The sequence below is a fragment of the Neolamprologus multifasciatus genome, chromosome 1, assembly GCF_963576455.1.
Source record: "Neolamprologus multifasciatus chromosome 1, fNeoMul1.2, whole genome shotgun sequence".
In the NCBI taxonomy this organism is placed as follows: Eukaryota; Metazoa; Chordata; class Actinopteri; order Cichliformes; family Cichlidae; genus Neolamprologus; species Neolamprologus multifasciatus.
Genome location: NC_140439.1, coordinates 4864430 through 4925377, shown reverse-complemented (window position 1 = coordinate 4925377; position 60948 = coordinate 4864430). Strand labels below are relative to the sequence as shown.

The following is a 60948-nucleotide window of genomic DNA, read 5'->3' as shown; positions in this document are numbered from 1 at the left end:
AAACCAATAGCAATAAAAAAACCTCAAAATCATTGAAGAACATTTTATAACTGAACACCCAATATAGATATATACATATATACTGAATATCACACAATATCAGATAACCAAATTAACACTGGGTTACAAAAGGATGGGAACAGTCCCCATCCAGCCTGGTACTTCAGTAGGATGCTGAAGGTACACAATACACAGTGTTGGGAAGGTTACTTTTAAAATGTATTCCATTACAGAATACAGAATACATGCCCCAAAATGTATTTTGTAACATATTCTGTTACGTTACTCAATGAGAGTAACGTATTCTGAATACTTTGGATTACTTAATATATTATCATGCTGTTTACAACTACATGAATGTACTATTGCTGTGATTTATTACTGTTACTGAAGGTCCGCGGCTCCGAACCGTAGTAAAGGGACCTCTGACTAATACGGTGGGTTCTGTGTCGGCTCGTAGCTGAAAACTAGCTTTACTTTGTTGTCTGGGTCAACTTTGCTAGCGAGAGACAGAGAGAGGCGTTGAAAGGCTGCTCCAACTATTGTTTTTGGAGGAAAACACGAACACGGTGTACAGTCGAGTCTTAATAGCTTACTTACAGCTGGGCTCGTCAGGCTCTCTTCTTGGCTGCAGTGGTTATTATTATATTTACATGCTTCCAGCTCCCGTTTCTGCTCGATGACAGCTCGTACTTTTCCTTTTTCTCCCTCCCTCGCTCACAGACACATAACGGGTACGGCAGTCCATTCTTCCTGCAGAGGACTACACTGCCCATGATGCTACATTCTTTAGAGCTATACCTGTAGCATTCTGCCTGTTAGCTTAGCACAATAACAACAAAAAGGCCTCTCTCACCCAGGAAACACGCAGAGAGAGAGCCTCGCCCTGTAACCATGGCAACCGTAACGCTGCCTGGAACAACAGAACGTAGCTGTCAAACAAAACCCAAACAGTCCTGACCCGCCACAATATGAAACAGGGAAGTACCGCCGTGTAATCCATTTATTTCAACAAAGTAACTGTATTCTAAATACCACCTTTTTAAACGGTAACTGTAACGGAATACAGTTACTCATATTTTGTATTTTAAATACGTAACGGTGGTACATGTATTCCGTTACTCCCCAACACTGACAATACAGGTGTATAAACAAAATGTATTTTTATTATTAGTTTTATTAATATTTTGCCCATCATTTGCCATTTTAGAAAGGGCAGGGTGGACTCGGCCAGTGGGCTGTTATTTGCACTGGTGACTCAATAAGATAGTCACCGTGCTGAGGTCTGTTCCACGGTTACGTTTCGAGCAGCAATGTGTTAAAATAGGATTATAAGTGTAACAGTATGAAGGGATTGGGTTTAACAAGCCGTCTCTACAGAAGAATGGAAGTATTTACTGTGACAGAGGAGTCCTGCGCTCCGACACTGACAAGCTACAGCGCGGCGTAGCTCCTCCTCCTGGGGGGTGATGGGGACAGTATCTGACAGTTGTTGCTGCCGAGGCACGCTGCGTCTTCAGTCCCAGCAGCAGGTGTTTCAGAGGGCACAGGATCCTAACAGAAGTCGCGCTCAACCTTTTCTTCTTCACAATTTACACCGAAAAACGTGAGTAACCGCTGCTCCGACTGTGTGCGTTTAGAGAGGCTTCTCTAAAGCCCTGTTCTCCTTACCTGTGCGCGTCTGTAGCAGCTGTGGCGATCGAGTTCAGCTGATCACGAGTGGAAGTTCGCAAAATCGGCCACATGTCAGCTGCTTTGTGGATGCTGCAGATGAAGGGGTTGGTGATATGGCGCCTCTGGAGAGGATTTGTGTGTCGGACCATTCTTTGCTCTACAGCTAAAGCTTAGTCTCCTTTTACACGGCTTAGAAACTCATCTCTTAGAGTCTCTTTAGTGAACCCCACAAAAATAAAATAAAATAAAATAAAATACAAAAAATCTGTTTAAAACCTGAGCAAATGTGGTTCAAAGAGAAACAGAAGGCAGACCTGATGAACTCATTGGACTCTGTTGAAGTGCAGTTTTATTGATCAGGTACAGTCAATATCTGCGATCTTTTCATGGCATTTATTCCCAATATTCGCTAATGCACGACTTACTATTTAATGGTTTAAACTGAGGAAGAAACTTGCCTTTATAGTATGCATACAGTGTACTTAACAGGATACTGCATTTATAATAAATCTACTTTAAATTAAAGAATAAATCCGTTTTTACACCAGCTTTTATGCTTGATCCATTAATATTGTAGGTAGATAGAAGTCGTTTTACAAGGTAATTACTGAGAAGTGTATTTAAGCAAATTGGTAAAAAATAATTAATTTTTAATTAATTTTAATTTCTTTATTTCAAAAGAAATGTGTGACATCATCATATCCATTTATGGATAATTAAGTTTACACTGAACAAGCCACCAATACTGCATCTTTTCATATGCTGTACTTCACTTTCATGTAAACCAGTTTGGCGAACAGGTTATCCGTTGTTCATCAGACCAAACTTTTGTCTGTTTATGGATCTGTACTTTTATTGATTTGTTTTGCATCCCCTCACATAACTAACGTGACATTTATTTGACCTCATTTATATCAGTTTGTGGAGTGAATGATTTGGGTTATTTAGACATTCTTGTGTCCAGTCCTGTCCAGTCTAATAGTGGATGATGGTGATGCGCAAGTATAATATAGCTGGATTAGTTGAAAATGGGCTCGGGCAGGAAAGGAAACAATAGCAAAAGAGAACAAGAAGAAATCAGAGATCAGAAAAGCAGCACAAGTATAGACAGTGGTTGCAGAGTTCAGTTCACTACAAAGAAGGTGCTTGTATGTTGTGACGTTGGCCTTCTCAGCAGGAGTTAAACTAAAGGACAAACAAAACAGACAAACACTGACCACTGAAACGTGTAGCCAGAAGCTTCAGTACACTTTCACTTTAATTCTCCAAGTTCTCCATCTTTACTATATTACGATGTTTAGGATGTTTTGCAATCATGCTACACACTTCAGCAAACACTGAGAAATTAATAACTAATAAATTAATGTTCGCAGTGTGCTCTAACTCTTACTGAAAGCAGAGCTGGGGTCTGTTTGAGGACATGTTTCTGTTATAGATGAAAATGTGGGTCAGTTTGTTTTTTCCACGGTGGCGTCAATGCTCAGCCAATATTTTAGCTGCCTGCTCATCAGAGGACCTTCATCTCTTTCTCACAATGTGAGACAATAAATCGGTTCAGCTCTACGGTTCACTTTGGTGACTTTCCATATACCAAGAACAGAAAAGCACGTCTTGTTGGATAAATTGGACTGCGCTGCACACAGCTGGAGGTTAAAAGTCTAAATGACTGTTAGATAAAAATGTTTTCATCTCTTCGAGCTCTGCAACAGTTTGGCTACATTCTAGAAAGATTTGATGAGAAGACTCGGGGGGCTCACAGTTTAACTCAGTACTGCACCTCTCCAGCATGATAACAGAAGGGGTATATTTCAAACATTAGCCCATAGTGAGTCCACAACTTGTTTTTCCTTTTTGGAATTGCCTTAGAGCTAATTATGGGATTACCCATTTTTAGCTCCCTCATTCAAATTCTACTCCACAACGAACAACATGTGAGCATGAGTTTAACCTCTAAACCTAAGAGCCTTTCTGAGGCTCCTGATTGAAAATGACACGACCAACATGCAGTTTAAAAACTCTGTATATCAAAATAAAGCTACAGAGATTTTTTCCTCGCCTAATTCTGTTTGTATCTTATAGAATATAACCCGTTTGAAAATATGCTGCAGTAGACATTAAACTCCAGAAAATCGTGAATCAATATCCTGACGTTATCTTTGCACAGACTGAAGAAACAGAGCAAAGTTACAGAGGTTTTGCTGAACACATTTGGCACAATCTGTGAGAGTTGTTTCTTAAATACTGAATAGCAGAAGTTATTTAACTTTATTGACATGCCTCCAAACAATGCTTGTTTTTGAATTTTTTTTTATTACCCACACACAAATCTCTGTAACCGGGCATAAAATAAATTTGTTTTGTTTTGTTTTGGCAAAGGAGCTGCTCTGAGGCATTGTGGGAGATCGAGTTATTCAGTTAATGCCTTTTAATTGCGGTGGATTTAAGTTTTGGAAGCAAGACAGCACGAGTATGAAAGAATTCATACTAATGTTTTTCAAGCTTGAAGCATCGTTTTGGTCATGTTTGCTGGTTCAGTGAATTTTAATCTGAGGGTGACAAAACTTGCACGTTTGGCATCTGTGAGATGTCTCCTTTGAGTAGAGATATTGCTTGTTGGTGTAGTAGTATGCATGTAATATGGCCTTTGTGCCTTTTTCATCAGTTAGTTTTGGAGTTACTACAAACAGGGAGCTCACTGGGTGGTGCTGTGAGGTCTAATCTGACAGTAGCTTCTGTAATCTCAAAGAGAACAGAATCATCACGAACTGAAATGTGATGATTGTCACTCAGATCTCAAATAAAGCTGATCCTTTCCTCGCACACTTCAGGATCTTAAGTTCTTTCAGTTCTCCTGACAGCTGACATGTGGGCTGTTTGTTAAAAAAGATAAAGCCTTATATACTAAATGGAGAGCTGCAAAGATGAGATGATGGAGGTTTCCAGTCTCGTTTCAGTGATGGTCCTGCACTGGGGTTTCCTGGACATGAGCTGTGTTAGTAACAAACTGAGATATCAGCTAGAAACTGGGACTGATTTTGCAGTCAGTTAGTGAAGAATGTTGTTTATATTTTAAGAAAGATAGAAGTTCCTGTTCTAAAACTGAAGCGGAGTTCAGGCCCAGTCAGACTTAAAGACCGGATAGGCCACCTCGGGGCACACCCACACCTCAACAGGTGCCTGCTAATTTGTCTATTGTCCAACCAGTCCATAGTGGATTAAAACAATATGATATATGATATAAAATATCATGCAAAAATACTAAAAACATGCAATACAAATATCAGAATCAAAGTGAAAATCATACAAATAAAATCAAAACTGCACATACAAATAAACACACTAAAATCAGGATAAAACGGACTTTAAAACAAATACAAATTTCCACTGGGTGACGTCTACAGCACTGACCTGATCAATGTTTGACCTCAGAGTGATTTCTTTAGTCAGTTTTTGTTTTGGGGGAAAGTAAACGCTGGACTTCCTCTTAGCATTCGCACAACAGAGATATGCAAGTTTCTCCGTCTCTGCCAGTCAAAGCTGTTTAGATGACGTTGCATCCCAATTTAACGGCATTATGGTAGTAATTCAAACCTATAACCTCTACCTGGTAAAAAGCCATCCAATGCACACCTGCAAAGAAATCAAACCATAGATGTCCATACATTACACTATGTATAATAATGAGTAAAGACACAGGGAGAACGTATATTTATTGAAATGTATTTAATACTTTGTACAAAAGCCTTTGTTGGCGATGACAGACTCCTGCATGGAGAAACCAGTTGCATGCATTGCCCAGGTGTAATTTTGGCCACTTATAGTTCACAGTCTTCAAATCCTGAAGGCCCCATTTATGATTTCTGAACTTTAGTTCTTTCAATAAATTTTCTGTTGCATTCAGGTCAGGTGATTGGCTGAGCCTTTTAACCCCCAAATATGGCATCCAAAGAGTTCAGTTTTGGTCTCATCTGACCAGACTGTATTCTCCTAGTATTTCACTGTCTTTTTTTCTTTAAATGTGCTTCAGCAGGCTTTTTCTTGTCAGAGAATCAGAGAGACTTTATCAATCCCAGAGGGAAATTGACTTGTCATAGCATAAAAGGACTGTGGTGTACAAAAGTGACAGGGTGCATTGAGGTGTGATTAATAGTGTCCCACATGTGTGGACCGAAGTGCATGAATTAAAGATTCTGACAGCAGCAGAAGGAACGACCTCCTGTAACGTTCCCTCAGGCAGCCAGGCTGAAGGAACCTGTTGCTGAAACTGCTTTTCACATTGTCGTGCATGTTGTGAAGGGGGTGGGAGTCATTGTCCATGATTGGCAGCAGTCCTGCTTTCTGTCACTGATCACCACCTCCAGGGAGGTGAGCTTCATGCCAACAACAGATTCTGCCTTCCTGATGAGTTTGTTCAGTCTGTTTGTGCCACAGCAAAGAAGACGGTGCTCACAACAACAGACTGATAAAACATATCGAGCAGCCTGCTGAATACATCGAAAGATCTGAGCCTTCGTAGAAAGTAAAGCCGGCTCGAACCCTTTTTGTAGGCGGCGTCCGTGTTGGCAGATCACTTGTGATCCAGTTGAACTCCCAGATACTTGTAGGATGTGACTATTGCACAAAGGGGAGGGTCGGGATCTGTTTCTGCCAAAGCCCGCCACCAGCTCCTTTGTTTTGGCCACATTCAGCTGCAGGTGATTCACCTCACACCATCTCACGATACGATCAATCAGTCCTCTGTACTCCTTTTCCCATCGCATCTCCACACTTCCAATTATGGCTGTGTCATCAGAGTGATGTGATGTGCTTGAAGTCGGCTGTATAGATGGTGAAGGAGAAGTAAACTCCCGGGGCAGATAATATAAGCAAAGTCTGATGGCAAGTAGCTTGACGTCGCAGTAGCAGAAACACTCTAACAGAGATATGTCTCGGGTTACACCACCTGCAGTTCACAAACACACCCACCCCACCTCCTTTTTTCTGCCGCTGGCGTCGGTGTCTCTGTCCATCCGAACCGCAAAGAAGCCAGGGAGTCCGGTATCTGATCGTTCAGCCACATTTCAGTGAAGCACATTATGCTGGACTCTCTGAACTTTCTCTGGGTCTGGTGAGCTAGGGACCTTACATTCCCCACAATGACTGCCGGCACACAGGCCTCTTCGATCTCTGTTTAACCCCCACTCTACAGCCCAGAGGTCTCCTTGTCAGTTCCTCAGTTTCTCAGTAATACTAAGTTTGACATTAAGCCACAACGTCCACCTGAAATATGCACATGCAAATATCAGGACCAACTTAAAGCTCTTCTGGTGCCAAGTGCTTATGTTGCTTGGTAGAAAAACTTTAGTCTGATTCAACTTTTTAGTTTTTTGGAACCCAGCCTATGCAGTGCAGTGGTAACAATCAAAAACATGAAGGTCAGGGAGGAAATCTATCATATCATATCATATCATATCATATCATATCATATCATATCATATCATATCATTCCTTAGTCTGTCAGACATGTAAGAGTCATAATAAAATTGTCTGACTGTAGTTTAACTGCTTTTATAGTAGGCTTTAAAAAGTTTTTTGCTGTTTTGAGTTTTTCCTGCATGCAAAAAATATCTGGTACCCATCCCAACAGGTTTTGGCCTCCAATCAAAGGAAGATTGTAATAATAAAAAAAAAAAACATTTTTATCCAGATTTTTTTAAATGGGGCTTTCATTTACTCAAGCATAAAAACATTTCTGTATTGTCAAATGGCCAGAAACAAAAGGAAAATGCATGACAAGGTAACAAAGACTCAGTGCTCTAACTATAGGCAGACCAATCATGCTTTTCAAAAAGAAAGAAAGAGAGAGAGAGAAAGAAGATGATGATGAGCCCTGATATGGAGCCTCATCCTCCTTTTTCCTTCTCCTCCATTGCCATCCACCTGCATGAGCACATAAGCTAATGTTCTATAAGCCAACTCCACTCGCAACAATCTTCTCACATTTCTGAATATAACCCATAACTGTAATTATCTCATTCCAGTATAATTTCACTAAAATGGTGTTTGATACATAGTTACAGTACTCAATCTTTTAGAAAAGTATCCTGTCCAATACTTTCTTTGTGAGAACAGCTGGTAAGAATGAAAACAAAAAGAAAAGAAAACATGTTATCTGGAGGGTCTGCTGTTTAACAATGCGTTCTCCAGATTGCCAGAAATTTATGCGGATCTGCTGACCTGACGGCACATTGGCCCTGGACTCTCTTCCTATCTGGGTTGGGTCTTGCCTGATTTGGTAGACCCAAGGGCGTAGATTTGGCATGGACGGAAGGGATGTGTCCCCACCAATATCCAGCCATTACTGAATTGTCCCCACCAATAATTTGATATCTTCAAGTAAAGACAAACAAACCCGATAGAAAGAAAAAAAAACGATCTGTCAACATCTCATTCAGCGAGCTGAGCAGAAAGAGTTAAATTACGTTCTCTACTGGAATCCTACCTCATGTGACAAATTTGGCCAATGTGATTGGCTGAGCCTTTCAGGGAGCTCTGTTTAGTTTTAGCAGCGGCAAACCTGCGCTGCGAGGAGGAGAGGAGGGCGGCAGCAAAGAGGAAGAACCTGGATATAAGAAAATATTTTTCAAAGAAACCTGTAAGTCACTTAAAGTCAAGTTCACTCATAAAATGTGTCCGTCATAATAACGTTACAGGCTATGCTAGGCCATACTTGTCAACCCTCCCAATTTTTCCGGGAGAATCCCAAATTTCAGCACCCCTCCCGAAAATCTCCCGGAGCCACCATTCTCCCGATTTTCCACCCGGACAACAAAATTGAAAAACCATATCCCAGATTGTCCCAGCTAATTCCAGTTTCCAACAATGGCTACTACTGCTGCAGCTACTTAGTTTTAATATTACTCTTATTACTCTTTCTGGGTCGCAAAATAAACTTTTAACATATTTTCAGGCGAGAATGTAGCTGAGTAAACGTCAAATAACTTAAACATGTTGTTGTTTGGCCTTTTTCAGTGTTTTAGTTGTTCGTGAGCAAATCGGTTTGGCTGAGATTAAAGTTATTATCTTAGATTAGATTAGATTAAATCGGAAGGGTTCCTCCTTGGTTTTCACACAGCTGAATAAACGTCAAACAGAAAACTGATTAAACAGAAGTGTGAGATGGTCGAGAATCTACACCAGCATCCGGTTATATTTTAGACAGTAAGGAGCAGACAGCAGAGGTGACGTAATTCTGAAGGCTAGACCGTCCAATTTCACAGTCGCTCATTTCCGGTCCACCCGGCTTTCGGACGACCCACTTAGACCGCGAAGGCCGGGTCCTCAGGTGGACGCAGCTTCTGAATTTGGACACCCCCGGCCTGTTTCCGGCCGGACAATAATAACGGTGACATTTAACTTATTTTATCCGATAAGTAAACACTGTCAAATCTTTTGGTATGTATATGTATACCCCCCCCCCCCCCCCCCAACAGCCCTTTTGAATGTCTCTCTAATTCTGAGGTCTCAAGGTTGGCAAGTAGGTGCTAGGCTTTGGCCCACATCAGTCTAAAATTGTATGTAACCATGAAAAAAGTGTTGCCGTGTCCACCAGGAGAGACTGGACAGTACAGATGTAAAACAAATATGCCAGCAGTTTATCTCAGTTAATGAGAGGAGCAGGCATGTGTTTGGCTCCTTCACATAGTGGACATTGAGTTGTTGTGTGGGACACCAGTAGTCCATGTCTGTTGCTGTAACAGTAGTTCATGTTTAGAATGAAAAATCCCAGCTCACTGAGTTGATCGGGGCAACAGTGCCTAAAATGTTGCTAATTCTGCTGAGAGATCTTTTACTTTGTGGTCATCTTAGACGAGTAGTTTTATGGACAAAACCCACCAGATCATTCAGTGTTCCCTTAGTGCTAATGTGTCAGAGATGTTGGTGTAACTGAAGTAATGTTGTTAAGTCCTTAAAGTCATATTCTTTTATTGTCATGACTTTATTTGTAGCTATTTTTATTTTTGAATGATACCTGATTTATATGGAATATGGCTGAAGTAAACTAAAGTCTAAAATACTTAGTCAGTCATTTGTTTAATAGTAATTTAACATTATATAATTCACATATAAAACTTTGAATTGTGATTTTAAATGGTTTAAAAGCATGTAGAATAGCATATGTAGGCAAGTGTATTTCTCCTTTTTTATCAAGAAGCAAAGACAAAAAGAGAAAAAAAAGGAAACAGGGCAGGGTTCGGTGGTTGAATCATCCGTCCCCACCAACGCCTAAACCAAATCTACGCCTTGGGTAGACCCCAGCCTCTATCAGTCTGGTGCTTAGAGCTCGTTCTTGTGCTGCCATGATTAGTGCCTCTGGGGTGTCTTTTAGTCCAACTTTGTCTATCCATTGGTAGAATTTCTGAACACTTGTTCTATCAGTTGGAAAAACATGCCAGGCAGTGTTTGGGCCTTCCATGATGGTTCGTCTTCTTGCTTTCTTCTTTCTCGTGTTTCTGCTGCTTGAGATATTCATTAATCACATAATCAGTTGTGGCCATCTGTCTGATGTGCTCATGTTGTTGGATAGTGGTTCTGACACTCACTAATCCTCGGCCTCCTTCCGCTTAGTGTTCTGGATTTGGAGATAAACCCTCCATGTATGGTAAGGAGTCTTGTTGTCTCGATGTTTGTGGCATTTGCCATAGAATACCAGAAGTGGCAGGTCCACCACTGGCATCCTATGCTTTTTACAGATTAGAGCCTACTATGAGCACATATGACAAACATGAAAGCGTCTGGGTAAGATGTGGAGTATTTATGCTGCTTTTAATGTCGTTCAACATGGTGGTGGGTCAGTGATGGTCTGGGGAGGCATATCCATGGAGGGAAGCACAGACCTCCACAGGGTAGGCAGCAGCACACTGACATTAGACACCGGGAGGAAGTCCTTACTGTTCTTACTGACTCTTTTCTGTACGCTTGACTTTACAGATTTATTATTGTTAGGATACGTTTTAAGTTGCCTGGAAGGAATAATCATGTCTCTACAAAGTGCAGTATAAGAACATATGACATGAGTAAGTGTGTCCAAATCATTCCAGCAAATCCCTTATCCCAGTGTGTGCAGTCATAATACTCTTGCAAGCAGAGCACAAATTGTTCTGTCCAGTTCTTTATCTCCTTTATCTGTGCTTTCTGTCTTTTTAAGACTGCTTTATAAGTGGGCACAGTTGTGGTCTGCAGTACCAAGTGGAGGTAGTGGGTAGTGGGACTGACTTGTACAGTGAGCCAACGTTTTGTCTAGTAGGACTGTCTGGTAGGACAGGAGACATACATACATATATTTGTCCAACAATGACCTTGTAGTACCATATCACCCTATTAGAGCACTTCGCTCTCGCTCTGCAGGCCTACTTGTTGTTCCTAGAGTATTTAAAAGTAGAATGGGAGGGAGAGCCTTCAGTTTTCAGGCCCCTCTTCTGTGGAACCAGCTTCCAGTTTGGATTCAGGAGACAGACACTATCTCTACTTTTAAGATTAGGCTTCAAACTTTCCTTTTTGCTAAAGCATATAGTTAGGGCTGGACCAGGTGACCCTGAATCCTCCCTTAGTTATGCTGCAATAGGTGTAGGCTGCCGGGGATTCCCATGATGCATTGAGCTTTTCCTTTCCAGTCACCTTTCTCACTCACTATGTATTAACAGACCTCTCTGTATTGAATCATATCTGTTATTAATCTCTGTCTCTCTTCCACAGCATGTCTTTATCCTGTCTTCCTTCTCTCACCCCAACCAATCACAGCAGATGGCCCCGCCCCTCCCTGAGCCTGGTTCTGCTGGAGGTTTCTTCCTGTTAAAAGGGAGTTTTTCCTTCCCACTGTCGCCAAAGTGCTGCTCATAGGGGGTCATATGATTGTTGGGTTTTTCTCTGTCTGTATTATTATAGGGTCTACCTTACAATGTAAAGTGGCTTGAAGAAACTGTTGTTGTGATTTGGCGCTGTATACATAAAATAAAATAAAATAAAACTGATAGAAGTTAAATAGTGTCTCTTTAAGCGAGACGTGATTAAAATCATCTAGAATGAAGTTAGGTGCCTCTGGTGAAAGGGATTGCCGTTTATTCACTACATCACTGCTGTTATAAAAAGCTGTGGGAACTCTCGGGGCAGGTAAAATGGACAAACTGATACTGATAAAAGTTCAACATCTGCTGTGCAGATTAGTTCCATGACAGTCACAGAGTTACAGTTTCATTCAGTAAAATAATGACAAACGTCGCCTCCTTGAGTTTTCTGGGTCACCTCGGCCTTTCGATCTAGACAAAAGGGTAATCTGAATCCCTCCAGAAAAAGGTCTGAAATCCTGTTTGGCCCCACTAAGCAATGTCTCTATAAAGGCTAAAATGCCACAATCTCTAAAACCCTTTTAGAATCAAATGTTTTCCTGGAGCACTCTTAGTTTGCTCCTCAGAACGTTGGCCATGATAACCAAGAGCAGGGGAAGCCGGTGTTTTCTCAGGAGCAACTTTACGCCAGCGTGTTTATCCTGCTTCCTCCTCCTGCGTGACTCACTAGGGATAATTTTGTGTGGAAGAAGAGGCATATGACGTGTGAAATGCTCATTTATATGTGAGTGTGCACAGAGCCTGGACCAAGAAGCCTAGTTTAACAGATATAGCTGATAACCACCACTGTGATACTTACTGTCTCGACTGGGCTTGTCAAGTCAATTAATGCAAAGAAAGCCTCGCTGTGTTGAGCTTCTTTCATAGTATACCCTTGTGCCCTAATCTCACAGTGTGTTGCGTCACTGAGAGCTGCTGAGCTATGTAGGGTTGTGCCTGGTACTAGCAGAGGCTGGGAAAAGGAGGAGGGGGTAGAAAAGGAGAGGCAGGAGGAGAGTTAAGTCTGCTTGTCGTGTCTTAGTTTTATTCATTTATTACGCTTCAGAATAAAACCAAAGGCTGATTGTTTCAGCCTTTTTTTCAGCTCTTTGTATAATTAAGACTCCATTGCTGAAGAAATAACATGTTCAAGTGCATTTAAAGTTTGCTGAACAACATTTAGGCTGTCTGTGAAATACTGGCGAGAGTCTGATCAGATCGGACCAAAATTGAGCTCTTTGGATGCCACAATACAGATCCTGTTTGGAGGTCAAAAGCCACTGCGTATCACCCCCAAAACACGATACCAACAGTGAAGTTTGAAGGTGGAACTATGCTGTGGGGCTGTTTATCAGCATATGGCACTGGCAGTCCTCTAAAAATCGAAGCAAGGATGAATGGAAAAATGTACCCAGACATTCTTGATAAAAATTGACTGCCATCTACCAGGATGATGAAGATGAAATAAGGGTGGATGTTTCAGCAATGCAATGATCCAAAGCACACAGCCAACTGTCAACTGGTTTCAGAGAAAGAAAATAAAGCTGCTGGAATGGCCCAGCCAATCACCTGACATGAATCCAAATGAAAATCTATGGAAAGAACCAAAACTCACAGTTCACAGAAGGTGCCTTCAGGATGTGAAGGTTGTTTGTGTGGAAGAATGGGCCACAATCACACCTGAGCAACGCATGCAGCTAGTTTCTCCGTACGGGAGTCTTGAAGCTGTCGTCACCAACAAAGGCTTCTGTACAAAGTAATAAATAAATTTCAGTAACAGTGTTCAATATTGTTCCTTGTGTCATTTCTCATAATGACACATAATTTATGGACATCTATTGTTTGATTTCTTTGCATGTGTGGATTGGATGGGTTGTTACCAGCAACCGGTGAGCGTTTCATCTCAGTAGCGCCTTTCCAAATATATTTATTTTGAAAATTGGAAACATGTTCAATACTTATTTAACCACTGTATTGTTGGTCTTATCATGGAAGTTAATGACATTATCAAAATGAATGCCAGAGTTACTTGAGTGGCTCATAAAAAATGTCTATGCATTTGACTTTCACTTTTAGATCGCCCAACCCCACTAACAATTTGTCCTTAAAAGATCCAAAGTTTGAAAGCAGACCATAGAAGATCGGCTTAATTGTGTGTGTGTGCCACTGCCATCCCTGCAGGTACCACCCTTTCCAAACTGGAACAAACACTGGTGTAACCGATTTACAGTAACAGGAAAGTGGGTCGCCCACATGGCTCCACTGCCAGGGGAAGCATTGAACAAGTTTTCCATATCTCACCCAGATTCCCATAGATTTATTGGACAGTAAATGCCACTACTCTGTGGAGTGAGGGCTGATTGATGGTCCATTCAGGTTGGTTTGTTTTTTCCCCCACAGATATGCGCCACCACACAGAAGTAATTTGCAGTTTGGTATGGCAATCCAGTAAGTTACACCTGCAAATAGAGAGAAAATTGGCCATGACGATTTGCACCCCTGACCTATTGACCACCTTGACCTTAAAAGGCTATAGGGCCAGATTTCAGCAGGTGATCCGGGCGTTGGCATCCTTCATGCAGTGGAGTCATTGCAGCGAGGCAAATGAGCGTCCCAAGAGGTAATCCGGTTGTTAAGTCTGACGTCACTAGCCGTGTCTGGGCCTAAACTCCACTGCAGGTCCATATATCAAACGATCACTATGGCATTACTGAGAGTTGAAAAACTGTCTGAAGTCTTTCATCTTTAATAAAATGATCAGCGTTCTGCTCTACCAGGTGTAACAATTGAGTTTAACATCCAGGCATCCATGAAAACGGAATTTATGACATTTAACGGAGTTAGAAGTTAGCAGGAAGTTAGCTCGCTAGCTTCCATCTAAATACAATATAGCATGTCCTGACTGCGGGGTTTTGGAAACAAATTCAAACGTACAGCTCTGTTATCACTTCCAACATCAATGAAGACAGAAAACTAAACAGCAGTGACATTTGTAGGGTTACTGAAGTTCGGCTAGCTGGTATATAATGATGTGCTACGTGACCGCTAGCGACACAGCTATGTTAGCATAATATAAACAAGCTAACTTTTTTTCCACTCGATAAAAGTTAACGTGAGTGTTCTCGGTGGTCAGGAACAAATGTAATCGCATGGCAGGATGCTGTAAAAGGACCAAACTTCAGCCAGGAGAACAACTGAGATAATCCATCCACAATACGAGGTTAGTCATTCATATACTGCTGCATGGGCTGGGCTGTAGCTACATCCTAAGGTTTTAAAAACTGGGCTTAAATAAATGATTAGCGGTAATAAAAGCCGAGGGAGGTCAACAGTGATCACTGACTGTTTTAGGAGCTTTTTGAGGTTAAATAGAAGAAAATACAAAACATTAAACATGTTAACAACACAAAAGCCATATTAAACGCAGACTACTTTAGGCCCGGAAGTAGGATTCGTCACGTCATCACTTAACGACCGGATAACGAAGAGAGTGGACTGGCCACCACGTGGTCAGACACTCCTCCACCGTGATATATGTGGCCTTACGCTTTCTGACAGCTTTCGGCTGATGCACACAATGGACCAGTTGGCCTCCTTACCTGCTGGGACAAAATGGCCCACAGCCTCTGGCACTGCTCCATCCACTGGTCCAGATCTGGCATTTTGGGTGAGCTCAGTCAAGGAACTGGATAACTCTGCAAACCCAGGCACAAACCAACAGTAGTACCCAGCCAGCCCCAAGAACCTTTTTTGGTCTTGGGACGCGGGCAGGATGCGATGGCTGTTGTTTTCTCCATCTGAGTGCATCCACTCTGTCACACCTGCAACTGGTGCAGAATGCTGCGGCACGACTTTTAACTGGTAAAAAGATAATTTGAGCATATTACTCCAGTTCTGGCCTCCTTACATTGGCTTCCAATTGAATTTGGAATCTATTTTAAAATCCTTTCACTGGTTATAAAATCCTTAAATGGTCTGGCACCTCATTGTCCCCCCTCATTCACCCCAGTCAGCTGAGCTGTTGCTCTCAGACAGTAGATCACAGCTGAAACTTAGAGGGGACTCTACTGTTGCCCCAAAGCTTTGGAATGATCTTCCTCTTCACATTAGGCAATCTGCATCAGTGCTGGTTTCTAAATCCAGATTAAAAACTCATTTTTATTCACTGGCCTTTGACTTAGTGGGTAACTGACACTGTTATTTTATTGCTGTTTAATTATTGTAGTTATTATTCTTTTTGTTTTTTTGTACATCCGCTGGGCCATGATAGCCTTACAAACATCCATGAAGGTGATTGGCTGGGCCATTCCAGCAGCTTTAACTTCTTTCTCTGAAGCCAGCTGAGAGTTTCCTTGGCTCTGTGTTTGGGATCATTGTCTTGCTGAAGCATACTCCCTCATTTGGTCTTCATAATCCTGGTGGATGGCAGCCGATTGTTATCAAGAATGTCCTGGTACATTTTTCCACTCATCCTTCCTTCAACTTTATGAAGAATGCCAGTGCAGTCTCCCCATGCTCACAGATTGAGGTCGTACTGGTTTTGCTGCTGTAATCTTTTAGATTTGAGCCCCTGGTCCTGATCTGATCATCATGATCCACAGCGGTCTCTAATTCTTACAGCATCTGTCGCCACTTCTTTACATCAAGATAATCCCTGATCTAAAGCTGTTACAATTAAACTGCATCCTGTAATAATCTCCGCTTCTGTTAATGTAAATTTCTATTATGACTCTTCATTTGTCTCATGTTCACAGATAAATGACCATGGGGAAAGGCTGCATGACAGCGAGCAAGTACTTCTTGTTCCTCTTCAACCTCATCTTCTTTGTAAGTATTTTAAATTTACTAGTGACTCATAAAAGTGTTCTGTTGGAGAAAAATGCACCTTTAGGATGGTGTTAGAGCAGCTGTATGTTTGCGATTGAGTTTATTACTCCATTCAGTTCGCTTCAGTTTGATTTAATATTGCGCCAAATCACAAGAGTCGCCTCAAGGCGCTTAATATAGTGAGATAAAAACCCGACAATAACAAAGTACATTTGATAACACATAAGTAAGCATGGGAAAGCTGCCCAGCTTGTATTGTAGAATATCATGCTTTGGCCTAAGATCTACTTTTTAGAGGAATTTTATAAATCTTAGATTGTGTCAAACGGTGCTAAATAGAACAGAACAGAATAGAATAGAGTTTATTTTGAACATGTAAATATAACTAAAATGACAAAAGATTAAACCACTGACAGGTGGTTAGGGACAGATCATCTTCTTACAATGATTTGTAAGCATACTCCCTCATTTGGTCTTCATAATCCTGGTGGGTGACAGCCGATTGTTATCAAGAATGTCTTGGTACATTTTGCCATTCATCCTTCCTTCAACTTTGTGAAGACTGCCAGTGCAGTCTCAATGTCAGTTACAATGATTTGTAAGAAGATAATGCAATGTTATGTTGGGATACCAAGGGCCCAGGCATTTAAGGCATTCCTGTCCAGGGTGTACTCTCCCTTTTGCTCTGTGACAGCTGAAATAGACTTTCCACCCCCTTAAATTGGATAAGCAGAAGCAAAAGGATGGATATATAAATATGGTTTAAAGTAGCGCTTATTTTGCTCTGACAGTGTAAGGCAGTTTAAGGCACTAACATTAACAGACCACCAAAGTGACCAATCTTCCTTTGGTCTGCCCTCCAAACAGTGAAACATGAAGTTAGTTTATGCAAGCAGGATTCAGCTTTGAGCACATTAAGCAACCTGTCTGCAGCGAGTGCAACGCAGACACTCTCATATGCATGATGGCTTTTTTGTGCAAGTGGCTGTGAGTTCTGTGCATGCATGTTATAAATATTAACATGTAAGGAATTTAATTGTGCTTGCAATACTTTTGGCATACACTACTGGTCAAAAGTTTTAGAACACCCCAATTTGTCCATTTACTTATTGCAATTCAAGTCGTTCATGTCCAATGAATAGCTCGAAATGATACAAAGGTAAGTGGGTGAACTGCCAGACCTTTTTTAAAAAAGGTAAGGTTACCCAGAACTGAAAAGTAATCTACATGTTAGAATTATACAAAAAGGCTTTTTTTTTTTTTCTTCAAAATGGGTTAACAATTTAAAGCTGTTCTGCAGCAACGGAGGTTCATCAAGCCTTGAGAGCTGGTGCTACTAATTCCTACATCTGTTTCAACTCTTTTAGATTACTTACAACCCCCTCTGTGCATATTAGCAGTGTTGGAACGCACTGTAAAAATCAGCTGAACAGTCTTGTACCGCACAAAGTAGTGCGTTGCTGCAAAAATGGTGAGAGGGCAATTATCAATGGAGACAGACCATCATAGCAAAGAAAGTTAAGGTGTCATTGAGTACAGTTTCCTTCACCACTCAGAAACAAACTCTGACAGAAAGAGGTCCGGCAGATCTAAAGCCCCAACTGAATCAGAGGACAAGTTTCTGAGAGTTAACAGCTTGTGTGATATGCATAAGCAAGTCACAGTTTCAACGATGAAGACAAGACTTTGAGCTGCAGGTTTGACAGGACGAGTTGCATTGGAAAGAGTGCCACAGGTGTGTTCAGCTGTTATATCTGCCAAAGGTGGCTACTTTGATAAGTCAAAGGTTTGCTTTCTTTTCAGAGTGCAATGTGATGTTAAACTGCATATTTTTCAATAAAAAATTGGAGACAGTGGGATGTAAATGTAAATATAATTCCAAACAAACAGACAAACATGTTGTTGGCTTGTTGGCTAATATTTAGGAATATTCAATACAGCAACTTTCAGTCAAAATAAAGGTAAAATGTCAAGAAATTAATCAACTCAGGACAATTTGCATTGTTGCATTAAAACTCTTAATAGAGTGGGTTTTCATCGTACCTGCATTTCACCCTCTGCATTTGCAGCTTTTGACATAATCCCTACGGTTTAGTTTCCACTGTGTTCCTATTTGTTCTGACAGATATTTCACCTACAGTTTACCTTTAGATACTTCTGAAAACACATAATTTCATGCTTCTCATTAGTGAGTTTTTAGCACCAATTTTGATCAAAGTGTTTTTTTTAAATACATGAAAATCATGGAAAGGAAGTGGTGTTTGTAACTATCAAATTTCTTGTGACATCCTTTCATTCTGATAGTTCTCATGCAGTTCTCATATGTATCCTGCAGCTGTTTGGGGCCGTCATCATTGGCTTTGGATTTTGGATTCTCCTGGACAATCAGACTTTCATCGTTGCCCTGAGTAAGTGCTTGATCAGGTTTGAGGTCATCTGTACTTCTCTGTGTTTTAACCAGTGGTGGGAAGTAACGAGGTACAAATACTTTGTTACTGTACTGAATTTTTATCTGTACTTGAGTGTTTATATAAATTGATGGTTTTCAGGGTTTTTATTGTTAACTTGGTTTCCCTGAGTCTTTTCCCATGTTGTAGTCGTGTGTCTTATTTTGAAAGAAGTATTTGCACGTTACCATAGCGGCCAGAGAGCATTAAGGGGCAGATAGGAGGATCTAACTCTTCATATTGTTGGCGCATTTCAGGAGGACGCTGCTAATAAAGTTACACAATTACACAGTGAATTCGTGTCTATTAATATATTTACAAAATACAACAGTTTTTGTCTTGTTGGTATCGTTTTATTTTGTTGTATTTATCCACGACACCTTAAAGGCCGATCCGTTAAACCAGTGACGTTAAACCGGTCCGTGGACCAAAAAAGGTTGATGACCGCTTATCTAGATCAGCGGTCATCAACCTTTTTTGCGCCACGGACCAGTTTGTGCCCGACAATATTTTCACGGACCGGTCTTTAAGGTGTCGTGGATAAATACAACAAAATTAAACTAGTACCGGTACTGAAAAAAGAAGATTTATTCATAACACACGTGAAAAGACCCAGGAAAACCGAGTTAACGATAAAAACGATAACAAAATAACGCTGAAAACCGATAAAAACCCTGAAAACCATACATTTCACACCTGAGTCTCACTCTCGCGGCCCGGTACCAAATGACTCCGGTCCGTGGCCCGGGGGTTGGGGACCACTGGGAGTCAAAGTGGGCTGAAAGGAGTGCGGGTGTCCATATGTTGTGGTTGCGGTACTTCAAATCTAGCTAGCGTTACATGGAAAAAACATGAAGGGAGTGTCAGGTAATTTGAAATTCAAGCTTAACAAACATAAATAAACATACCAACTGTTGTGTGCAATTTGACGCTGAGTGTGTTGCTGAAAATAGTCGTTTGTATGAGATAAAGATGTTAGCTTGTCGTACTGTGGTTAATTTATTGTAAAGCCCTGTGCTGGACTGGTGCACAGTGGCTGTGGTGTCCATGGTCAGTGTTGGTTTAAATCAACTGTAACATGCTAATATGCATTTACGTTTTGCATTTAAGTTCTCATGCAGTTCTCATATGTATCCTCCAGCTTTTTGGGGCCGTCATGGTTAGATTAATTTGCTGAATTTGTACCAACAGTTTAGTAACAACACAATATACAGTATGCAGTCGGTTTAGAAAATGGGAATCGGCCAAGACGTTTTGAGTTGTGATTCTTTTCCCTATGCGGAGACACTGCACAGATCTAAGCGTTCCCCGCCTGCTGAATCCATAACAGATTCAAACTGAGTGCATTCAATTGAATTAGAATTTATATTTAAATATATGAATTATTATGTACTAATATTATTTTATTATATTAATATATCACAGGGAAATGTCCTTCAAGGAGCTACTTTTTACTTTCCTACTTAGAGTACATTTCAGAGCCTTTACTTTTTCACTTTTACTTGAGTAAAAAAGATGCTTCAGTACTTTTACTTTTATTGGAGTATTTTTTTTTAAACACAGGTATCTATAGTTCTATCTAAGTAAAGAAAGTCTGTACATTTTCCTCCTCTGGTTTTAACTTTACTTAAGTCACTTTCCTGTGTGTTGTGCTCTTATTGAATAGGAGCATAAAAATACAACCTGCTGTCTTGACCAGCGTTTGGTGTGAGTCCTACTAAAACAGAAATGCTATATTGTATTTTCTCCAGTGGATACTTCCCACTAAACCCCTTGTGGATTGCATTTAGGCCAAAATAACAAGAAGCTATGACTAAGAGCCTAAATGTGGCCATGTTCTCCAAGTATCACTGTTTGTTTGTGTGACAGGAAGAAAAAAGAAGAAATGCAAACATTGGGAACCTCAGATTTTATGGTTTACTTATTTGAATTGTTAAAACACAAACTATGAAACTCAAAACTGTATCAATATATGATCAGACATAAGCATACCATTCTTATTTTGTCAAAGGATTGAATTTTTTTAACACTTTCCAGCGAATTCTGGATAATTGATTTTTGTTTTTTTAAACAATCATCAAATCCTGTTTAAAATAAGGTTAAAATCTGTAAAACAAAACCAGAATCTATTTTTAGAGACAGCTTACCATGAAATCACTTAACAGTCATTATTTTAGTAATGAATCTGTTTTTTTTTTACATCCAATGTATCGATACTTCTGTGACTCTACATCATAGACATTAAACCGGTGTAGAGAAACTATGTTACAGCCTATGACACTGATGAGTTATAGATTTTGGCTTTAGATTGTGATTTTGGGGGGGCTGGTCAAATATAATATATAATAATTTAATCGACATGAAGTATGTGCTACAAACTGTCTGTTTCCTAAACTTCCTCAAAGTAGTAGTATGGACTACCTGTACATTTTTATGTGGTTATTCCATTAGCAACAAGATTATCAGTGATTGATCTTAAAAATATGTTGAAGTATGTTGAGTTAAACAAATATATCCAGCTACTTTTCTTAATTTTTTGTTTGTTTTGCTCTTTGCCTTCAAGCTGGCTGTAGTTAAACCTTTACTCAAAAAGCATCTCTAGACCCAGCAGTCTTAGCTAATTATAGGCCAAACTCCAACCTTCCTTTCATATCAAACATCCTTGAAAGAGTAGTTGTCAAACAGCTAACAGATCATCTGCAGAGGAATGGTTTATTTGAAGAGTTTCAGTCAGGTTTCAGAGTTCATCACAGCACAGAAACAGCTTTAGTGAAGGTTACAAATGATCTTCTTATGGCCTCTGACAGTGGACTCATCTCTGTGCTTGTCCTGCTAGACCTCAGTGCAGCGTTCGATACTGTCAACCATAATATCCTATTAGAGCGATTAGAACATGCTGTAGGTATTACAGGTACTGCACTGCAGTGGTTTGTATCATATCTATCTAATAGACTCCAATTTGTGCATGTAAATGGAGAGTCCTCTTCACACACTGAGGTTAATTATGGAGTTCCACAGGGTTCAGTGCTAGGACCAATTCTGTTTACATTATACATGCTTCCCTAGGCAGCATCATTAGAAGACATAGCATACATTTACACTGCTATGCAGATGACACCCAGCTCTATCTGTCCATGAAGCCAGATAACACACACCAATTAGTTAAACTGCAGGAATGTCTTAAAGACATAAAGACTTGGATGGCCACTAACTTTCTGCTTCTTAACTCAGATAAAACTGAGGTCATTGTACTCTATAGCTAGGGCAGGATTAAGTGATCCTGAATTCTCCCGTAGTTACACTGCAGTGCATCTAGGCTGCTTGGGGATTCCCATGATGCATTGTGTGTTTCTTCTTTGTGACCCTTTTCCCTTACTACGTGTTTACACACCTCTCTGCATTTAATTATTAGTTATTATTAATCGCTGGCTCTGTTCTACAGTGTGTCTTTGTCCCATCTTCCTTTTCCTTTGTCGCGGCAGATGGCCATCCATTCCTGAGTCTGGTTCTGCTGGAGGTTTCTTCCTGTTAAAAGGAAGTTTTTCCTTCCCACTGTTGCCAAAATGCTTGTTCATAGGGGGTCATGTGATTGTTGGAGTTTTCTCTGTTTTCTTTCAATTACTGTAGGGTCTTTACCTTAAGATGTACAGCACCTTGAGCCATGATTAAATGAGATAATTGAATGAAGATATAACAGTCAGTGACATTGCTTTTAAAGTTTCTCATGAAGTTTTTGTGAAGTGCTTTTTTCAACTAAGGAGCTTGGAAAGAAAAGCGTCTGGACTTCTTTAAGTTGCTTGAAGACGTTTCACCTCTCATGCAAGAAGCTTCTTCAGTTCAAATGGTGGAAAGTCCCAGATTTAAACCCTGTGGGAGTTTCCCCCCAAGAGGGACAATGGACCCTCTAATGAATTCAGTCAGTCAGGAAAAATCACAAAAAACAAACAACGGGTATGATTATTTTAGTACTTATTAGGAAGGTTTTTTTTCTCACAGATATTTGCTTCTGCAGGTGTTCAAGTTGGGCATGATACTACCTTACACATAACTGTTATTATTAACAATAATAGTTAATATTTTCCAAATAGAAATACAGATTTAATACTGGTATCAAAACTTAAAACTTTGATCTGTCCTTAACCCTGACAGAGGACTGTGTGTCTGTATCAGTGCAGTACAGACCAGAGGGACATGGTCTCTAAGGATTCTCAATAACCTTGCTTTAGATCAAAAGAACATTTGGTAGGACATCAAAATTCTTGAGGGATACAAAATTAAAGCCCATGAATAAATACTAAAATGTCAAAGAGGAAAACTGGATTAACCTCGTAAGACCCGAACTCTTCCATGACATGCATTATTAATTTCTCTTTGATATTTGGGCTGATTGGGACCTGATGAATGTAAAAACAAAGAATTACCAGATTTATTTATTTTTACCTAATTTTTGTTTCTAAGAAAAATCAGAGCCACATATGAGGATATTCATTTAAAATTTCGATAGAAGAGTAGCAGTATAGTGTCCTCGTAAGTGGATATCAGGCCCTTGTAGAGCAAGATTTAGTATTTTGGTCTAAATAACCCAAAATGTGATGTCCACATATGTGGATGCCAGGTCCTAGGAGGTTAAATGTCAGATGTTTGAAGTCTGACTAAAACAGAAACATTTTCATGACTATACTGAATCTTAAACCAAAGTCATATACCAAAAGTTTCAGTTTGGAAACGCATCTTTTTGTAGTGGTTCAGTAACTGAAGAGCCATTGTTGGTTATGACATAGCAGATTGTAAATCTAACATCAGAAAGATCTTTAAAACTTACAAGGTTAACCTGCAGTAATAATATATCAAGATGGTAAAAAGAGATTAAGAGAAAGATGAGTTGTGTCCATGAGGGGGAAAAAGGTACAGACATGACTGAAGAGGGTTCAGTGAAGACATATAGAGACAGTGACCAAGTGTAATAGAGAAAGAATAGAACAGCGAACATCACTGAGGATGTTTGTCAGCCATGGCTGCTCAGCAGGTGCCCTCATCAGACACAGGGCTCTTTCAGCTCTGTCCAGCATCAGTATGCATCACATCAGCCTAGTGCGCTCACTCCCTTACTCATCACTCCACACTCGCAACCCACAATACATCACTGGCTGGACAAAGCTGAAAGGATAGACAGACGGCCTGATAGCACAAGTCCAGAGAGTTGAGCTCAGGAATGTGGTCATACAGCGCAAACCGTATGAAATGTCTCACTTATGTACAGATTAGAGATGGACCGATCCGATATTACGTATCGGTATCGGTCCGATACTGACGTAAATTACTGGATCGGATATCGGAGAGAAATAAAAAATGTAATCCGATCCATTAAATATCAAAAAAGCACCTCAGAAAACTTGCGACACGGCGTAACTCGGCTCATAACCGTAGCACGTCGGAGCAGTGTGCTCACGTGATAGAGCGGCTGTGTGTATTTGTAGCCTCGCTAACAAACCAGCATTTCATCTCCGAGGAAGTTTTCCCAGAGAGAAGTAAAGCAAGTGTTTAAGTTCATCTCTGAATGTTTGTAAAGCATTCCCACGTTAAGCTTAACAACCGATATATGGAGCGACTGCCTCTCTCTCCCTCTCCTGCTGCTACTTCAATCATGAAACTGATCAATGATCAGCTGATCGGCTTTTCTGTCGCGAGTCCGTCTCTCTTCTTTGTTTTTGGCCCACTTCTCACCAGAAAGAGGAAACCAGCGGCTGAACAACAGCAGCACGTTTAACCTTGATAAGCTGTTGTTAGAATTTATTTAATATTACTTTCTACACCAGGATCTTTTTCTACGCAGCTGACGGCTGGTAACTGTGCAGGGGCGGATCTAGCAAAGTTTAGCCAGGGGGGCCGATAGGGCATGAACAGGGAAAAGGGGGCACAAAGACATACTTTTGTTTCTTATTCTCATTTAAAATGTCGAGCTTTTTAATAAATAATCATCTGAATCTTACACCCAAAGTTTTAATCTGATGTAAAATATATATAAGTCCATTACTGTATATAGTAACTGTTAAGTCTAATATACCCTAGTAAGCTATACTACGTTTTCCTTTGGGAAGGTACCATCTGTGCAGTCTGCAGTTCTGTTGAAGAAAGATGTTGAATCTATTTAATTATTCATAAAAAATTATTTATTTCTGTGCATTTTTTTCACACTGCATCAAATTAAAGTTGATTACGTCGATTAAGCATCATGAGGTGGAGGGTGGGGGTGGTTCCCTTATTTTTTTTTTTGCTGGAGTTTGCAGCCCTATTAGTCAGGTTGCTTAATATTCCTGCTAAATACTCTTTAAAATACCAGAATAGGAAGGATTGAGTAGGTTTAAGTTTATTAGATTGATCAGTGTTGCTGAACTATGAAATATTTTGTTGTATTTTTTACATACAGGTATAACAGAATAGCTTTAGTGTTGTTGTTTATTTAAACTTGAGTATGAACTTATACAAAATGCAGCAAGATATTAAAAAAAACTGTTTTATTGATTAAAAAACACTATATCGGATTCATATCGGTATCGGCAGATATCAAAATTTATGATATCGGTATCGGACATAAAAAAGTGGTATCGTGCATCTCTAGTACAGATGCATTTTTGTATCTGTGTCAATGTTTCGCTACAGTATCCCCACCTTTACTCGCTACAGTATCCCCACCTTCGGATGTCATCTTCTTTTATTATGTATAAAAAAAAAACACCCAGCACGCCCCTGCGGGCGGTTTATCCTTCAAGCTCGGGTCCTCTACCAGAGGCCTGGGAGCTTGAGGGTCCTGCGCAGTATCTTAGCTGTTCCCAGGACTGCGCTCTTCTGGACAGAGATCTCCGATGTTATTCCCGGGATCTGCTGGAGCCACTCGCCTAGCTTGGGAATAACATCTTCTCTGAGCCCTTGGTATTTCTCCAGCTTCCCGTGTTCCTTCTTCCTGATATTGCTGTCATTCGGAACCGCTACATCGATCACTACAGCCGTCTTCTTCTGTTTGTCTACCATATATATATATATATATATATATATATACACACACATATATGGGCAAGAGACGAAAACAGGGCGTTGTTGGAATGCTACTACGCAAGTAACCCCGGCGGAAGGGGCTACATGAATAGGATGAGGGACCTATGGATTCTTCGATACCCAACATCCACAATGACAGCGAAACAACTAGTAGCTCAGTGTTCCAACATTCGAAAGAAGGGACTCCTTTCACAGCTAGAGATTGACGAGGTACAACATAAATGCTACGGCAAGGAGTCAGGACGGCAGGTCAGGGGGGAGATATCATCACCCCCACCCGAGATTGGGTACATAGCCCCAAGTGCGACAGGAGAAGGATCGTTGAGTGCGAGAGGAACTGACCTGAAATATAGGATCATGGCCAAGCTTGAAACTTGGATCCCCCGAAGCCGGTTACCAAGATTACGTGAAGTACCCTCAGAAGGTCTGCTAGAGGATGTTAATGCAGCACTACGGACAATACCTACAACCACGATTACCAACACTAACAAGCTGATCTACATTACGGCAGCAGTGATCAGTGAGATGCTTGGCTACAAGTTGAACAGCCACAAGGGGCAGTACCCTCCATGGAGAAGGAGGCTAGAGGGCAAGATCAAAGTAGCACGGAGGGAGGTTAGCCAACTAACGGAGTTGCAGAAAGGTGCGACAAAGAAGGTGCATAAGAAATACAGCAAGCTGTCCATACCTGAGGCCTTGGAAACTGCCAAGCAACGACTCACAGCCTTGGCCGGCCGCTTGAGGAGGTACACCAAAGAGATAGAAGGCAGGAGAATAAACCAGCTGTTCTCCACAGAACCAGCAAAGGTGTACTCTCAGTGGCAAGGGAACAATAATAAGAGAACAGCACCACCAAGGCTGGAGACGGAGCAATACTGGAAGAGCATATGGGAGAAGGACGCTGCCAAGCAAAGACTCACAGCCTTGGCCGGCCGCTTGAGGAGGTACACCAGAGAGATAGAAGGTAGGAGAATAAACCAGCTGTTCTCCACAGAACCAGCAAAGGTGTACTCTCAGTGGCAAGGGAACAATAATAAGAGAACAGCACCACCAAGGCTGGAGACGGAGCAATACTGGAAGAGCATATGGGAGAAGGACGCTGCCAAGCAAAGACTCACAGCCTTGGCCGGCCGCTTGAGGAGGTACACCAGAGAGATAGAAGGCAGGAGAATAAACCAGCTGTTCTCCACAGAACCAGCAAAGGTGTACTCTCAGTGGCAAGGGAACAATAATAAGAGAACAGCACCACCAAGGCTGGAGACGGAGCAATACTGGAAGAGCATATGGGAGAAGGACGCAACCCATAACGGCAATGCTCAGTGGCTAGTGGATCTGAGGGCAGACCATAGCGACCTCCCTGAACAGGGTCCAGTAACCATCACAGTGGCAGATATCCAAGAAATGGTCTCCAGTATGAAGAGTTGGACAGCACCAGGGCCCGACATGGTTCACGCCTACTGGCTAAAGAAGCTGACTGCACTCCACGAGCATCTGGCAGCACAAATGAACCAGCTGCTAGTTAACGAGGGACACCCGGGATGGCTAACCGAAGGTCGGACGGTCCTGATCCCCAAGGACCCCAAGAAGGGACCAGTCCCCTCCAACTACCGACCAATAACCTGCCTCAGTACTACATGGAAGCTCCTGTCAGGCATCATATCGGCTAAGATGAACAGGCACATGGGTCAATACATGAGCGGGACACAGAAAGGAATTGGCAAGAATACCAGAGGCGCAAAACACCAGCTACTGGTAGACAGAACAGTCAGCCGAGACTGCAAGACCAGACTGACCAACCTGTGCACTGCCTGGATTGATTACAAGAAGGCCTATGACTCAATGCCCCACAGCTGGATACTGGAATGCCTAGAATTGTACAAGATCAATGGGACCTTAAGAGCCTTCATCAGGAACTCAATGGGGATGTGGCGTACAACACTAGAGGCCAACTCCAAGCCCATAGCACAAGTCACCATCAAGTGCGGGATCTACCAAGGAGATGCTCTGTCCCCACTGCTGTTCTGCATAGGCCTGAACCCCCTCAGTGACATCATTAACAAGACTGGCTACGGATACCGACTACGGAACGGAGCAGTTGTCAGCCACCTCCTGTACATGGATGACATCAAGCTGTATGCCAAGAGTGAATGAGACATCAATTCACTGATCTACACTACCAGGCTATACAGCAATGACATTGGAATGTCATTCGGGCTGGAGAAGTGTAGTCGGATGGTAACAAAGAGAGGGAAGGTAGTCAGAACTGAGAGGATTGAACTACCAGAAGGCAACATTGCAGACATAGAGGACAGGTACAAGTACCTGGGGATCCCGCAGGCGAATGGGAACCATGAAGAGGCCGCTAGAAAAGCTGCAACCACCAAGTACCTGCAGAGGGTCAGGCAAGTCCTGAGGAGTCAGTTGAACGGTAAGAACAAGATCCGGGCCATCAACACGTACACCCTGCCCGTGATCAGGTACCCTACTGGGGTAATAGGCTGGCCAAAGGAGGAGATAGAAGCCACTGACATAAAGACAAGAAAGCTCCTTACCATGCATGGAGGGTTTCACCCCAAGTCCAGCACCCTGAGGCTGTACGCTAAGCGGAAGGAAGGGGGCTGGGGGCTGGTGAGTGTCAGCACCACAGTCCAGGATGAGACAACGAACATCCAAGAATACATCACGAAGATGGCCCCAACTGACAGCGTGCTCAGTGAATACCTCAGGCAGCAGAAACCCAAGAAAGAGGAGGGAGACGAGGAACCATCATGGAAGGACAGGCACCTGCACGGTATGTACCACCGGCAGATAGAGGAGGTGGCTGATATCCAGAAATCCTACCAGTGGCTGGACAAAGCTGGACTGAAAGATAGCACAGAGGCACTAATCATGGCAGCACAAGAACAAGTTCTGAGTACAAGATCCATAGAGGCTGGGGTCTATCACACCAGGCAAGACCCCAGGTGCAGGCTGTGTAAAGATGCCCCAGAGACAATCCAGCACATAACAGCAGGGTGCAAGATGCTAGCAGGCAAGGCATACATGGAACGCCATAACCAAGTGGCCGGCATAGTGTACAGGAACATCTGTGCCGAGTATAACCTGGAAGTCCCGAGGTCAAAATGGGAAATGCCCCCAAGGGTGGTGGAGAATGACCGAGCTAAGATCCTGTGGGACTTCCAGATACAGACGGACAAAATGGTGGTGGCTAACCAACCGGACATAGTGGTGGTAGACAAACAGAAGAAGACGGCCGTAGTGATCGATGTAGCGGTTCCCAATGACAGCAACATCAGGAAGAAGGAACACGAGAAGCTGGAGAAATACCAAGGGCTCAGAGAAGAGCTCGAGAGGATGTGGAGGGTGAAGGTGACGGTGGTCCCAGTGGTAATCGGAGCACTAGGTGCGGTGACTCCCAAGCTAGGCAAGTGGCTCCAGCAGATCCCGGGAACAACATCGGAGATCTCTGTCCAGAAGAGCACAGTCCTGGGAACAGCTAAGATACTGCAGGACCCTCAAGCTCCAGGGCCTCTGGTAGAGGACCCGAGTTTGAAGGATTGACCGCCCGCAGGGGCGAGCAGGATGGGCCCTACAATACTACAGAGCTGAATACAATGACCTCAGTTTTATCTGAATTAATGAAGCAGAAACTTTCCTGCAATTTAACTAATTTGTGTGTGTTATCTGGCTTCATGGATACAGTTGGCACAGAGATGAATCCACTGTCAGAGGCCATAAGAAGATCATTTGTAACCTTCACTAAAGCTGTTTCTGTGCTGTGATGAGCTCTGAAGCCTGACTGAAATATTCAAATAAGCCATTCCTCTGCAGATGATCTGTTAGCTGTTTGATAACTACTCTTTCAAGACTTTTTGAGATAAAAGGAAGGTTAAAGATTGGATTATAATTAGCTAAGACTGTTGGGTCTAGAGATGGCTTTTTAAGTGACAGCTAAAGACTCCGCTAAGTCCATGTTCTGGCCTGATCGTTCTGTTTGTATGCACACACTGACAGAAAGAAGTCAGAGAAGTAGAAGAAAATGAAAGTGCCTTCGCCTACTTAATGGGAGCCTCCCAGTGACCCACCCAATTCATCAGGATGCCTGATAAAGGCCAGATTTAGTCTTGACCAGCGCAAAAAAACTCTTTTGGTATGAAAAGCTGCTGTCAGGGTTTACCAAAGAGCTGCAGTGTCAGTTTTGTCACTGAAGCTGGAGACAAATGCCCATGGAAGTGTAAAATCTTTGAGTAATCTACTAACAGTGCCCTAATTTATAAACAAAGACGCAGTCAGTTCATTTCAACAATTACCAGCCAAGAACTGAGCAGATTAGCAGCTCAAAAACGTGTGCAGCCAATGAGGAAGTTGGGGATGGAAGTGTTGTCCCAACAAAAATAATCCAGTGTAAGTGCAGGTTTCAGACCTGTGTCTCTCTGAAAACAGGCTGAAGAAGAATCAGTATGATTTTTCTATCAGGATCATGTCATTGTGAGAAATTGATGAGGACTGTGTTTGGTCCTGAGGACTGAGACGCTACACAGTCATCCAGTAGCTTCATTATTATAAATTACTCCGACACAGCTGACCTGTGAGGCGAGAAGAATAACATCAAACATTATTTACCATCAGGTTTTGACCCTTCCATGTGTTACAGATGAACAGTGTTGGGCAAGTTACTTTGAAAAAGTAATTAATTATAGTTACTAGTTACTTCTTCAAAAAAGTAACTGAGTTATAAGATTCTAAAAGTAATTAATTCCATGCAAAGTAACTATTGCGTTACTTTCAAAAAAAAATGTTTAACCCTCTGAGGTCCAGGTTATAATTCGCCATTTTTGACTACTTTTGATTTTACTTCTACATTTCACCTTTAAAAACGATTTATTTGCCTTGTTTGGTCTCATTCTTTTCAGCACAACCTCACGTGTCTGAATTTACAGTTATGTTGTCATTTTGACAAACTGTGTTAACACAATTGATCTAAAATCAGACAGAAAACATAAAATCTGAGTAGAAAAATTGACATTTTTACTGTAACATTCAATTCAATTCAATTTTATTTATATAGCGCCAAATCACAACAAAAGTCGCCTCAAGGCGCTTCATAGATACAGAGAAAAACCCAACAATCATATGACCCCCTATGAGCAAGCACTTTGGCAACAGTGGGAAGGAAAAACTCCCTTTTAACAGGAAGAAACCTCCAGCAGAACCAGGCTCAGGGAGGGGCGGGGCCATCTGCTGTGATTGGTTGGGGTGAGAGAAGGAAGACATCCACAAACATGTTTAATGATCATATTTCATAACTTTAAATGCAAATATAAATTGTCAATTTTAAAATCATACGCACAAGTTTTGCAAACAAAGTTATTTGCAGCCATTTACCTTTTACCCTCTTTGTTAATAATCATTTCAAACTATTTACAGAACAATCAGCTGTTCTGCATTCAATAAGATGCCACACAAATTATTTGTGCCACTCCAAAAAATAATTTCTGTCCACAGCTGAAAACAGCAGTCACGTCATTGTTCTGACACACAACACAAAACTATCCACAACACTACACACTAGCTACACAAGACAACACATTAAGTACACACTCCAAACACGCTAAACGTCACAAATCTCTCACATCTCAAAACTCTCTCTCTCTCTCACCGTCACTCCTAAAACGTCCCCCTCTTCCTAAACAACCAAATGTCATGTTGCCATATCATGTTTTGATTGGTTGACATTTTTCCACCAACACAAAGGGCTGATTTTTGTTTGTTTTTTTATTTTTTTGGCCATAAGCAGAGAGTGCTCGCTGCGCTGTCCTTAGACGTTAAACATGATGAAACTATTGAGACAAAAACACGCGTATATATCGTTTATCATGACTCTGGTTTTACTTCAGCCAAACAGCAGCACTCATGCGATTGTTTTGCCGCCTTAGCTCGTGTTGTGCCAAAAAGTTATCGCCCAGATTACTTACAGCTACTTCCGTGCAACTGATATAAGATGCAGTAAGCTGCAGCTTCAGCCGCCTGTTTGTTGAAAAATAATAACACGACCGCATTTTCTTGTTAGTAACGGTAACGGCGTTGTAACGATAGGAATAGTAATTAGTTAGATTACTCGTTACTGAAAAAAGTAACGCCGTTACTTGTGCAGAGCATTATTAAATCTGCCCTGTGGGCTCCGTTATTATTGAGGTCAAACTCAAATAAGTATTTAGATTTTGTTTTAGAGCTCACATGGGAACCACAATACAAAAGCAGACTGGTTAAGTTATCTGATGGATTTGCAGTGTTTCCGATATTATAGTCAAACTTTAGAAATGTGTTCATAATGAAGACGTGCAGTCATCTGCTTCAAATCACCTTCATGTAGTTTGTTTTTTGTTCTTCTCTCAGTTCTGTACTATACCAGCGGTCCCCAACCCCCGGGCCTCGGACCGGTACCGGTCCGTGAGTCGTTTGGTACCGGACCGCGAGAGTTGAGGCTCAGGTGTGAAATGTATAGTTTTCAGGGTTATTTTGTTATCGTTTTTATCGTTTACTCTGTTTTCCTGGGTCTTTTCACGTGTGTTATGAATAAATCTTCTTTCAGTACCGGTACTAGTTTTATTTTGTTGTATTTATCCGCGACACCTTAAAGACCGGTCCGTGAAAATATTGTCGGGCATAAACCGGTCCGTGGCGCAAAAAAGGTTGGAGACCGCTGTTCTATACAATGTTGAAATGTCAAAATGCTTCAGTTAATGGGAAAGTTGATCAATTGCAACACTGATAACAAGTCCACACAGTCTGTTTTACTTTATTGTCTAACTGTAATGTTAGGTATATTTTGTAGAACTCCCTACAGCTAGATTTAGCATGACTGGGAAAGTACTAACTCTTGTCTCACTCTTTTTGTTTTGTTTAATTAATGGGACTTAGAAAGATCGAAAGTCTCTTAGATTATTTTCTGAATCTTACACGACATAAAAATCACTTTAGTGATTTGGGGCGACCGTGGCTCAGGGGGTTGGGAAGCGTATCTGTAACCGGAAGGTCGCCGGCTCGATCCCCGGGCTCTCTGTCCTGGTCGTTGTGTCCTTGGGCAAGACACTTCACCTACCGCCTACTGGTGTTGGCCAGAGGGGCCGATGGTGCGATATGGCAGCCTCGCTTCTGTCAGTCTGCCCCAGGGCAGCTGTGGCTACAACTGTAGCTGCCTCCACCAATGAGTGAATGTGAGAGTGAATGAATAGTGGCATTGTAAAGCGCTTTGGGTGCCTTGAAAAGCGCTATATAAGTCCAATCCATTATTATTATTATTTAGTAAATATCTAGCATTTCATGGCATACAGGAAAAAAAACATTTACACAATACTGTGTAATTCCAATCCATGGATGTCGGGATCTGGTAGGTCAGCTGTAACATTCTTAAATTCAGTCTTTTGATCACGTTGCTCGGTTATAGTTGAATAATGTAAACTTACCACTGTGATGAAATCGCCTTAGAAGCAAGTTACAACTCAAACATGCATGTGTGACCAATGTGCTTTGCTACTTAAACAAAAAGTATAATGTATATCCTAACAGTATGGTAGTCACACGCTCTGACAGCTTGCAGTTTGTAACCTGAGATCTGTGTTGCTGATCCTTAGAAAACTCCACAGATGTGAAGTTGGCATGCTACATTTTGATAGGAGTTGGAGCTTTCCCCATTCTCATTAGCTTCCTCGGTTGCTTGGGGGCCATTTATGAGATCCGCCCTCTGCTGAGCCTGGTGAGTATGTGTGTGTACCGTCCAGACATGATAATGAAAACATATAAATGATGTAAAGGTTTTCCTGTCAATAGTTAACTGATTTTTGCATCCTTACTGAAGACTGGTGGTGCAACGGATCAAAAATCTCACGGTTCGGATCGGATCACGGTTTTAAGTCATGGATCGACAAAAAGACAAAATTTTAACATAACTTATTAACTTATTTAAGTATTTTTTTGCCTGTTAAAAACATTCAACTCAAGACTCAATCCACGCAATTATTAAAAAACAAATTAAGGTGCAGTATAGGGCAGTGCAGGGCTTTGTATCTACCACTCCGCTGTGATATAACGAGCGGTCACGGTCACGTAGCTTTCCGTTGCCCTGGAGGTCCTCCCGTTTGTAGTTAGGGCAACAGAAGATGCCTGGGACAGCTCAGCCATAACTTTAAATTGGAACGATCTTGTCACTGCAGTGGACGCGCAACGAGATGTCATAGCGTGACTCAAGCACGTTCATCACAGTTTAAACACCTTGTTTTGCACAACGGAATACGTCTGCAGCTAAACACCCCAGTAGCTTCTGTAATAGCTTTAGCCCCTTCGGATTGGGCAGCAAAGGGCTGCTTAAATGCTGCAAACTCCTCTGCTCCTCCACTTGGACCGCACCCACCACGCGCACCATACACATACTTTTTTTCCTTCTTTTTCGAATCTTCGGATCACGTGCGTACCAAACCGTGGAGTGGGATCGGTTCGGATTATGGATCAACCGTGATCCGTTGCATCACTACTGAAGACCATTAGCTGTGTTACTTTAAGAGCCTATTCATCTACTGCATGTTTTGGAAAGAACAGTTCAGCTAATCGCAGTACTTTAAGTCCAGAAGTTTTCCACAACAATAAAAGTGTCAACGAGTTCAGTCACACGGAGAAAAAACACATCAAACGATGTGAACAAGGTTCCATCACCTGGAGAGAAGTTCACATCAGTGTTTCCCAGATTCAAATAGAAGACGCAACTTGGCATTGGCTATTGAGAGGAGATTGTGCATCACACCCTTGTTGAGTAATAGCTGCAAATACATTACTGAGGGAGGCAAGGTAGAATATAGCTGAAGAGAAACAAACAGAAAGGACATCAAAACAGTGAGATCTGGACTTTGGTATCTGCACGTGCGCTTACCAAACTATCTACCAACTTCCATCCAATATCAGCAGCTACACCCAGGCCAGAGTAAGGCTAAACCTGGGTCAGTCTCTTGCATACTTGAAACATGCCACCATGTTTTCCAGTGAGCACTTGTAACAGTACCGTTGTTATCCAGTGTTCAGCAGTCCACTGTAAATTTTTGTGGCTTTTTTTCTAGCATCTCTACAATGTTTCTTCTAAGTGTTGTGAAAGTAGTGATTGAGGTTTCACGCAGCCAATTCTTCTTGATGATAAGAGATTTTGTCAATAAGCAGACTTTGTACATCATTTATTTACAATACTGTCAAAAGTTTTCCCCCTTCCTGATTTCTTGTTTTTTTTCATCTGTTTGTGATATTTAAATGTTTCAGATTATAAAACTAAATATATTCAATTTCAATTCAATTCAATTTTATTTATATAGCGCCAAATCATAACAAAAGTCGCCTCAAGGCGCTTAAAAGTCGCCTCAAGGCGCTTAAAAGTCGCCTCAAGGCGCTTGAAAGTCGCCTCAAGGCGCTTGAAAGTCGCCTCAAGGCGCTATGTCTTATACATAAGACAAATATAACCTGAATAAATGCAAAATTGTCATTTAATTTATTAGGGGAAATAAATAGGGCCTCATTTGGTCAGTTATTCATCATTTGTGATTCAACAGTAAGAAAGAGACTGGGCAAAAAATGCTTTCATGTGAGAGTTCAAGGCGCAAAGCGCCGCTGAGCAAAAAGAACACAAAAAAACATCTCGATAAGTCCCAACATTTTGGGGGAAAATATTCTCTGGACTGAAGGTTTGTGTCCTGTTACAACTGGTGTTACATCTGGTATCTGGTTACTAACACAGTGTTGCACAAAAAGAATATTATGCCAGAGGTATAGTAGTGTGGTGTTCTGCTTTGCAGCTTCAGGAGCTGGGCGACTTGTCATAATCGATGGAACCATGAGTTGTGGTCTCTACCAGAAAATCCTGAAGGAGAATGACAGGATGTGCTCTTGGGTTAGGATAATGAGTCAAAGCACACCAGCAGGTTCACATCTGAAGTTAGGATCTGGGTGTGAATCAGCTTGAGGTGCACTGGCAGGACTTTCAGCGAGCTGTTCATGTTTGAAAACCCAGCAGGGCTGAATTAAAATACTTCTGCAAAGAAGAGTGGGCCAGAATTCCTTCCCAATGATGTGAAACACACATTGCCAATTATCACAAATGCTTAATTTTAGTTTTTGTTGCCATTAAAAATCAAACATTTAAAACATGGTTGCATAGATGGATGGATCTGAAATGTAACAATATATTAAATATTGGGCCACAGCGCTCTTAACTTAGGGAATGGCTGCTTCAGACCAACAAACAAACAGCTCTGAGCACAAAAGCTCTCTCAGCTCTCTTTTCATTCTTGGCTCTTGACAGAGGCGGTCGCACTTTTCTCCTTCTCCCTCTCCCTTATCTTTCCTGCTTGGCTTCTCATCTTTTGTATAGTCTTGCTTATTCTCTAACCCTCAAAGAGTTTCTTAGTCTTGTTCTCTAAAACCTAAAGAATCATGGATTTGATCAACTGGTCCTGTAACAGAATTGACATCTTCCTGGGCTTGGGAGAGCCCGAGTGTCCCGCGGAGACATTTGCTGCCGGATACTCGATGGTTGGTTGCGTCATGTGTCTGGTGACGCTCTCGATGGAGGACGCTGAACGACATCTACCAATTCAGAACCATGATAACAGAGTTCTGGCTGATTGGAGCTGGCTCGGACCTGGCTTATCGAAGAACAAGAAGCGGCTACAGTTGTTCAAAATCCCACAAGGCTGGCCGACATGACAGACGATTGGCAGGGCTCTTGGAGAAGAACAACGGGAATTGAGAGAATTGGTGACCAGTGACGGACATTAGACCGATTGTAAAGTTTGGATGCAGTTGTTTGTACTAAACCCAAACATTGACCATCTTCACTCATGCGGCTATCCCACTGGCGCCAGCTGAAGGCCTGCCAAGGTCTAAGCTGACTGGAACAACAAAAATCTCCATGATAACAGGATTGTTGTCAGAACTCTTTGTTCCTCCTTCAAGGCCGTCCACGTTGATCGAAGATTGTTGACTTTTGCTTAACCGGGTGAAGGGACACTTTCTTTTTTTCTGTTCTCAAACTGATCTTCCTGTTGGAGCTCAGTCTGGGGGGAGTTATTTCTTCTTCTCGTCTTTCCTCATGTTGTGCATTTTCCATGTTATACCTCTCTGACCTGTCTTCCCCGTGTGATGTTTGTGTAATGTATGTATGGTCGGAGGGTAAGATGGCGCTGGCACGGCCGGCAGCCTGGGGAAAACTGCATTTGGATATGGAGTTTATTTGCTGCTCTCCCTTTTGACAACAGTAAAACATAATAGAGGGATATGCTTGTGTATGTACCACTAACTAACATATAGCTGTTCACACGCCCCTAAATGTTTGTATTCACTGTTCTCTGTGATCCTCCTCAGTACTTCAGCGTCCTCCTGCTCATCCTCATCACTCAGTTTGCAGCTGGTGCCCTCATCTACTTTCAGAAGGATGTGGTGAGTGATGTCATTTCAAATATTGCAAGCTTGACTTCATCCACATGCTGTGATAAATGTACCCACCATGTAAAGAAAAAAAACCTACAGTAGCAGTGACAGTGTTCAGACTTAGTTATTTAGTTTGAGGTATTTCAGCCAGAAGTAAAACACAGTGAAAGCTTCATGGTTAAGATTAGTTTTTAAAGTGTTTACTATTTGTTTTTCTTGGCTTATTTTGAGAGATGAGGGTTGAGGTTTTCTTTAGTTTATATCAACTGCAAAGTCAGTCCTTTTGCCAAATACAAGCTGGGTACTGTGTGTCAAAGCGTTTTATACTTTACTCTAGAAACTGGCCTGGCTCAGAGAGCCAGGAGATTGTGTTCACACAGACAAATGAAAGCAGAACACTACAAGAAAAAGGACGTCAGCTTTTACTGTATCTGAACTTCTGTTGGAAGGTCTTCTCAGCCACTGTCTGCTGCTCAAGTCCAGGCCAAACCTCCCCTACTCCTGCTATGAGTTATTTCAGTCATTGGTCCAACAATAAATGCTTAGCTGATGAAGCAGAAGATTACCTACATCTGGTGGTTTGGATCAGTTCAGCAGAAGTGTTAAATAATGGCATACAAATACTTTGTTACTGTACTTTGAATTTTCATGTATCTCTGCTTTAACTGAGTAGTTCTCTTTATATTGACTCCCTACATTTTTGAACCAATATCTGTATTTCCTACTCCTTACATTTTCAGAACAGGCTCGTTAATTTAGAGGACCAGAGATGGGCAGTAATGCGTTACTGTAATCTGATTACTTTTTTAAAGTAACGAGTAAAGTAAGGGATTACTATTGCAAAAACAGTAATTAGATTACCGTTACTTTCCCGTAGGAACACTGCGTTACTAAAACCGTGATTTTTTTGCGAGAATGTCTCATGACAGTGACGTAAGCGAGTGCGACGTTCGTGACAACAGCTGTGTGCAGATCAACAATGGATCATATATCGAGTGCAGAGAGAGTATGAGCGTGCAGCGTTTAAAGCGTGGAAGTACTGACCTTACTTTGAGTTTGATTCCATAAAAAGTGACAAAAACATTAGTGTCCGTTGTGCGTGGGAAGAAAACTTCTTTTTACAGCGAAAAAACCCCTAAACTTCCAAACAAGCACCGAGTAGCTACGACGTAATGGGAAACTCACAGAGAAACTCGCGGATTCTTCCACTGACCGCTGCACACCTGCACCAGGGTAAACCTCCGCCTGCCCCACTCCTGCTTTACAGGTGAAAATAGAGCAACAGGACCGCTAGTCTTTGACTTTATTTATTTTCTGCTGTGTTTTACTTGCATCTATTTGAAAGACTGAGTGTAAACACACAAAAAATATTTTATGTGCTGGAATGTGCAGAAAATAGGTTTAAATGTTAAACTAATTTCTTCCAGTCAGAGAATGGTGCAGATAATTAAATGTTTGCTTGATGCATAAAGTTAAAAGATTAAAACTAATAAAACAAGTTTTAAAAAGAGACTTTTCCATTTGATTACATTTTGTATGATGATTATGTAGAAAAATTAGAATTGGGCTGAAAGATCTATCACTTTATCACCTATTCAGGTTGTAAATCGTGTTTTTAAAAAGTAACTAAGTAATTAATTACTTTTGAAAATAAGCAATCAGTAAAGTAACGGGATTACTTTTTTGGAGAAGTAATCAGTAATTAGTTACTGATTACTTTTTTCAAGTAACTTGACCAACACTGCTCCTTACATTTTCAGAACAGGCTCGTTAATTTTGATTTGACAGATTTAAGGCTTCAAACATCAAACCGATTTGATCCTAAACAGCAACACATGAAAGGCAGTCCTGTACGTGTAAATCCCAGAGGGTGTCACATAACAGGAGGCAAAACCCTGCACTATAGTTAGAGTTTAAAGTGGCTCAGAGTTTTGATTTTTTTTGGGGGGGGGGGGTTGTTTTGTTTTTTGCACAATGCTGGCATGACTGCAGGTGTCAATAAGCGGTATTTCCCGTCGCTTCGATCATAGCGGTCAGCCTTGTGGGGTTTTGACCAGCTGTAATCGCTTTCTTTAATCTTTGATAAGCCAGAGCCAGCTCTGATCAGCAAGAACCCTGTTATCATGGTTCCAAATAGGTATAAATCTTGTCCTCAATCGACAGTCCCGCCAGGCAAACGACGTGCCAATGCTGCCACCCATCCATCGTTTATCCGGCAGGAAATGTCCCTCCAGGACAATCAGGCTCTCTCGAACCCTGGCTTCCCGTCGCCAAAAGGGTGTCAATTGGGTTGATGGACCAGTTGATCAAATCCATAATTCTTTAGGTTTTAGAGAACAAGATGGAGAGGCTCTCTGAGGTCCTCTCATAACGTTAGTTGAGACTAGAGAAGGACATGAGAAGCCAAGCAGGAAAGATAAGGTGAGGGACGCGGGGAAAGATGCGACCGCCTCCGTCAGAGCCAAGAGTTTACTGGAGCTCACATTAGAAATTATTGTCAGTTATGAGTTTTCCCCACACTGAGCCATTACAATCAGTTTTAGGGTCCCCCCACCTGCTGTATCCCACTTTAACCCTGTACTCATTTCCTGTTTAGAGGCAAAGTCACCCTCTACAATGTAGGCAACAGACAATAGATTTTAGATTTTAATAGATTCCCTTCTTTTTCTCTGCTCTTTTCTATTTAATTGGTTCAAGCTGAGGACAATTAGAATAAAAAACTCTAAAATAAAGTTTGTATTCCCACTTGCTATTTTGTTATTACATTAACATAACAGGTTCAGTTAACTTTACGCAAATATAGCTGTTTTAAAAAAACGTCCTCGAAAGAGTTACTTTTTTACTTTGAGTGCATTTCATTCAGTACTTCAACATTTACTCGAGTACTTTTTAGGTATCTGTACTTCTACTTAAGTACAGAATTTTTGTACTTTTGCTACCTCTGCAGTTCAGTCTCTACAGATGTTGTTTTGGCTGGTGATTTATCCTTCCTCATAATCTTTATGTATCAGACTTGAACTAACTTCACATCTTGGGAGTTTGTAGTCATTGGGTGACTGACGCCTGTCCCAGCTGCCATAGAGTGACAGACAGGGTTCAACCTGGACAGATCACCAATCTGACGCAGAGAGACAGGAATCACTCACATTCACACCTATGGGCAATTAAGAATCACCAATTAACCTAACCCCACAGGGTGTCGGTGTAGATAGCCTGGATCTTGTTCTTTTGCCTGATCCTCTGCAGGTACTTCTGCAGGTGACTGCAGCTTTCCTAGCGGCCTCTTCATGGTTCCCATTTGCCTGTGGGATCCCCAGGTACTTGTAGCTGTCCTCAATGTCTGCAATGTTCAGTTCCATTCAATTTTATTTATGTAGCGCCAAATCACAACAACAGTCACCTCAAGGCGCTTTATGTTGCCTTCTGGTAGTTCGATCCCCTCAATTCTGACTACCTACCCTCTCTTTGTTATCATCCAAGTACACTTCTCCAGTCCGAATGACATTCCGATGTCGTTGCGGTATATCCTGGTGGTGTGGATCAGCGAATCCATGTCTCTCTCTTGGCATACAGCTTTTTGTCATCCATGAAGCCGGTGGCTGACGATTGCTCCGAAGTCAGTATCCGTAGTCAGTCTTGTCACTGAGGGGGTTCAGACCTATGAACAGCAGTGGGGACAGAGCATCTCCTTGGTAGATCCCACACTTGATGGTGACTTGTGCTGTTGGCTCGAAGTTGGCCTCATCCCCATTGAGTTCCTGATGAAATCTGTTAGGGTTCTTCTGCTCTTGTATAGGTCATTCCAGGATCCATGTGTGGGGCATCGAGTCATAGGCCTTCTTGTCACAATCCAGGCCGTGCACAGGTTGGTCAGTCTGGTTTTGCAGTCTTGGGTAACTGCTCGGTCTACCAATTGCTGGTGTTTCGCGCCTCTGGTATTCTTGCCATGTCCTTTCTATGCCTCACTCATGTATTGACCCATGTGTCTGTTCATCTTAGCCGCTATGATGCCTGACAGGAGCTTCCATGTGGTACTGAAGCAGGTTATTGGTCGGTAGTTGGATGGGACCGGCCCTTTCTGGGGGTCGTTGGGGATCAGGACTGTCCGGTCTTCGGTTGGCCTTTTTCGATGTCTCTCATCAACTTGAGGCCTTGAGGCGACTTTTGTTGTGATTTGGCGTTATATAAATAAAATTGAATTGAATTGAATTGAACTAGCAGCAGGTTCATTTGTGCTGCCAGACGCTCGTAGGGTGCAGTCAGCTTCTTCAGGTCAGCAGATGTTTTATCTCAAAATAAGCTTCTTTTTTTGTTTAGGCTGAACAGCAGACATTTGCATCCAAACTTTTCACCAGAATTTATATTAGTTTACACTCTTTGCTAACAGAATACAGTTTTGCTCCTACAGTCCGTCTCTTTTTTTCTTTTGTCTTTTTGCATTCATAAACTTTTTAAACTTGTGTAAAATAAGTATAGCTATGTTTTCCAATTATTGTCAGAAGAACCTTTTTTGTACTTTCTTGCAAATGAACTGTAATATTTCCAAGAAAGACCTACACAATATGTTAGTCATCATAATTTAAATGAAGATACGATGGGCTGTAAATATTGTTGTTATGATTGACAAAAACTCACAGAGTCCTTCTAATTAATAAGATTTAAAACATGCCACACTGAGAAATTTTTATTTTACTTAGTGTCTGGCATAGCATGTAGTGAGGGTGTTTTAATTTAATTCATTTTAATGGCATCCATCCAACAACGTATTCACAAAAAGAAGACACAAAAGAGACACATTGGCTCAAACATGGCGACAGTGTGGGCATATTACGCTGCCTATATGTTTATGGTAATACATGTTTCACCAACTCTGCTGTCTTTCAGGTCAACGAGCAGATCTCCAAGGTCATCACTAAGGTACTGGACAAATACTCTGGGAACAATTCAGCCACAGAGCAGGCCTGGGACTTCATCCAGACTAACGTGAGTTGAAATACAAACCCATCAATAAAAATATCTTCAGTGGTACAAAATGGCAGAAATGTCCTAGCTAGAAGCTAGAAACACAGGAAATCCATTTTTAACAGGGGGAGTTTGATGCTTTACACTTTGTAACTATACAGTTAGACTTGTTCTTGTCAGCTGATGCTGGAAAATGCATTGAAAACCTAAATGAGACAAAGAAGACAAATTAAGTTTTCTAAAGAGACTAATAAGAATCTGTCTGAAATATATTAGAAAATTTATTTTTGTACTCTAGAACCAGTGTTGGGAAGGTTACTTTTAAAATGTATTCCATTACAGATTACAGATTACATGTCCCGAAATGTATTCTGTAACGTATTCCGTTACGTTACTCAATGAGAGTAACGTATTCTGAATACTTTGGATTACTTAATATATTATCATGCTGTTTACAACTACATGAATGTACTATTGCTGTGATTTATTACTGTTACTGAAGGTCCGCGGCTCCGAACCGTAGTAAAGGGACCTCTGGCTAATACGGTGGGTTCTGTGTCGGGCTCGTAGCTGAAAACTAGCTTTACTTTGTTGTCTGGGTCAACTTTGCTAGCAGAGACAGAGAGAGGCGTTGAAAGGCTGCTCCAACAGAACTTATTGTTTTTGGAGGAAAACACGAACACGGTGTACAGTCGAGTCTTAATAGCTTACTTACAACTGGGCTCGTCAGGCTCTCTTCTTGGCTGCAGTGGTTATTATTATATTTACATGCTTCCAGCTCCCGTTTCTGCTCGATGACAGCTCGTACTTTTCCTTTAACGGAAACTTTAACTTTAACTTTAACTTTAACTTTAACGGACTGTAACGGAATACAGTTACTCATATTTTGTATTTTAAATACGTAACGGCGGTACATGTATTCTGTTACTCCCCAACACTGTCTAGAACTGAGCAACAACAATCTTAATTTCCACTGAGCTCAGGAGGTAGAGCAGGGCATTGGAAGGGTGCTCAGGTAACGTAGTAAAGGGTTATAAAAGGACCAGGACTTTTGCCATTCACCACTTCTCCATCAATGTGTTTCCAAAAGAAGGTAATGTAGCTTAAAATAGCTCTCTAGATTTCTCTTTTCAGCCAGTTTCTTCTGAAATAATCAGATTTCATTTTTATATGAACAGATTCTGTCACTCATGACAAAATAGCTTTGCAGTCTTGATAAGCAAAAATGACTTAATATCAACCTTTAATTTTCAGTAATCTAAACCTCAGTTATTTTAATCAGCAGATTTCCTGAGTTTAAATTTCAGCACTGTTAGTGTGTAGTCACCTTATCTCAACACACTTACGATATAATGTTTAATATAAGAGCTGCATGATGGAAATACTCCATTTGACTGCGTTGTGTGGATCTTAACCCTTTAAAGCCGGTCAGAGCAGCACGCTCTGTTTTGCGTAACTATTTTTAAATCCCGGTAGCTCTGCAACTACGTGAGCTAGCGCAATAATTTTTTTTGCATATGAAACCGGAGGAGTTGTACTTACATCTTATGCCATCAGCTTGTCCTCGGTCACAGTTTCCTTCCACATATAGCTTTGCAAAAACTGCATAAAAAGCACTTGCAGCAACAAAAACATAATATTCCAGAAACACGCTTTGCTGATCCGATCATCTGTTCATAACACTTCCTACGTTGGAATAGAGGTCAGAGCAAACTTTTGCATGTCCGCCATGTCCTGCCCAAAACCGGAAGTGATGTAATTTTTGCGGAAATGTAGTTTTTTTTTACCATCAGGGCCTCATGAGCCTATACTGGTGTTTTTAAAAGTTATGTTTGACTTTATGACTTTCTGTGTGGTTTCTGGGATGCTTAGGACTCATATTGCACTGCTGGAAATAGTTTATTTTGATGCATATGCTGCTTTTTTGCAAATTTGCATTAGAATATTTATTTTCGTTTTTCCTGCAGTATATAAAAATTGGTGTATTTCAAAAATAAAACTATGAAGACACTCAAAATAAATTTACAGTTTTGAGGGATAAGCCTCTTAAATTTCTCTAACTAGAAATATATGTTAAAAAAACAAAAACGATTTTCAATTTTTTTGTAGTTTATTGCACTTTTTTGCAATTTATGTAATTACTATGCACTCAATGCAGACATATTATTAAAATTTAGGCTGTAATGGTTGTATTGATGTACAGCAACTTGAAATGCTCCCAAAAATGGCTCCACAGCATGTAAACATATAATATAAGCTCTGGCGGACTTGGTTCTATGGTAGGTCTTAAAGGGTTAAAGGCTTCCAGACATCTGTAATCACAGAAAATTCTCACACTACATAAGAGGAAACTGAACATTTAACTTGTCTAATCCTGGTTCACACCAGTGTTTTCCAAGTGAAACAGTAACTAGAACTAAGGTTTGTGTGACGTCAGAACCTCCCCAGCAACATGTTGACATTAACAGGAATTTCATATAACAATATAATACTTTCTCACCAGAGAAAAACTCAAAAATAATAACATAAAAACCTACAGTCCAAAATATGAAAGTATATTAATAACATTTGTAAATAAAATAAAAATAAAATAAAATACCTTGATATTTTCTTCAGAAATGTTTACATGGGTGTTACATTGAAAAACATGAAATCAGGCCCAAAGCTGTTCCAGAACGAGTATAAGATTATATGTATCAACTTCTTCATCAGCCGTTCCAGTCAAACGTCCTTGGGAGTAAAACGTTGGCTGTTACAAATGAAACCTGTGCTTAACTCTCCCCATCTGTAGATGGAGTGTTGTGGCTGGATTGATCGTACGGATTGGAGTGGTAACATGATCGTCGTCAACAGCTCGCAGCTGCTGTTTCCCTGCTCCTGCCATAACATCTCACATAATTCTGGAAACTTCTCTGACAGTGGATTCTGTGAGGCTAAGACACCAGACTGGCCTGTATACGATGTGGTAAATGGTGTTTTCCGTTCATCTCACATACTTGCTGTCTCTTAGATGCATTTCCAGTCAATAAGGTTCTTGTCTTAATCAGGGATGTGCCGCCAGCGTGGAGACATGGCTCCTCACCAACATTGGGGTTGTGTTAGGCGTTTGCCTCGGAGTGACTCTTATTGAGGTACAACGTCATTAACTCTCACTAACCTATAACTAGCTGGTAGAGCTAGTTATAGGTTACTAACTAACAATATGCAAAATAATACCTGTTACAGTTCAACATCACTAAAGTGGCTTAAAAAATTTAACAAAACGAATAAAACAAGCAGCTGCACCTTTCATGTCATTGTTGAACACACTGAATAATCTCTCAGTGAAGGCTGAGCAGTTCTCAAAAAAGCTCCTGTATTTACAGTGTTGTGACTAGGGATGGGTATCGTTTAGGTTTTATCCGATACCGGTGCCAAACCGGTACTTTTGAAACAGTGCCGGTGCTTAAACGGTGCTCAAACCGGTGCTTAAAGAATGGAGAACACAAACTTTGTCCAAAAACCTCTCATGTTCAGCTGTTTTTTTGTAAAAAGATAACAATGTTAGCCTTTTCTGCAACTATAGGGCATATATGGTATCACTCTTGGCTGGAAGCAGCTTAATCAATGGAAAAAACAAACTTTGTCCAAAAACCTCTCATGTTTAACTGTTTTCCTCTTTTTCTTTGGTCATTTTAGCCTTTTTGGCCAGGGTGAAGGGAGTATCTGCCATCAAACAAGAAGACAGCTGCATGTAGCTATGATGGTGTTTGCTAGTTCACCTTACATGCATTAATGTAATAACGTGGTTAGCCTACTCAACATAAATTACACACGAACAACATTAAGCTACTCACGCAGAGAAGAACGGCTGCTGCTGCATCATCATCCTCATCATTTCTGCTACACTGGCAGGGCTAGGGGCCAGGACTCTCCTCTTCGGGTTTTTGGGGGATGTTGCTAACTCCGGGTCCGATAACAGGCACCACACCCGCAGTAGATGTGCTCGGTGTGAGGTCTCGCAGCAAGCTATCAAATATGGCGCATTTCTCTGATTTAAAAAAAACGCTATGCGTCACCAGGTGTTTCATCAGATTTGAGGTGTTACCTCCTTTGACAGTATCACAGTATCAGCTTAAAGCACTTGTTGCAGCTGCTGAGTTTGCATCTTTTGCTGTGAAGTACAGCCAGACTTTGACTGCTTCGCCTTGGGCATTTTTAATCTGTAGCTCTGCTCTAAAAGAACGTACGTACCTGGACCCGCCTACTATCCTCGGAAACATAAAATGATTGGCTAGAATCCAAAGTGTATCACAGTTCAGGAAAAAAAGCACCGAAATGTGCGCTGCTTTTCGGTCTGGTTACTACCGTTTATGTCAGAACCGGTGCTATCATGGCATCGGATACCGGTACCCATCCCTAATTGTGACACAAAGATCTGATGTTTTTTTGCTCTCACACACTTTCATACACTTCTGTGGCGTTACGCTATGCAGAACGTTTTCACACATTTCTGACAATTTTTTGTCACAAATATTTGTTTTGAAGAAAAAAAAGCTGTTCAGTGTGTGGAATAAAGACTCTTCATGTTATTAGTTTACTGTGTTTTTTAATGTTTGCTACTAAGAATGAGCTCATGTCAGACTAGAGAAGTAATCCTGCTGAAATCTTGGTAATTCCAGTGTATTGAAACTGTAGATTGAGTTTGTTCAAGATGTTTATAAATAAATAACTTAAAAATGAGAAATTTAAAAGTGTCTTTCTCTGGTCAACAGCTGCTGGGGATGATCCTGTCCATCTGCCTGTGCAGGAACGTCCACATGGAGGATTATACCAAAGTGCCAAAATACTGAAGCTTACATTACTGAACTCAAGAAACACACAAATAGGGAGCAAAGTATTTGGTGAAATTGTATCCAAGGGTAATAATGAAATATGTCTATTTTTTTCCTTAGATTTTATTAGATTTTATCCTCTAAGGCTTTTTGTCAGTCTGGTTTTATTTTAAAAACTTTGGATCAAAGCGCAAAGCTGAAAAATGCTGAGAGGACACTTTAATAAAGAAAGGTGTCGTACTGGAGGATTTCTTTCCCTGCCAGTGTTGCTGGTTTCCACAGTGCCAACTTGCTGCTGCATGCTTTTAGTTTCCCTTGAAAATCTGAAAGTAAACCATCTGTGCATCTGTAATAGTGAAACAGGCTTTCAACAATGGATTCACCTTTCCTTTGGAGGCGTTAATGAGCAAAATTAGCCATTGAATTTTAAAACTTTCCAATTTGGCCATCATGTTCGTTTTAGGTAAACAGCTGTGAGAAATTCAACCACTGGAACCATTTCAGAGGTTTTACCCTTTATGGTTAATCATTCCAATGCTTTTGACAATATACTGTAAAAGAAACACAAACTATTGTTAGCAAATCATTCAAAAAATATATATGCATGTATCTCACATGATGGCCATTTAAAAAAAGAAAAAAGAAAAAGGAATTCCTGTGTTTGTATCTACTTTTAATGATAAGATGCCTGCAGCACTGTAAAAATGTCAAGAAAAGCAACGTTTTGACGATTCTGGAAAGTCCACTTGGTGGATGTTTTGTTTTATTTTTATATGCCAGTGTTTTGAGTTATTGTGTAAAGTTATAGTCGTTTGTCTGGAATTTAAGTGTTTATTTGTAAGAATTTGAGTCCCCAAAGTATTCCTTCCAGTATTTTCTATGGCATCAGGTCTCTCCTTCAATTTTTAAACGATATTCTTTCCCATTCTCCTAATTGCTTTTAAGTCTGAAAAGAATAAAGGAAATAATAAGGTACTAAAAAGATACTTGTCTTCTAAAAGTGTTGCAGTTTACTATTGGCATTTTTAAGCAAGCAAATAGAGCATTTTTAGGTTTAAGTATGGAACCTTGTTTAATCCAGACGTTTGAGAAGAGTAGCGCATTAATTGTGTTTGAACTGTGTGACATGATGGAACTATTTTTTAGCATCCTTGGCATTCATTTGTGTACAATTTTAATTTCAAGCCAGTATGTGGTTTTCTCAGTGGCCTGTTTTTTCTTTTGTTTTGTTTACAGTCGCGTAAATAACATCCCATTAACCTTGTAATGTTTCTAAGACACAAAAGGATACATCTGTTTAGAAGTACATGGCCTTCTTCAATTATAGCTTGTTGGTGTCATAAGTATGTACTCACAAATGGATTCATATTTCATTTTGCCAATAAACAGATTACAGTACTTCGGTGTGATTCCTTGTTGCTCACGATGTTGTTAATATATATTTTTTAAATGTAGTGTATATTATTTTTCATGTTCTCTAAATGTCTCTAACTCAGAACTTCATCTCTGACACCATTGTTGTGGTTGTTGCTCTTAGATTAGATTGTTTATGCACCTACATAAGTTTATCCTGCAGTCAAAAGACTGCATTCATTCTAATGACCAGCAGGGGGCGTCTCCTGATTGCAAATAGGAAAATGGCCCTCAGCCAGTTTTTCCTACATGGTAAAAAAAATAAAAAAATACAGTAGTAAATGAAAGAAATCTGTCAGCAAGACTCTTTGGTCTTAAATTATATGAAGTTAATGTGTAAAATTAACATAATCTATAGTTTACTAACTCAAAGCGCTTTATATAACATACCTCATCCTCCCATTCATTCAAGCAGCCTTTTATTTCTCTTCTCCTTAAGTGCTTTCTAACTAGCATACACGCTACAATGGATGGACTGGAGAAAAACTTGGGGTTAGCTGGAGTAGCCAGGGATTTAACAACTAACATTTTGATCAGTAGGTGACCTGCTCTACCTCCTGAGGTACAACCAAGGCACCGTGTTTATCAGTCTCACGGCTTGTGCAAATAACGCTTCCAGCATCCTGGTGGTTCTGTAGCTGATGCTCCTGTAGCTCGTGCCAGACGGCAGGAGGGAGAACAGGCCGTGAGAGGGGTGGTGGGGGTCTCTGATGATGGAGATAGCTCTGCGTATGCAGCACTGTTTGTAGATCTCCAGAGATGAGAGAGGGGCACCAACAATCCTCCTGGCAGTCTTAACAATCCTATTGTTAAGACTGCCACTTCTCATTGGACAGCTGTCAAACCAAGATGTCAAACTTTGTGTCAGGATGTTTTCAGTGGTTCAACCATTACGGTAAAACTGTTACAATTAAAAGCTATGAGGAATGGCCCATGGTCAAAGGAAACATTTATTTCCTTGTCCCTCTGTCTAGTTTCTTACCGCATTACGTACACCCTCCTCACCTATATAACAGCAATCTCCTGGAACTGCCAGGGTTAGTTACCAATCATTGCTGATACTGATGTTATTGCTGCAGTGGTTTTCACTGTTGCCTCACAGCAATAAGGTCCTGAGTTTGACTCCACTATCTATTTTCAGTTCTCTTTGCATGTCCATGTTTCCATATGTTGGTTAATTTGACAAAGTTTGCTCCATCTGTTTCGATTTCATCTGTTTTCTTTTTCTCTTTTAGCTTTTCAGCTCCACTGTTTTGCTTTTGTTTTTCCATCTTTATCAAACACTTCATCCACACCTAATTCTATTCTTCAAGGTGTATGAAGCACTCTATCAAGCAATCTGACACCTGAGCTTTTGGTTAATAGGGATTACCTGTGACTGCAGAGGAGGTGTGGGTGTTTGCAGAGACAGCTGGAAAGCTGTCGAGAGCAGTCGAAGCACCGAACAGGAAGCTGTGTGTCTGAGCTGCCATGAAGAAAAGCATCTAGTGTTTTGACACGCTGTAAAAATGAACTGTGTAACTATAATTGAACACTGTGTGGGTCCGTGGTGTGTCAAAGACACTAACTCTGCTTTTATATTAGGCTTCAAACTTTCCTTTTTGCTAAAGCATATAGTTAGTGCTGGACCAGGTGACCCTGAATCCTCCCTTAGTTATGCTGCATTAGACGTAGGCTGCCGGGGATTCCCATGATGCATTGAGTTTTTCCTTTCCAGTCACCTTTCTCACTCACTATGTGTTAACAGACCTCTCTGTATTGAATCATATCTGTTATTAACCTCTGTCTCTCTTCCACAGCATGTCTTTATCCTGTCTTCCTTCTCTCACCCCAACCGGTCGCAGCAGATGGCCGCCCCTCCCTGAGCCTGGTTCTGCTGGAGGTTTCTTCCTGTTAAAAGGGAGTTTTTCCTTCCCACTGTCGCCAAAGTGCTTGCGCACAGAATTTGTCATCCGTCAGTCGATGTGGTTGTGTTGATCAGTTTGAATTGTCTCAGCAGAGAGCCATCGTTTTGTGCTGATTGGGTCAGTAAACCTGCTATAACTGTGTTTCTGTAACACAGAGTAACACAGAGTAAATCAATTCTTTGATCAATCATTAAATCATTTACTGATAAGAAGAGAGAAAAGTTTTACACTTAAGCTTTGTACTCTTTGCTGCAGTTGAGGATATTATGGTGTTTTTCTTTGTGAATTTTTATGTTTAAATCATTTGTTTTTCATTTTTGGTTTGTTTGGTGTTTATTTTGGTGGTCTGGGATAGGGCTGCACGATTTTGCATAAAATGAGAATCACGATTTTTTGCTTAGAATTGAGATCACGATTCTCTCACGATTTTCTTTTCCAGTATAAATATTTATTGCACTTATTAGCTGCACATCAACTTCGTAACAGTTGAGACTGAACATAAAAACAATAAATAAACATAAAAACAACAAATGTCTCACGTTTTGTCGTTGCCACAAAATGTTGTGCTGCTTGAAATTGCGTCTCCACCGTTGCTCGACGCTGCGTGTATAGAGCAGGTAGTGCAACAATAGAAAAATAGTTGCGGGACGGCACTGTGTAGCGTTTGTCTAGGGTGTTGATCATTTTCCTAAATCCCTCGTTTTGCACAGTGTTGATGGAGCCATATCTTTGGTCAGGTGATAAGTAACAGCCTCCGTAATTTCTTTGTGCCTGCGGGAGGTCAACGGGTATAGGGAAGCGCTGTATAAGGTTCCTGTTATTGATGTTTGGGTGGTTGACCGGGACGGATTTTCTCCTGTCACTTTCTCGTCATCCCTGACGTGCTCTCCGTTGTTTTTTCCTGCTAATTTTAGCAGCTAGCTTCTGTATCACGTGGTATAAGGCTCCGCCCTTGTCATTTGTTGAGCAGGAAGAGTGAGCGCTTGTTTTCATGCAGATTACGTCCCGGATCAAAATGCGGTACAATCGTCGTCTTTTTTTTCTTTTTTTTTAGATCGTTGTCATTTGGAAATGAGATCGCGATTTTCTAACGATTAATCGTGCAGCCCTAGTCTGGGAGCAGATGCAGTCTTTATCTATAAAGCCTACATAATTTTTTGGACACCACTCAGAGAGCCAGTAATTTAAGGAGAGCATGTGGCTAAACATGTCCCTCCTGGTCCGATTGGGAAGGGGACAAGAGAAAACTACGACATTGTTTTCACAAAGTTACACACCTATTCAATATTAATTGTAATGAACTCCAATTGACGTAACCAGGTGTCAAGTGTAATAATTTTACATCATTTACGTATCTTTAGTCAGTAGTTTCAGGATCCTTCAGTGTCGCCAGCTCTGGCGCCTGGAAGACATTTCACTATGGTTGCTGGTGTTTCCAGCTTTACGTGCCTCAAAACAGAATTGAAAATACCAGTTTGTTCCTCGGCAGGTGTGTCACCGAGTGGGGAAAAACGATTAGAGACATGAACAGTTTACTGGGGCCTTCTGTTTAGGACTACACTTCCTCCTCACCGTCACCCAGCCAGCCTGTTTCCCAGGTATTCAGGACCATCTGCTGGCTATGCTATGTTCACCTACACTGGTACAGGTGAAGATGACATATTTCACATTTCAATGAAGTCCATTTTTTTATATTCCTGCAAATCCTGACCCTCGCAGCAGGACTGTGAAGGAAAATCAAATATCATCTGATCCTGGGCATCTCTTACAGTGATCACATTACAAACAATGAAGTCAGTATAACCACTGAACAAATAGGCTGGTCCATTTGAAGATCTTCTGACAACTCGTATGAGGAAAACACCAATGGTACAGAAATGCCATGGGATCACAAGGACAGGAAAAACCATACTCTGAGGAACTTGAGCCCTCTCCCAATAGTGCAACGCCCGGAGAAGCCTGGTGACCTTTCTCTTAGCTTGGCAAACCTACTGTAAGGGTAAAGGGATTGACATAAGACAAAACATAACTCCTCAACTGTGGCAGAGTTGTTGGGACGATGTTTAGTAGCAGTTTTCATGTATTTTCTGTGGTTTGATTTGGCGACTGTTTCTATTGGCTGAACTTTTTTCTTTAAGGTCTTCTCACTAGAAGTTTGGACGTTTTCCTGCCATCTTGCAGTCCATATACACAGTTCTTGAATTCTACTGAAACATGCGGTAGAAATCCAAGTTCATTTTTCCTTTTTCACAAACACCAACAAGATTTTTTTTCTGTGATCCAGAAGAATCAGATTACGTCTACCTAGTCTTCAGATTCTCCTACAGCCAAAGCTTGTAAACTGACACCACAGCAAAAACAAAAATGATAGCACTTTTCATCTTCGGGCTCGCGGTTCTCTGTGTTCGAATCTTGTATTTGAACTTGTGGAGTCAATCTGTTAACAAATGTGGAGAACACCTCTCGAACAGAGCAGGACAGCTGCACTGTACCTTGGACTGATTCTGTCACACTTGGGTGGAGGAGGTAAGTTTAACCACACAGACACAAACAAATTAACTTGAAAAACATGATCAGATAAAAGGAAGGTTTGAGATTGGCCTATAATTAGCTAAGACTAAGTAATAGAGATGATCATATTTAGGATTAGTGCATTAACCCTGTAAGACCCAGCCCAATCAAACAATTCAGACTTTTTGGAGCTGTGATGTTTAATAACCGTTATAACAAAATCCACACATTTATTTTTTGCTATGTCATGTTGTGTATTATTTTAATTATATATTTGTTATATATATTTTTTGTATCACATTTGATACAAAATGCAACTTTTTGTTAACAACAATGTTAATTTTAGACAAAAAAGAGTTTTGTCCATAACGTTTTGAAATGATGGCAAGTATTGATCATGTTGATGAGACTGAGGTCTCAGAAACTCATTTATATGATACAAAGGGCATTATAGGGGTCATTAATGTCATTAACGGGTCTAAAAGACACATTGATGGTAAATGGACTGGTTAAGGTTAAAGGAATGGTTGGCTCAACAAAGCTATGACTTTTGCTCAGTCTGCCTACAGTGCTGAACTTATTTTCCTCAGTTTTGAATAATAAGACGTTCTAGTTTCACAGAGGGCTTTTTAATAAAGCAGCAAACTATCTTTCCAGGCTAAATGACGATTTTCTAATTTAGTGAGACGCCGTTTCCTCTCCAACTTATAAGTTATCTGCTGTAAGATGAGCATTGAGAGTTCTAATTTGAGGCTCTCTTTTTCAGCGGAGCTACAGTATCCAGATGTAAATATTCATATTAATATTATTAATAACAAGGTAATCAGCCTCTGTCAGAGTAGCATTCAAGTAGCTGCTCTGTGCTGGCACATGGCATTGAAGAAGATAACTGACTTAGTAACAGCACTTTCAGAAAGACATCTACAGTGTTCAGATCTATTCACCACTGCTGTGCAATCCAGTAAACCAAATCAAATCCCTTTTATTGTCACATCACATTACTGGCACACTGGTGCAGCACATGTGAGTGAATTTGTTGTGCAAAAGAAATGGTATATATGTGCAATATGGAGTGCATAAGTGTCAAAGTTCCAGTAAGTGAAAGTGAGGTTTCTATGAAGTGTCCAGCAGTCTGGTGGCCTGATGGAAAAAGCCTCAGTCTGCTGGTTTGGGACCGGGTCCTGCAGCCCCTCCTGTCTGATGGAAGTGGTTTGAACACTTATGGTTGGGGTGACTGGAGTCCTTGATGATCCTCCCCGCTTTCCTCAGGCACCGCTTCTTGTAGATGTCCTGGATGGAGGGAAGCTCACCTCCAATTATCCGTTCACAGCACCGCACCACTCTCTGGAGAGCTTTGCGGTTGTAAGCGGTGCTGTTGCCGTACCAGGTGGTGATGCATCCAGTGAGGATGCTCTCAATGGCACAGCGATAGAAGGTCCTGAGGACGCGGGGGCTCATGCCGAATCTTTTCAGTCTCCTGAGAAAGAAAAGGCGCTGCTGCGCCTTCTTCACTGTTCTGTTCATGTGAACAGACCATGTGAGATCAGCCGCCAGATGTAAACCTAAGAAACAGAAGCTGCTCACTCTCTCCACAGCAGCGCCGTTGATGGTAATGGTGTGGGGGGGGGGGGGGGGGGGGGGTTGCTTCTCTACAACTCTGGAAGTCCATAAGTCCACCATCAACTCCTTTGTCTTTGTGACCTTGAGGGTGAGATGGTTGTCTTGGCACCAGTGGGTCAGGGCGCTGACCTCCTCCCTGTAAGGGAACATTATGTTATTGTAATGTTACAATAATTGACATTATTGTAAATATTATTAAGAAATGATCAAATTTATTTCTATAGCACATTTTCTGCACAAAGTGCTTAACAATATAAAAATGCCATTAAAAAGAAACAATGTAAAACAATAATAACAACATAAAACAATGATAGACAATAAAAGAATTAAAACAATAACTAAGACTATTAAATAAGACCAAAATGATTGGGTCATAGTGTGTTAAAAGACAGGGCATAAAAATGTCTCTTTAGTCGTGATTTAAATTGCAAATGTTTGTGCAGATCTAATATTTAGGGGGAGACTATTCCAAAGTCTGGGACCTGCCACAGAGAAGGCTCTATCGGCACGAGATTTCAGATTAGTCCGTGGGATGGACAGCATTCATTTTGAGCTAAACCTCATAGTTTTTCCTGGAGCATAAACAGAGAGGAGCTCAGACAGGTAAGGAGGGGATCGGGCGTTTAGTGACTTAGAAAGAAAAAGTAAAAGTTTAAATTGGAGACAGGAAGCCCGTGTAGAGAAGCTAAAACTGGGGTTATATGCTCTCTCTGTTTGGTACCAGTTAGCAGGTGAGCAGCTGCATTTTGGACCATCTGAAGATGATGAACGGAGGCCTGGTCGAGACCAAAACACAATGAATTGCAGTAGTCCAACCTGCAAAAGAAAGGGTGAATAACACGTTCAAAGACGTTAGGAGGTTTGGCTTTACCTTAGCTAGCTGTCTTAACTGAAAGAAGCAGGATTGGATCACTGCACTCACCTGCTTATTCAATTAAAAGAACCATCAGGGCAGAGACCGATGTGTTTGACAGCAGCAGGAAAGGAGGCCCAGAGTGCTGTCGATGTGATTATTGACAAAGTTGCTGAAAATGACAACTTCAGTTTTATTATCATTTAGCTTTAGAAAATTTAAGGACATCCACTGTTTGATGTCATCAAGGCAGCGTAATAAGAGCTGATGGTCTGACCCTGCTTTTAAAGGTAGGTCGGCTTTCTGGTTTCAACTCTGAATAGTGACGTTTTGGTGGGTTAAATAAATTTGGCCAGATTTCTAGAAATGAGAGCTGCTCCATTCAAAGTGGGATGGACGGTCTCCCAACAACACCAGTTCTTTTCCAGTTTGTTCGTGTTCTAGCTTCACATGTCTCAAAACAGAATCACCAGTTACCGGAGTTTGTTCCTTGGCGAGTGGGAAAAATTAATTGGGAGATGGATGGGTTGGTAGTGAACTGCGGCCTTCTATTTAGAGTACACGTCCTCCTCATTGTCACCCAGACATCCTGTTTTCCTGGATCTGCCTGCAGAGCTAACAGAGAGTGTACTTTGGATAAAACACGTGAAGATTATACATAACTTCTTATTTCACAGAGTAAGTTTTAGTTAAACACAGATAAGCTACACAAAAGCACCACTGTGCATCGTAACAGGAAGTGATCAGAATCCGAAAATCTTTATTGTCGTTGTAACAAGTACAACAAAATTCAGTCCCTGTGGTGTCACAAAGTAGAATATGATTACAAAAGGATACTATAAAAACAAAGAGGTAGCACACAAGCTCTCAGTATTGTGTATAAAACCTTATTGCACATGTAACACTGTTGCATAGGATGTGATCCATTGCACTGCACTTGTCAGGTTAAATTGGAGGTGATTACATGTCATTTAATGTCCAGACAGTTACACAGTAGAAACTGCTATTCAGTCTATTTGTCTTTGTTTTGATGCGTCTCTATCTTTGCCTGATGGCGGCAGTTACAGATTATGAGCGATGTCTTTTATAATGTTTCCTGCTTTTCATGAGGCAGCGAGGGTGTTCAGTTCTTTGCCATCTCCGTTGTGTTCACACCCCAGTACAGGTCTTCCACGATGTGAACTCTCAGGAAGAGGAGCTCCGACACCATCTCCACCCCATCCTCATTGATGTAAACTGGTTTAATGTGGTCGTCTTGGCCTTAGATGTGTTCAGGATTAGGTTGTTGTCTCTGCACCACGTTGTCAGCCACTCCAGTTCATCCCTGTAGAGACTCATGCTCCCCAGAGATGACCCACACCAATGGGGAGTCGTCTGTAAATTTGACTATGGTGTTACTTTGGTGAGCGGGGGCACAGTCATGTGTGTATAGCGTGAAGAGCAGGGGGCTCAGCACACAGGAGAGCTGGGGGCCCACCCTTACCCTTTGTGTTTGTCAGAAAGTCCTTAATCCAAAGCAGCTGGAATATGGGAATCCTAGAGTTAACAGCCTGCTCACCAATCTGTGAGGGAGGCTGGTGTAAAAGGCAGAAATTTGTGTCTTTTAGTGTGTTTGGAGTGTGCAGTTAGTGTGTGGTAGTGTGTAGTGTAGTCGTTATTTTGTTGAGGGCACTGCTGAATATCACAGATGTTGCTGAAAAGCCACCAATAGCAGATTGCAGTGTAAACGCTGTCTCCAGGTGGGAAACAGGTGGAGCGATCAGGCCTGCAGGTTTCTGTGGTGTTCTCCTCTGTCTTGTGGCGGAAAAACTACTTTTTGGAGTGGCACTTATTGTGAAAACCTGATTGTTCTCTAATTTTAGTTTTAGTATTTTTAAATCCATCCATCTTCATCCGCTTTATCCGAGGCCGGGTCGTGGGGGCAGCAGCCTAAGCAAAGAGGCCCAGACCTCCCTCTCCCCAGCCACCTCCTCCAGCTTATCCGGGGGAACACCAAGGCGTTCCCAGGCCAGCCGAGAGATATAATCTCTCCAGCGTGTCCTGGGTCTGCCCCGGGGCCTCCTCCCGGTGGGACATGCCTGGAACACCTCACCCAGGAGGCGCCCAGCAGGCATCCTTGTCAGATGCCCAAACCACCTCAGCTGCCTCCTTTCGATGTGGAGCAGCAGCGGCTCTACTCTGAGCCCCTCCCGGATGGCCGAACTTCTCACCCTATCTGTAAGGGAGAGGCCAGCCACCCTTCGGAGGAAGCTCATTTCCGCCGCTCCTCCTCCATGAATCGCAACCTTATCGTGGTGGAGGGGTTTGTGTGTCCCAGGGATCCCAGGGGCTATGTTGTCCGGGGGCTTTTGCCCCCTGGTAGGGTCTCCCATGGCAAACTGGTCCTGGGTGAGGGACCAGACAAAGAGCGATTCAGAAGCCCCTTATGAAAAGAACACAGAGGGAACAGTTTACCCCGCCCGGGATAGGGTTACCGGGGCCCCGCCCTGGAGCCAGGCCTGGGGAGGGTGCCCGAGGGCGAGCGTCTGGTGGCCGGGCCTTAGTCCATGGGGCCCGGCCGGGCACAGCCCGAAGAGGAGACATGGGCCCATCCTCCCGCAGGCCCACCACCCGCAGGAGGCGCCATAGGGGTCGGGTGCATTGTGTGCCGGGTGGCGGCCAGGAGCGGAGGCCCTGGCGGACTGACCCCCGGTTGCCAAGACTGGCAATAGGGTATTTTTAAATGGTTGTACAAAAAATGCCAGAGGCATTGGCTGCATTTTTAGGTAAATAGTTATATATGAAACATGATGGTGGCAGTTACAGATTATGCCATAACTGCCGCTATCATGACTGATGGCGGCAGTTATGTAACTTGTTCGTTACAGTTTGGCCATAACGAACAAGGTGTTCGTTATGGCCAAACTGTGATTAGCACAGAAGTCCAATAACAAAGCACCGCTCGGGTTCAGATCAGGGAGGCCGTTCCTCCCAATCACGCCCCTCCAGGTCTCGCTGTCGTTACCCACGTGAGCATTGAAGTCTCCCAGCAGGACAACAGAGTCGCCAGGTGGAGCACCTTCCAGCACCCCCCCCAGGGACTCTAAGAAGGCTGGGTACTCCGAACTGCCACTCGGCGCATAAGCGCAGATGACAGTCAGGACCCGTTCCCCGACCCTAAGGCGCAGGGAACAAACCCTCTCGTCCACCGGGAAAAACCCCAACGTACCGGCAGCAAGCCGAGGGGATATTAGAATACCCACCCCAGCCCGCCGCCTCTCACCAGGGGCAACTCCAGACTGAGACAGAGTCCAGCCCCTCTCCAGGAGACTGGTTCCAGAGCCCAAGCCGTGCGTAGAGGTGAGCCCGACTATATCTAGCCGGTACCTCTCAACCTCACGCACTAACTCAGGCTCCTTCCCCACCAGAGAGGTGACATTCCATGTCCCTATTGCCAGTCTTGGCAGCCGGGGGTCAGTCCGCCAGGGCCTCCGCTCCTGGCCGCCACCCGGCACACAATGCACCCGACCCCTATGGCGCCTCCTGCAGGTGGTGGGCCTGCGGGAGGATGGGCCCATGTCTCCTCTTCGGGCTGTGCCCGGCCGGGCCCCATGGACTAAGGCCCGGCCACCAGACGCTCGCCCTCGGGCACCCTCCCCGGGCCTGGCTCCAGGGCGGGGCCCCGGTAACCCTATCCCGGGCAGGGTAAACTGTTCCCTCAGTGTTTTTTTCATAGGGGTCTTCTGAATCGCTCTTTGTCTGGTCCCTCACCCAGGACCAATTTGCCATGGGAGACCCTACCAGGGGGCAAAAGCCCCCAGACAACATAGCCCCTGGGATCCCTGGGACACACAAACCCCTCCACCACGATAAGGTTGCGATTCACGGAGGAGCGTCCTGGCACCAGGACGCTCTAGGCCGTAGGTCGATGATCGATTTTGTAATCGTATCACCAGACCTGCGACCATATGTTCTGGACACTCGGGTAAAGAGAGGGGCTGAGCTGTCAACTGATCACCACCTGGTGGTGAGTTGGATCAGGTGGCGGGGGAGGACGCTGGACAGACCTGGTGCACCTAAACGCGTAGTGAGGGTGTGCTGGGAACGACTAGCAGAGGCCCCAGTCCGCGAGATCTTCAACGCACACCTCCGGCAGAGCTTCAACAGCATTCCGAGGGAGGCGGGGGACATCGAGTCCGAATGGACCATGTTCAGCGCCTCCATTGCCGAAGCTGCTGCATTGAGCTGCGGCCGCAAGGTGGTTGGTGCCTGCCGTGGTGGTAATCCCCGAACCAAATGGTGGACACCAGAGGTGAAGGGAGCCACCAGGCTGAAGAAGGAGTCCTATCGGGCTTGGTTAGCCTGTGGGACTCCGGAGGCAGCCGACAGGTATCGACAGGCCAAGCGGAATGCGGCTCGGGCAGTGGCTGAAGCAAAAACTCGGGTGTGGGAGGAGTTCGGAGAGGCCATGGAAAAAGACTTTCGGACTGCCTCGAAGAGGTTCTGGCAAACCGTCAGGCGTCTCAGGAGGGGAAAGCGGTGCTCTACCTGCACTGTGTATAGTGCTGGCGGAGCGCTGCTGACGTCGACTGAGAAAATTGTCAGGCAGTGGAAGGAATACTTCGAGGATCTCCTCAATCCCACTGACATGTCTTCCAAGGAGGAAGCAGAGTCTGGGGATGAGGGGAATGACCCGCCAATTTCTGGGGGCGAGGTCACTGAGGCAGTTAAACAACTCCTTGGTGGCAGAGCCCCTGGTGTTGATGAGGTCCGCCCCGAGTTCCTGAAGGCTCTGGACGTTGTAGGGCTGTCCTGGCTGACACGCCTCTGCAATGTTGCGTGGAGATCAGGGGCAGTACCCGTGGATTGGCAGACCGGGGTGGTGGTCCCCATCTTTAAGAAGGGGGACCGGAGGGTGTGCTCCAACTACAGGGGGATCACACTCCTCAGCCTCCCCGGGAAAGTCTATGCCAGGGTGCTGGAAAGGAGAGTTCGTCTGCTAGTCGAACCTCTGATGCAGGAGGAACAATGCGGTTTTCGTCCTGGTCGCGGAACACTGGACCAGCTCTTCATCCTCTCGAGGATACTTGAGGGTGCATGGGAGTTTGCCCAACCAGTCTACATGTGTTTTGTGGACTTGGAGAAGGCATTCGACCGTGTCCCTCGGGGTGTCCTGTGGGAGGTGTTGCGGGAGTATGGGGTGTCTGGCCCATTGCTACGGGCCATTCGATCCCTATACAACCGTTGCAAGAGCTTGGTTCGCATTGCCGGCAATAAGTCGGACTCGTTCCCGGTGGGTGATGGGCTCCGCCAGGGCTGCCCTTTGTCACCGGTCCTGTTCATAATTTTTATGGACAGGATTTCTATGCGCAGCCAAGTGGCGGAGGGCTTTCGCTTTGGTGGCCTCAGGATCTCATCTCTGATCTTTGCGGATGATGTGGTTCTGTTGGCTTCATCGGGTGAGGGCCTCCAGCTCGCACTGGAGCGGTTCGCAGCCGAGTGTGAAGCAGCGGGAATGAGGATCAGCACCTCCAAATCTGAGGCCATGGTTCTCAGCCGGAA

The 60948-nt window shown here is 42.2% G+C and overlaps 1 protein-coding gene across 1 annotated transcript; it reads left to right on the top strand.

Annotated features, from left to right (window-relative positions):
• The first annotated feature begins 1228 nt into the window (after nt 1-1228).
• On the top strand, nt 1229-48501 carry LOC146525170 (CD82 antigen-like). The gene is made up of 9 exons (XM_085165578.1): nt 1229-1606; nt 16292-16364; nt 18700-18772; nt 33499-33620; nt 37262-37336; nt 42212-42310; nt 45081-45254; nt 45337-45420; nt 47044-48501. The coding sequence occupies exons 2-9, from the start codon at nt 16296-16298 to the stop codon at nt 47119-47121; spliced, it is 774 nt and encodes a 257-aa protein (XP_085021704.1). The 5' UTR covers nt 1229-1606; nt 16292-16295; the 3' UTR covers nt 47122-48501.
• The last annotated feature ends 12447 nt before the right edge of the window (nt 48502-60948 follow it).

Bases quoted from the DNA above. Each gene is read 5' to 3' on its own strand.
- LOC146525170 (XM_085165578.1), top strand. From the start codon at position 16,296: ATGACCATGGGGAAAGGCTGCATGACAGCGAGCAAGTACTTCTTGTTC. The intron at 18,773-33,498 runs GTAAGTGCTTGA...GCTGATCCTTAG, and splicing joins GACTTTCATCGTTGCCCTGA to AAAACTCCACAGATGTGAAG. The intron at 45,255-45,336 runs GTAAATGGTGTT...TGTCTTAATCAG, and splicing joins ACTGGCCTGTATACGATGTG to GGATGTGCCGCCAGCGTGGA.